The sequence below is a fragment of the Poeciliopsis prolifica genome, unplaced genomic scaffold, assembly GCF_027474105.1.
Source record: "Poeciliopsis prolifica strain line A6 unplaced genomic scaffold, Auburn_PproV2 SCAFFOLD023, whole genome shotgun sequence".
In the NCBI taxonomy this organism is placed as follows: domain Eukaryota; kingdom Metazoa; phylum Chordata; class Actinopteri; order Cyprinodontiformes; family Poeciliidae; genus Poeciliopsis; species Poeciliopsis prolifica.
The window spans coordinates 6,932,078-6,990,082 of record NW_026562398.1 but is presented as its reverse complement, the minus strand read 5'-3'; the positions used below and the strand labels follow the sequence as shown (position 1 = coordinate 6,990,082).

Here is a 58,005-nt window from a genome sequence, read left to right as displayed (position 1 = left end):
GTAAATAAGAGCAACACTACTTCAACATATTTTTACTTAAGCAAAAGTAAAAAGTAGCCATCCAAGAAATTACTCAAGTAAAAATGACTATTATTTCTCAAGTAAGAGTAAAAAAGTATTTAGTAAAAAATTCTATCATCAATAATCTAATACTTTAAAATAATATATTCAGACAGAGCAAAATATAAGGTTAAGAGGAAATTTGGGTATTTTAAGGACGAATATAACAGAAATTCATATAAGTAGCAAAAAGTAACAAAATCAGGCAAAAGGCATTTTTTCTTTAAATAAAAAATGCATAAAGCTCTTAACCAATTCTTTATTGCAAGTTTGCATGTCATATTTGATAATCAGTTATTGACTGGCTCCATCTAGTGGCAGTAAGAAGAACAACAACTTAAAATTCACATCCAACAGTCAAATGAAAGAAACTCAGGACAAAAGATAGAAGCGCTAATAGTCTTTATTGTAATGACGGTTTATTTCTCAAAGCAAACAATAATCTGAATATAAAGATACAAACTGCACAGTGTTAGAAAAAAAAACATTAGAATGACAAGATTTTCCTCCAACAACAAATTTCTATACTTCTGTCTCTTTTAGAGAACAGGGACAAACAAATCTCAAGAGAACGATGGCTTTCAAGCTTTTAAAAATGTGTTACAGATCTATAAAAAAAAATCATAACCTGAGCAAGAATAAAAAGATGAGTGAAAGTGAAGGAGGACGACATAATCTGTGTGGTTTCAATCAATTCAGAATGAGTCAGTATCGAATATACAAAAATCGGAAAAATGTTCTAAAAACCAAATCAAAGAACATTTATTGACAAATGACCACAGAACCCATCAATTGTTCAGGACTCAGGAATCAAAAGTGAAAAAGGATAGAAGTACAACTACATTTTTCAAAGATTTAGTTAAAAGGTTATGAGCTGTCAATGTCTTCCATGTAGTAGACAACTTCCATATTATTCACTTTGATAAAATAGATTGGAAGATGAATAATTGTAGGAATAATGAGTAATGTAGCATCAGATGTAGCATCAGAGATGGAGGTTGCTGTAAAAACTGAAATTCAAACTTTATTTTCACTGCTTCTGTTTGCTTCATACAAATAAAAATGTTGGGAAATTTCCAGCAATCCAGTCCTGTGAAGTTTAAGCTGTATGTATTGAGGCAACAGCGCCCTCTGGAGTTACAATATCGCAAGTTTTAATCAGTTGCATTCTTCCCTTTCAATCCATTTGGTCTTTTTATGGTTAATTGTCTAGGAATCAATGCTTTTTCTGGTGTCTGATTGTGTTTTTCTTAGACACAAAGTCCTGAAAGGCATGCTGTTCTTCTGCTAGTGCTAATGCCAAATAATACTTTCATCTACAAATCATATGTTGCTGATAGCCGATTAAGCAATAAATCACTTAATTGTATGAGTTTGATCATTTCCATTTGCATGATTGATTGGTTTTTGTGTCCCTCTCTTTCTACCAAAAGGTGGATGAAAAATGTCTCCAGCCTACTTGTCTAAATAGGCTCTTATTTCAAGGATAATTATCTGTACGGAAACTTCAGTACCAAAAAGGCTTGTGGCAGTACCAAAATGTGGCAACAAAGTTTAAACAAAATGCTTTAGAAAGCAAGAGATAAGCTAAACAGTACCAGTGCCAAACCAAAGATCAATTTTTCGAGATAAAACACAACCAACTGAATCCAGCACCTCTGTTGTACTGTTAGCCGCTAATAGCTATGTGCCTTCTCATTCTCCTAATGTAACAATAAATTACATTAAAAATGTCCATTTTCTTTTAAATGGATTATCTCTGCATCTCTGATTTATTAACACCATGTCGATATTGAAAGTAGCTCTTCGTTTATTTGTTTCTCCAAACGGCCAGATTAGCTTGACGCAAATCCATCAAATATGAGCATCTTTGCAGCAAAAAACAAAATAGCTCAGTATTGATGAAGAAGAACTAGCTCTTTTTAAGATTATTTCACTTAAGACATTTTTCCAATGTTGTACTGCCAAAGGAAGTAGTGCTTTTTCATCAGTATTAATTGCTAAACAAGCTCCTATTTCTTGCTGAAAATCTATTGCAAGTTAGTTTTGTCTTATTTCTGGTGTTCTAGGATGTTTTTCTAGAAACTAGACCAAAATAGTTGTTAAGATTTTCTGTTTTTGCTGTGTTTATTGAGAAGAAAGTTTTTTATTTACAGAAAACAGCCAACCTGGGTTGTTGAGCCTTTGGCTTAGTTCAAGATTTAATCTAAGTGAAAATACCAGGAGAGTCAATTGATGTTGGTGACATGTTTATTGCTCATGACCTCTTAACATACCAAAACAGAGACACTGTATTATAATATTTAACTGACTGAGAACACTTTTACAAAAAATAATATTGACAGCAATGAGAAGACAAACATTATTCTTTTTTTTAAATAACTCCTAATGTGTCAGTTACCTCTGAAGTCCAAATAACACGATTAATATTTCCTACAGCAGTCCATTAACAGTAGAGAAAAGTATTAGAAAATCTATTTGAAGAGACCAAACAGTCTTTTGTTACCTTATTAATGTCAGGTTTTCCTGTTTAGTCGATGGTCAGTGTTGGTCTGAACAAAAACTTGGGTTTTTTTCCCCACACATGCACACACATGCAGACACAGATGTACAGTACAGTGCCTCTCACTTTGGTTCTGTGGTATTCCTCTCAGGCACGGTTCTGAAATACTTCTCATTTATTCACACCATACAGTTGCAATGATTAAAACTGTGACCTGGTCATTTTACTGTCCCATCTCCCCTCACTGAGCCGCTCTTCTCTGTTTTTGTGTTCCTGCAGCGTCGATGACAGATGCGTGGACTGTTTAAGCTGTGCTGCCTGGAAATTAATGTAGAAAAGGAACATAAGTATGTTTTACATACCAACAGGAAACATATATATACTGCATGAGGTTCACTGCAAAAACACAAAATACTACCAAATATGTTTGGTCTAGTTTGTACACCAAATATATTGTGATACTTGAAATAAGACAAAACTAACTTCCAAGTAACTTTTCAGCAAGATATAGAAACTTGTTTTAAGTAAATAATACTTTAAAATTATGGGGGAAAAGTACTGGTTCCATTGGTAGAAGTTTTTTTTTTCACTCATTGGAAAAATGTCTTACATAAATGATAAAATTTGCCAGTGGAACTGGAACTTTTTATCAATATTAAAGGATTATTGACTTAAAACAAGATCCTCTATCATATAACTAAGTGATTTTTAGACTAAAATACTTGGTAAAAGTTTGCATTTTTGCAGTGTTTGTGTCACAGGGGAGATTTTGGATGCATTGGTGAATAAACACGTGTTCCTACCGGAGCCTCCGGTTTGCGACCTGGCGCTCTTGATTTGCAAGTAGATGGTGTACGTGTCATATGCAAACAGGAGACCAGCGAGCAAGCCGAACACCTGAGAAATACAGCAAACAAGAATTTTACTAACACTAAAACAAAAGCTGTTGTTTTGGATTCTTGTTGGTTTACTTATTATCTGCATTTGCTTTTATTACTTTCTTAATTAGATCCGCCCTGTTTCCTTTGAACTTTAGTACAAACGTTAGTTTCGATTAAGATTAATGGAAACTGTTTCAGTTTTTATTTTAAATCATTTACATCCCTTTCTCTTGTTACTTCTCTGTTTGTGTCAGACTGCAAAATAAACACCAACAGACATTTTCAGACACAAAACGAACTTCCCTTTAGGTTCATAGAAAGAGCCACCGCATGTTCAAATGAACTAACACGAACTAATTGAGCTGAAAAGAACTACAGCTCAATTATTTCAGTTTTCATTTTAGAATAAATCATTCAGTCCCATACAAACTTATTTTCTGTGATATTATGGCTTAATTAACATGAACATTGTTTTTTTTTCTTTAATCATATTTTCAGAAGAAAGATTCCAGCAATGATGATTTTTTTTCTATTTCATGCCCAAAAGAAAAGATGTTTTCCACAATTGCGTTAATTTATTTTTATTGTCAGATTGTACACATGCTGAGCTGTAACTCAGGTGTTCTGTCGCAACCTAATCGGATGCAGATGGTTGTCACCTCATGTTGCAACCCAGCCAGAGATCCACAGCATAGAGGAAGGATGTGGGTAAAAAAAGGGAAGCTCGCTTTATTTTGAAATCCAACAGCAATAACATCTGAATACAGTTGGAAATTAGCAGTACTCCTACAACGCTCATTTCAGACTAAAAACACTTGAAACATTTTGTTCCTTGTTGCTCCTGTAAATTCTTGTCCTTTAGGTTTAAAGTATCTTTTGTGAATATTTTTTTTATTATTTTGGTTGGGGTACGCAATAAATAAGAACAAGTCGATACAAGGTTCTGACTTTTTTCTACTTCTGTGCTTTTCCACACCTTTCCCACTAAACCAGGGGTGTCAAAATGCGGCTCGGGGGCCATTAGCAACCCTTGGAATAATTTTATGTGGCCCCCTGACCATAAATTATGTATTTTTTAAATAATCTGTGAAGATGCGCGTTTTCATTTACCAATTTAAATATCTTCTTAAATGGAAACAGTTGGGTATTTTTTTTCATTAGCCATGTTTTTTTGCCTTCATTTTAATATCAATCTATGTACAGTCACAAACGCTCGGTGACTATTTACTGAAAAATTACTGATTTAACCTAACTTAACCTAACAAAATAACAAAAACTCAAATTGAGAAGACATTTTCATTAACTGAAAAAGTAAAAACCTTAATGAATAATGAAAAACTGTAACTAAATGGAACTATAATGTGTGTTTATAAAACTAAAACATGCTGAAATTATAGATATTACATTCTTTACTTTCTTGTTAATGAATCCATTTATTGGCCTTTCGAACTGATATGAAATTAATTAATTTTTCTCCCAACCAAGCAGTTCATATCTGCTGTTGGCAAATTACAATTCTCCTTGCGACGCTTATGCTAGTCCGCAAAATGGCGACAACAAAAGTTGGGAGAAAACAACAGCAATTTTTCGTTACATGATCACAGTGCAATACTTTGACCTATTTTAATTCCACACCTAAAAATTTACCAAAATATGAAAAAAAAACTAAAACTAACGAATAAAAACTAGCAAACAGATGCTAAAAACAAAAAAAAAAACTAACTGAATAAGACCAACAAAAAGTTACAACGAAACTATTATGACCTTGGTGGTGCCACTCAGTTTTCCACACTCTGATAAAACCTTTGAAAAGAACTACAGTAGTCTTTGAAGTTGAACAGGAAGGAAATGTGGGATGTTATCAGAGTCTCAGAATTAGTCAATTGTGACAAATAGCTGCACTGAATCATGGTAAACAGAAATTTTTTTTTCCTGCATATCTCCCTAGAAACAAGTCGCATGGTAAACAGTCGTCAAAAACAAACAGTGAAACCCAGAATCAGGAGTATCAGAGCCGACGTGAGACGAGCGAACTGACCCCGCCTGCGATGAGCGCTCCGTCCCCGGCTCCTCTGATGACGCAGATGAGCGACGTGATGAGGTAAACTAGAGTGCCAGTAAATGCACGGATAAAGTCCTGTAGGAAAAAAAAATAGGAAAAAAAATCAGAACATAATGCATTGAGCGCCACAGAATTGCTTTAAAATGTGTTTGCTTATGAAGAACTTACACTCCAGACCCAGCTGACGGCTGTAAACTGCTTGTCCAGGTCCATCATGAAGACGCAGAAGAACACAATAGCAAAGCACATCTCGCAGATGGCAACAGCAGTGTAGCCGCCATACCAGGACGAAGCATAGCAGATAAGGATTATAAGACTGAGAACCTGTGAAAACAAGAAAAAAAAAAGTTCTTCAGTGAGTCAGTGATTTAAAATTTAACCTTCAAGCATCTGCAACAAGCAGACAGATTTACAATAATGGGTCATTCCCTCAGCAATTTTCCGTTATGTAGGGAAAAAAATCTGCATGCATTCTTCTCCAATCAGCAAAATGCTGCCAGTGCACACAAATCACAAAGTCAAACAGCCTGGAGCTCATTATGGGCCTGTTTTCTATAATGTGGCTCTCAATGTGAAGGCAAATGCAGTCACACATCCAAACAAATTCCATCAGGAATCTGCTGCATAAAAACTAAAAGACGACCTGTAATCGCTGCGAGATGAAACATTTTGTGCAAATAGATGTATCAACATTTAAAAAGAAAGAAACATATGGGTGCATCAATAAAAAAACATTATCTTATCAGGTACTTTTGCTCTAGTTTCTACTGAAAATGTTAGCACCCTTCAAATAAAAAAAAGCTAATTTACAAGTAACTTTTCATCAAGTGTTTCACTGAAAGAACAAAAATGAAGCTGATAGAGACAAAAATATCTTAGATACCTGCTATCTGAATTTCTCAATAACATCCAGCTTGTTAAATGTGTAAAAACCTTGTGAAGTTAGCATTAAAAATTGTGTTCTTCTTCTGAAATAAATAAATAAATAAGAAAACAGATGCTAAAGTTATTTTTTTAAAATCAACAACAAAACACTTGTCTTTTGCTTCATACTAATGTGCTGGAGCTCTGCTGGGGTTACTAGGTAACGGCGGAACTCTGCTGGGGTTACTAGGTAACGGCGGAACTCTGCTGGGGTTACTAGGTAACGGCGGAACTCTGCTGGGGTTACTAGGTAACGGCGGAACTCTGCTGGGGTTGCTGGGTAACCCCAACGTCGCTCAGGTTACTAGGTGAGGTTCAGTGCCTGCTAATTTGTAATTTTACATTTCAGAGGTTTATTTTCCAGACACTAAAATCATTAGCTTATACATAATTCCAAAAAGTCTGAACCGGAAGTGATCTGCGTCACCTTAATAGGAGAATGCATGACGGACTACTTGGCGAACAAGAAGAGTGTTTGCCTGAAATCTATGGACGTATTCAATCAACGTTTAAACGGGTTTGTAAAGGACGTACGAGCTCTTTAATAACAAGGTTCCGGTTCTGGCAGATTAAGTACACGAATACTACATATCCATCTTAGCTAGCATATAAGCTTTAGCTAAGCTAATTTTGCTAGCACTGTAAGTGCTACAGTAAATATTCCTGTAGAAGTGATATTTATTTTAGTATTACACAGAGGTGGGTAGAGTACTCAAAACTTGTAATCAAGTCATAACTGTGATACTCATATAGTTCATAAGTTAAGAGCTAAGCGAGAGCTGGAGTTTGAGGGCTGTTTATTGTTGTCATAGCAACTGGCTGCTAAAATGGCTGCCAGTCACAAAGTTCACAAAGGTATGACGGTACATGAGAACTAAGTATTCCCAAAAAAACGGGTGGATGCTTTTTCAGTGCTTGGATTGTTTTTAGAAGCAGACCCAAATGGAAGCATAAAAACATGGCAAATGTAAATGTAAACTCGTGTTATTGAAGGATCAATAAGTAGAGTTTAATGCCATCTAGAGGTAAAATTGCAGACTGCAACAGTAAAATGTCTTCAGCCCTCCAGGTATGACTAAAAGCTTGTCTTATGCACAGTTTTATTCTAAGGCACAGACAGCCTGGCTGACAGTATCAAATCCCTGCAGTCTACATGATACAGGCATGACCGAAGTGAGCAGACACCAGGCTCACATCTGTCACTACTACCTCAAATGCCGCCCACAGGCAGCCAGCCAGCAACTCAGAGGCATCAGAAGTTCATGTGTTTCAGGGACTGGCACAGGCTGCCTCTGTAAAGCAGCGAAAAGGCCAAGGCCAAACCATAACGCACAAAAGGAGCTTTATTCAGGACAGAGCTGGCTGAAGAGGCCGTCATACAGAAAAACACCCACCATTCCACACAGAGGACTCCCTGAGAACAAAACCAGCCTCTGAGTTGTTGACACCTTCATGTTGAGCTGCACAGGCTGGGATCTGTCCGCAGCGTTTCAGGATCTCAGCCGGAGTACACTGGCATCAGAGTAATGATGAGCTGCTCGTTTTAAACCGACTACAGGGAAATTATTGCAAACTTTTGGCTAATTATAGTGAGCCGCAACACGAGCCCCAAGAGCTCAGCCCATGCATGGTGCAGATACCAACTAAACAGCAACAGTTGCTATGGAAGCCGCCTTTATTTTGAAGCACTTTTTTCATCCCCAAGCACAAAGGAAAGTGGAAATAGTCAGAGTAAAATCATGAGGGAAGTTTTATTTAATCACTCTTTGAGCAAATTCTGACTTATTACATAAGTCTTATTTTCTAAATTCACAGAAATAAAACTAAACAGGCACCTTAAATTGCATGTATTGTCATGTTTTAGAGGCAGAAAGCTTAAAATCTTGACAGTATAAAAGATAAATGAATGGGAATTTATTCTTGCGATTGATTTTCAAAGAAAATAAGTCATTGTTGAGCCACAAATGTCTCCAAGACTTTTACTTTCTACTTTGTTTCCTTAATAATCAAGTTTATAATAGTAATGTGATGAATTGATGCTGTAGCACCAAGTACTTTAGAAGAATATATATATGTATATATGCAGGAAATGTGAATGTACTTCATGGAAACCACCACAGATTGGATGGAGGGAAATTACGCTCTGCTTTTTGCTCCAGGATTGTTAACTCGACTGGAAGCAAAATTCCAACGTCGAGGGAATAAAACAAGGAAAAAACTGATAGTTGAACAGGAAATCAACAGCCAGACCGTTGAAGGGGCTGCAGCTGCTATGACATTTATCAAGAAAAAGATTTTTGGATTTATAGATCCAAAAACTATAGCTCTAACTATAGATAGTTAGATAAAGCTGTAATTTCTTTTTAAGCTGAAGAATTGAGTGTGGCTGAAACTATTAATCAGATTCATCGAGGTAAATTTTTTAGAATTTTGTATTTTAAGTTTTGTGAACAATTATATGTAGCTCAGATTCACCATAGAGAATTTTTTAAATTTCTCTGTAGGGCACCGGTTTGCTGAGTCTCCAAACTGCCCAGATCACCATGCAAATCCTCATTTTATTACCTCAAATTTGAACTGGACACTTTTCTGTTTTCACTTTTTTCTTGGATGAGCATTGTTTTAGTTACTGATGCCAAAGTTTGGCGTTTCAAAACACAATATCTGTGTGTGCTTTTTTTTTCAGGCTTCATTTTAACAACTGTTGTGAGCTACAAGTCTAAACAGACCTGGAAAAGTCAGGCTTTAGAAATGAATAAACCCTTTAATAGTGACGTTATTAACGTTAAGGTTGAGATCTGTCATCCCAGCTTATCTCTGCACCGACAAACATGAAGAAAAATGTGAACTCCCTCGCACTGGGTGTGTGACTTGCACACTAACTTGCAAATGTAAACGTGTTCCAAAACAATCATCATGACTATGACAGGCGGAGAAGTAATTCCATATGAAATAAACGATGATTAGAGCTTCACATTTCCCAGTTTTTCATCAGTATTCCCAACAATTGATGCCAAGAGGCCCATTTCCGTCCAAACTGAAACTCCTCTTAGTTAGCAGTAAAATGTTCTCCTTCCTGTTTTTCCTGTGGGATTGAGGGAGCAGTAAATGTTTTCTAAACTATTTCAGAAATCCTGCCTGATTTCTCTGCCTGAAGTCATCCTTGAATGGAGCAGCAGCCGAGATCCGGGTTAAACGCTTCTTGGATTCCTTGTTCCAAGGCCTAATCTTCACTCCAGTCTGGAATTTCCATTACTACCTTATGAAGAAAAAAAAAAACGGAGGGAAACTTTTACAGTGGGTGGAGTTCAGAGAGGCTGTCTTTAAAATTAGCTTGTTCCATTTGGGACCAGGGAGGCACAGACTGAGGGGTTTTCTTGCTTTCAAAAAGCACAGTTTTACATTTACTTAGCTTGGCATTTGAATTTCAAATTGTGTCTCAGATGGAAAAAGTGATACAAGGAAATCTTAACATGATGTAATTAAATGAGCGGATATTAGTCTTTCTCAATGATTGTTTGTGAACACAACATTACAGGTGACCTATAATGCTTCCTTGAACTGGTTAGATTAGGTCTCAGGACAATGCAAAGCACAAAATTATTCTGAGAAAATGAGATGTTAGTCAACAAGAATATATCAAGGTGTTTCTGGATGGTAAGTTGACAACAAAACACTTTTCTTTTCCAGCAGCTATCGTACAGCGCACAAAGCGGTAAAACCAGCTGACCAAACATGCTGGAACTCAGCTTGTGTTGCTAGGTAACAGGCAGGGCTTCACTGCGGTTGCTAGGTATTTTTTTAATGTTTTGTTAATACATTGATATGATTCTCTGAGCACAACAAAACTATCAAAACTGTAAAAACTAAACCATGAATCTCAAGTATTCCTGGTTTTTAATTATCCAGGGGAGGCTGGTGATTCCTAACTCCTATAAATACAACAGCATCGAAAGATTGAGACTCTGAAGACGTTTGCAGTTATGACAGAGAAAAATACTGTAAAAATAGAAACGTAAGATAAGCAGATAAGACTCCACCAAACCAGCAAGTGTGTTTAAATATATAAAAAAGTTACGGAAATCTCAACATCAGTAAATACAAAACCTCACACCACTAGGAAATGCAAACAAATGCATTCATGCACCAAAAATAGAAAAAAAAATGTGGTTAAGAACAGAAATAAAACAATATTCCCTGACAGGAAGTGGTTATATTTTGCCATGACTACAGATTTCTTTTCAGGTGTTGCTTGAGTTGTTCCATTCTCACTGTTGTGGTTACGAATTTACAAGTTAACCAAAGCAAGATGTGCATCATTTCCTTTAAGTTATGTCATGTGCATTGCACATTTGTGCTGTTCATATTTAAAGAAAAGATTAAACATATAGAATGGCATCAAGAATAGTTGGCAACAAGATGCCCAACAAATAACAAGCTAATCTGTTTCTCCATGAAGAGCTGAGAGAAAAAATGTATATGCTGTATAATAAGTGCAATAAAACTACTGCTGAACTTGTTGGCTCGAATGTAGTAATGGACAACTGCTGCTGTTGGAACAATTCTGATTTTGTTTTAATCAATTAAAAACAATTACGTCATCGTTTTATCCCACAATGAAACCAGTACAATCACATCCCGCAGCATGACTGCACCACCACCAGGACAACTGTGTGTTCAGAGTTGACTTTCTGTTGCACATAAACTGCAAAAACAAAATTTGACAAAGTATTTTCTCTAGTTTGAAGTGCAAATAACTTAGTAAACTTGAAATAAGACCAAACTAGTACATTCTAAGACAGATTTAGGAGCTTATTTTAGTAAATAATTTTTTAATCGTGGCTTATTAATGAAAAACTAAGTTCCTTTAAATCAAAAATCATAGACCTCCAGTTTAGAGTTGCTTTGAACTATAATAAATAGAAAATTGACCAACATATTTGATGTGCATTGATGATTTTTGACAAAAAGTGATGTTTGTAACCGATTTCTCAATTGGTGACTGTATGTGATGTTTAGCTGAAATCTGCTACACAAGTAAACTTTATTAATTGATTAACATTAATTAAAAGTAGTAGTTCTATTGTAAGATTATTTCACTTATACCTTGGAAAAAAATGCTTTCCTATCAGCTATAATCAACTGCTACTGTTTAATTAATATTAAGAAATTATTGACTCCTAGATGCTGCTTAAAAGTTATTTGTAAGTTAGTTTAGTCTTATTTTTAGTGCTCTAAGATATTTGCCGTAGAAACTAAACCAAAGATACTTGATGCAAGTTCAAAGGAGTGTGAATAGCTTTGCAGAGCACATAATTGAAAACATTTTTGGTTGAAATATCTTTAAATAAGTCAAAAGTAACTTGAAGTGACTTTTCAGCAAAAATATAAGAGCTTATTTTAAGTCAATATATCTTTAATATTGATTTTAAAAAAGGATAAAAGTTCCAGATTATTTCACTTATAGCATGGGAAAATGTCATGTGAAATAATCTGACAGTTGAGCCAATATGTTTCCATCAATATTAAGGAGATATTGACTCTCCTATGAACGACCAGTCTGCTAAGACATTTGCAGTAGAAAATAAGACAAAAGTACTTCATAATGTTTTTGCAGTTCTAACATTATAATATTATTTGACCCTTTGAAAAATCTGAATTAATGAGCTACACAAACATTTAATTTTCCTTCGGGGTTAATAAAGTCTTTTTGAATTGAATTTTGTAAGGCCTCAGCATTTAGCTCTAAATAAATTTAGCTCTTTAAATGCATTTAGCTCTTTAAATGCATTTAGCTCTTTAAATGCATTTAGCTCTTTAAATGCATTTAGCTCTTCAAACGCATTTAGCTCTTTAGTGTCAAATGTGCCTGACAGGTGGAAACCCTTCGTTTCCTTCAACTTCCCCCACATGCATTCCTAACCCCTTACTGTCCTCATTCACATCTATATGCTCCATTTTTCCTTCAACATTAACTCATAATAACCCATTAAATATTAATTGGTTGCGTCAGCCACACGTGACGTGTAAAAACGCACCACAGCCTTAAGAGTCACTTTGTTTCCACTGTAAACTCACTATTTCTGCAGCGAGGATGGTGCCTTTCTGGGTCCGCACGTAACTTTTCAGCCTGTCCACGACGCCCGCAGAGGGAGCCTCGGTTGTATCAGCAGCCATCCCGAGAGAGAAAGTAAGGTGGAGGCCTTGAAGTAGCTCCCCTTTAGTAAAAGAGCGAGTTTGGATGGGCAAAAAGTTTTCCTTAGATGAGGTAATTCAGGAAAGAAGCAGTTTCCCCAATGTGGTTGAGTGCCGCTTCAGTTTCAGCAGATGGAGAGAACAAATCAGTCTGAAGAGAAAGTCTGAAATATAAACTGCTGAGAGACTGTTAGTCCAGGGCGGGGCCAGCGGACTGTAAGCAGGGGCGTTGGCGTTTCCCCTGTGTATGGAGCGCCGTTCATGGCAACATGCTACCACGTTGTGTTCGAGCCAGATTATGCAGTTGGTGACATGTGAGAAAGAAAAATTAAAAATTGTGGCCACAAGTTATTTTTTTTTCGTCATATGTCACCGGATGTGATTAGTACTGAAGAGGATATTTAAAAATAATAATTTTGACCTGTTTTTCTTCACAATTTTTACTATTTTCACCTCAAAGATGTGATATTTTTCACCTCAAAATTTCAGCGTTGATCTCAGATTTTTTTTTCTCCAAAATTGTAACTTCCTTTGCAAAATTTACTTTGATCTCAGAATTCCTTTTTCTCAAAGTTATGTTTTGTTTATTCTGACATTTTTCTCAAAAATTTGACTTTTTTTTCAGAATTCTCACTTTATCTCAGAATTTTGACTTTTTTTCCTCACAATTCTGACCTTTACTTAGAATTTAGATTTTTTTTCAGAATTTTGACTTTTTTCTCACAAGTCTGGATTTAATTTCAGAATTCCTTTCTTCTTAATTTTTTTTTTCACCCTTCTGAATTCTGACTTTATTCTTCTGAGACCAAACATCTCAAGTAAGAATTCTGAGTATAAAATCAAAATTCCCAGAAAAAGGAAAAAAAGTCAGCGATGATGTCTTGACAAAAGTCAACATCAAAAGCGACGCAAAATTTATGAAAAATTTTGTGATGCTACATGAGCTCTAGTAGCTCTCTGCACATTGTCAGAAAATAAACAAACCTTCAACCCTTCAACCACTTCCTGTCGTCATCTCAGTAGATTTAGTCAACATGGAAAGGGATTACGCTACGGTGTACAGATAGTTTGATTAGTCAAAAAGAAGAGTTGCAAAGCATTTCTGGCATTGAGACAAGAACATATAACAAATGGTACAAATAAAAAAGATTCTGGAGCCTAACAATATTTTAGTAAATACTAGAAAAAACAATAGCAGTACAATTGACAATACAGGGCCTATTGTATTTAACAAATACACAAAACGTGTCTGTTAGGAACTTCCTCTTTTAAATTTGCATAAGCCAGAATAAAACCAGTTTCGTTTCAATGCAATTCAAATCAGCGTTTAGGTGCAGAAATGCTTCGCTGGTTCAGGTTTATTTTCCATAAGAGGACGTTTCTCTGCTGGAGGAAAACGAGACTGAGCTGATTTTTAATTCATTCATTTTTATCCATTTATACGTGTCGTTCGTAGGTAAAAGCAAGAAATCCGCAGCATTTAAACTGGTCAAAACTGTGTGAATTTATCTAGACTGAGGACAGTTGAGTTGACAACAAAACCCATGTGATCTAAAGAAGTCTTACCTTAACATAAGTTAATCTGGTGCATTTTTATTTAAAATATGTTTGTCCTTCATCCAGTAAAGTTAGGTAGAGATTGTACTTGCAATACTTCATACTCAAAAAAGTAGTGATAGATGCAACTACCATCCCATATTCACATTAAACATAACAAAAATTACATGAAACAAGTGTCTCAACAGTCATCCAGAGACAATAAACACAATTAATTCTTCAACAGAATAATTTCAAGTTTATTTCATTTAGTTTCACATGAATCCCATATAATAAGAATACGGCAAAACTTTGGAGAGTCTTGAATATTTTTTTCCGACTTATCATCATCATAAATACTAATATGAATACATCATAGACAATAAAACACAGCACTACTTGAGGGCTTAGAGAGTATCACAAGACATCATTCACCACTAACGACAGACTATATTTCATTTCAGCATATTTATAAGAGCTACAGTGGAAGAGAAAGAAAGACAGAAAGGGAGAGAAAGCAAGTAGCTTCTAGATTGCCTGGCTCTAAGAACTCTGATTGAAAAGCAAAAAAAAAGGAGAGAGAGAGGGAACAAGATTTTACAATGACTAGAGATGCACTGGAGTTGAACTACGGCTGTTTCTGTTGAGAGCTGTGGAAGCTAAATGCCAATAAAACACATCTGCTATCGTTTGGCAAACATGCTGCTTGGAGATCCGTACGGAGGATGGGCAGCCGCAGCCGTACAGGTGTGTTTGCATCTGGATACAAGCAGTTATTGCAGCACTTTGTGCTTTCAGTAGATTATGGCAGAGCTGCTGTAATAATCAGTGTTGTGTACCAAACATCGGGTCTTGCTTTGTTCCTGAGCCTCGGCCTCTAACGTGGGATTATTGATGGAATGTCGGAGTAGGATGCACGCACTAAACCGGATTTCCAATCGGAAGAGGAGGAGAGTCAAGGGCGGGATGAAGACGGCGCGTTGTGTGTGGCACGACTATGATTTTTAGAAACCTAATAAACCCTCGTTTACGTTTTAATCTGTGTCGAAGTGATTAAAGTGTGACAAAAACACCATAAAAAAAACAAAACAAACACACACATCTCTGTCTGAGGACTTTCCGAATCACAAAGAAGGCGATCGAGAAAAGGACAAGATTTTTTTTTCTTTTTTTGACAATGTAAAATGAATGCCATCCAAACAAATACACAGAAACTCTTACTACACCATCTGATTTCACAATTTCCATACTGACAACACAGCAAATATGAGACGCCAAAGGTAATTTTCTTCTCCAAACGCACTTGTGATTTGCAGATGCCAGGATCAATAATAATCAGCGCACAACCAGAATGTATCCACTTGTGATATCAGATGGTTGAAAAATATATAAAAACCTACTTTCATCACTAACATTACCACTGTCACTCACTTCTCTATAGATAGATATCTTGGTTTTTAGTCATTATTTGCAGCCTTTGCCCAGATTGTTATTTTTCAAATCATTAATTCAAAGCAAATATTCAGATTTAAATGTGACTGTGAATCCGGTCAGTAAAGGTTAAAACTATGAGAGCTCCTAAACAGAACCAAAATAAATGCAATTGAATAACTCTGTGCTCAACATTTGTTGTATAACAACTAATATAGAGTGCACAATTATTCAACTGTGTACATATAATCATATATATATTTATATATCAGCAAGTCGATATTTACACAGCACAGACAAATACATTCTCTCAAGTTAAATATAACTACAATTTTTTCCCCCATCATAAATTTTCTCTGTCACAACAAGGTTTCCCTTACGAATGTTTTGGTATTTGTGTTCAAGTTTTTCTCGTATACCCAAACAGACAATCCTCTGTTGTCTTTTACAGTTAAATACATCACGAGAATAATCATCATTGTTACAGCAAACAGAAGAAATCCATTCCCGCCCACCCCAGAACCGACCCGCCCGTCCCCTCCCCGTATGGTAAGAGTGCGGCCTCCCCTGCCGCCGCCTGCCGCCTCACAGACACACAGACAGACACACAGCGGCGTGTGGAGACGCAGGTGGTGGTTGAGAAACGCTCCGACAACGACCAGATCGCCCTGAGGAGGAGAGAGAAGAAACAGGATGCACCAATCGATCAATCAAGTTTATCTGTGTGGAAAATTTCAGCACAAGGGATTTTCAAAGATGCTTTACATCACGGGTGTCCAAAGTAAGGCACTTGGGCCATTTGTGGCCCTGCGATTAATTTTGTGGGGCCGCTTACTGCAAATCAAGAATGGCACAAATTTGGTCATCCAACAGTTTATATCTCTTTAAATGGAAAATATTAATCACAACACAAACAATTCATTATTATTGTTGTTGTTGTTAGTTGTGCCACAAACATCTGTCATGTTTTTATTCAAAAACAGATTTTGATTCACGTTCATTACATTTTTTCAGACGTTAACTCAGAGGATATCAATCTTCTCACAGATTGATTGATTGATTACAAACATGGTGACAGTTTTAACAATTATGAAAAAAGTATGTATTATAAAAGTTACATACTGCAGCTTTTAGGCTAACTTACTTTCTGTCTATGAATTCGAAAGATTTCAGCAGATTTGAGTGGCAGCAGGTTACACTGACTTGAGTAACTTCTTTGAAAAATATTACTTTTAGAGGTATTTTACTGCACTGTACTTTTTCCTCTTATTTTATTATCAAGTATTTCTACTTTGACTTGAGTAAAATATCTGAATTTTCTCCCCACTGAATGAAAAACAAGTTTTTACCAGAAATCCACCAGATGCAGACACACATTTGCAGTTTTTGGGAAAGTTTCATAAGATTTTTATCGGGAAAAAAAAACTGATTTGGATACATTTACTTTTGCCTGATTTTGTTATTTTTTAATTATTATATCAATTATTGTCATTTTGGTCCTTAAAACACCAAAGGTTCCACTTAACTTTATATTTTGGTCTGTCTGATTTTGTAATTTTACATATTAAATGAGTGATAATTTGGCCAGTTACTCAGTACTTGAATAGACTTTTACCAAATACTTTTTGTCTTCACTTGAATAAAAATACGTTGACTTACTTAAGTGCAGTTTTGGATACTCTACCCACCTGTGTATTTTAGTTACACATTAATTTAAGACATTCTCAGGATGCGTGTGGATATCCTGTACTGACTGATGAACTCACCGTCCTGCAGCTGTTTTGGCTGAGGAGGTTTACATCTGGTTGGAGTAGGAGGTGGGCTGCTGATCGTAGCCCTGGTTGTAACCTCCGTCTTCATTGTAGCCCCCTTGCTGGCCGTACTCGGGCTGGTATCCGCCCTGGGTGCCGGCGTACGGGTCCTGCTGTCCGTAGCCTCCCTGGGCGAAGGAATCGGGGGCGGGCTGCTTCTCTTGCGATGGGACGTACGTTCCCGTGAACGCAGCCATCCAGCCGGTCTCTTTGAAGACGAACCACAGGTTTCCCACCCAAAGGATCAGATTGATGAAACCAAAAGCCTGGATGGAGACCAATGTTCATCGTAAGACCAACGTCAATCTCACAGTGATTCTTTATGCTGCTCAGAATCGGGAACCCACCACAGAGGTGTTGAGCCCGGAGACTTTGGGGTCGTAGACCTCTTTGCAGAGGTTTTCCCGATCGTCGCAGGCCTGGATGAGAGTGATCACCCTCTCTGGATCGGTGGCTGTCTTCACGTCTGACAGGCCTTTAGCCCAAGCACATGATGAGACCAGCCACATAAAGGCAAACACTGCTGTCACGACAAAGTCCTAGAACCAGAAAAACAATCAAATCTGTTTTTGAAACCAACAACATCATGACATCAGGAAAGCATGTCACTGTAATTCCATCACTAAATCAATCCCGCAGGATTTTGTGATTGGTTTTTTGTTTTTGATAAACCAATTATTTGTTTGTCTACTTTAGGAATGTTTACAACATTTTTTATTCATTAAACTCCTTCTGAAATTTGTATGTTGAAGAAAAAGCATAAGAATGAAGCAACAATCAGACAAATTGGACATGGAAATATTTTTATACTTTAGGCAATTTCAACACCTGTTAGTCTGATTGGGGACTAAATCAATCAGACTGTTCCCCTCCTCGCCTGTAGTGGCGCTGCAGCAGAAACTACTGCAGGAAATGACACAAAAACCTCTGAAGACGACATGAGCAGAACTTCCTTCTTCACAAAATATGAACAAAAATGATCAGCAGAGTTTTGTGGTTGTAGGATTTCTGTTATGATGTTGGTCCAGCCAGTGTTAGACTCTGATGTTTGTTTTGGTTCTGTTTACCCAGAATGCCCTGCGCTAACATACGGCAGAATGGCAGAAGTCAGAAATACTGCCACCTGCAGGTCAGGTGGGAGTTAGCATCACTCTCACCCAATGCTTTTGACCATTTTTGTGAAAATTTTGCAATAAACCCACAGCTATGATTTAGTTTGATAAAATGCCTCAATGAAATCCCGAAAACGAGAAGAATTGCTAAACGTCGTAATGTAAATATTGATAAAAATTAATCCAAGTTTTAATCACTCTTTTCTTTTCAAGGTGCTTAAGAAGAAGCATGTTTTTCTGATGCTGAAATCTACTTCTGGATGACATTTTTTTATTGCCCAGGAGACAGAAACAGAAATAAACAGTCAACTTTACACTCTATGTAAGTTTTAACACTTAATATTAAAATACATGTTATTTTGCATGCAAAGTATTAAAACTTTGTATGCATAGCTCCTAAAATACAAAATGTAAACCTACCAAGCAGTGGTATAAAACTATAACATTGCTATTTGACATTTTGCGCCGGTCAAGTTGAAAAATGTGAATGAAAGAACTCACAATCCGGGCCCCCTTGTTGTTTTCGCGGTACTTCTCCAGAACGAAACAGTAGGTGGCGAGGGCTGCCATGGAGTAGAGGAAGGAGAAGACGGCGATGGTTACGAAGAACTCGGCTGAAGAAGAGTAGTCCCCGACCAGGAACTGGCGGTCCGGTTTCCCTCCCTCGCAGGTGGGGGCGTCGAAGTAAACCTGATGGAGCCTGAAGACAAGAACGCAAACAAAAAGACACAAGAAGAAGAGAGAGAAGAGATAAAACAATACTTCAAGAAAACAACATGTAAATCAAATTATTAATTATTTTAATGACGTTTGTCGTACCTGAACGGGTATTCAAATTCTACTTCTATTCCCAGGTTACTATATGATCGGTTTTTACACTCCACACTCATCTTGAACATGCCAGAGTAGCTGCCACATGTCGAGAAGGCGAAGATCGCAAAGATCTGGGAAACATTAAAAGTAGAAAACAGAAACGCACAAGAAGAATTAGCTTGTTTTTCCAGACAATCTTTCAGGGCTTCGCATTGGACTTTATTTTCCAGCAAGAGAAGCCATATTCTTTCTCATGTAAGGCAACTTCCAACTCGACCAACTTGTTTACTTCTCTTAATTATATTTATAACACCTTTCAAAAGAATTGAAGATTCTTAAAATTGTCCACATTTTTTCATTGTTAAAAGCACAAAATTCAAAGTGTTCATAGACCAACAGATAATAATGCATAGCAATAACGGCCCAGATCTAAGTAAAAATGAGAATCTGTGACTAAACTCGAATTTCTTTTCAATGTGACTGAACTTCAACTTTCTGGTTGTGTGACGCTGCTACAAATATATCCCAGAAGACTTGCAGCTGTAGATTCAGAAAATGTTGCTTCAACATGTCGGATGTTGACTTTTAAAACATTTATTTGTATTTTAAAAAACTATTTAATTGGATTTAACACTCATGGCCTATTTTCAAAATACATTGAATTTTCTGACTAACATGACAAAAGGCATGCACTGCAAAAACAAAATCATACCAACTATTTTTGGTCCTTTTAGTGCAGTTATACTAGAGAATTTGATATAAGACAAAAATAATTAACAGTAACTTTTCAGCAAGATTTGGCAGCTTGTTTTTAACTTTGATGAAAAAGTACCAGTTCTACTGGCAGATTATTTAATTTGTAACATAACAAGATGAAATAATCTGCCAGAGAAACTGGTACTTTTTCATCAATATCAATGACTTATTTACTTAAAAAAGCTAATTTCTTTCTGAAACATTACTTGAAAGTTAATTGTGTCTTATATGACAATATTTGCACAAGACACTAGACCAAAGATGCTTGACGTAGGTTCAATACCTTTGCAGAACACATTCTGACACACTACAAAGCTTTTGGTGAAAATACTTTAGTGCACTTGAAATAAAACAAAACTAACTTAAAAATAACTTTTTATCACACTGTAGCTTATTTTAAGTCAGTACTTCCTTAAAATTAATGAAAAAGTTCCAGTTCCACAGGCAGTTTATGTAACATTTACATTGGAAAAATGCCTTGTTATAAACAAAACTAGATCAATATTAAGGAATTTTTGACTGCAAACAAGCTCATATATGTTGCTGTTTTCTCTTATTGTAAATATTAATAACTGTTGCTGTGTGCAATGCTTTTGGTTCCTGCCTGCAGCATCCTCCAGTCCCTCTGCGCCGTTGATAAATTCACACCAAGTGTAAATCAATGCACCGTTGTTAACAGCCAACACAGCACAGACTGTCCCTGTTGCCATGGTTATTGGGGAAAATTTTAATTTCCGCATAGCTGTGTTTTTTGTTTTGTTTGTTTTGTCTTTTAATTCCCTGGTTATGTTCCTGGTGAAAGCTGTCCGTGTGCAAACTGACCCAGACTCTCTCACCTACAGCAGATTAGAGGAGCCAGACTATTTTTACCACACCCTCCCGGTTCTGCAGGCCAGATCCGATCGGAGGGACAATCCAGCTATTAATCTGGCTGAGGTGCTTCTCCATCTGTCACCGGATACAGAGCTACAGAGGGAAAACACCCTCAATGTCCACGCTGCGTCTCTGAACTGACACACGTCACTTCCTTCTGATCGCCTGTTTTCCACAAACGGCGTTGATAAACGGCAAAAACAATATTATCGGTAATCTTATTATAATTATAATCGGCGATCGATAATCTTTCAGCTCATGTGACCAGGAGGTTTGTTTCCTCTATGTTTAGGTTTTTGGATGATGTTTTGTAACATCGGGACTTTTTTCACCGGTTTGAATAACTCGAAGTCACCCAAGGCCGCCATCTTGTTTTGACAAACGTTTTTTTTTTTTTTTTTTTATAGCTGCCGTTTATTTGGACTTTTATTTATATGACGGCCATTTTAGACAGAAAAAAATAGTAAATTTCTGTTAAAATGAATTAATGAATAATCAGATTTTTTTGTATTAATCAGAAAAAACAAAAATTTATCATTTGGTTAGACAAAAAACTTTTGAGATTAATCACAGAATTTTTCTAGAAAAAAGAAAACAAGAAAACTTCTGATCTTGAAAAGCCAATAAACTCAGAAATGTCGACATTAATCAAAAAACACTTTGACATTTCTGAGATTCAAAAGTTGAACATTTTTGACTTTTTAAAAATGTTTTGAGTTTGAATTCTTATGTTTTTGCACTAAGCACAACATAAATCCTAAATTCATAATTGAATGTATTCTAATGTTTTATCTCTATTGGAATGATTCAAACAGGACATTTATCCCGTTTTTACATTTATAGAACTGAATTTCACACTTTGAGTAAAATATTTGTATGAATCTTATATGTAAATTGGTGGTAAAGACAGTTTTTAATGTTTTGGTTTTTCTTACCAACATGCAGATGAAGAACAGGGTGAAATATGGCTGCAGCGGTGGTTTAATTCAATATTTACAGCTGCAGGACTCTGCTTGTAGTAAGCTGTTCTAAAAAAATAAAAACTACACCTCTCAGCCGGTTTAATGTATCAATTTCATCAAACCTGGAGTATTTACAACCCAGGTTTCAGTTTTCACAGATATCTTCTTTCATTATCTCATCAACAAACAAGAAGCTGCATTATGGGGTTTGTTTGCTGACTTATTTTTTTCTCATCTCTTTACAAAAATACAAAAACTTCTCAAACCTTGTTTTTCACAAACTAACATATTTCTGGGTGGTTGTGGTAGATTTACTCAAAGTACTGGATCTCTAAGGTTTTAAATAAATGATTAATACCACACAGTTGCTGTATCCTGAAAACCAACAATTTCGCTGTGAGCCCACTATTTATTTTCCTTTTCATACGAATCCTGGCTTGTTATTGGAAACTGTTTTATTCCTGAAATTAAATCCCACTCAAAAGCATTCATGTTACATAATAGCTAAAAAAAAAAAAAAAAGAAAATGATAGTGAAAACTTTCTTCAATTTTTGCTTCCAAATCTTAACGGTTTAAAACAAACACATTGCACTTGCAGATATCCAAACGTGGATGCAGGTAGGTTTTAAAAACAAGCACTGATGTTTGCAAGAAACAAAGTCAGCATTCTGTATTTCTGGTCTCTGCAGACAATTAGGGGAGGACTGGAGCCATGGCAATGCATCACAAAAAAAAAAAAAAAAAAAAAGTAATATATATATATATATATATATATATATATATATATATATATATATATATATATATATATATATATATATATATATATCTTTACCAAAGTATAAAGAAATCTGTTTTCTATGTTTTCTGTCTCTTTTGGTTAAAGAAATACAAGTCATTGTTTCAATATTCCTTGGTCAGAATATCTGATGAGAGTTTGTGCGAAAACATCTGTAATAAAAAAGTGTTTAGATTTGTTGACGGAAATTTGTGATAATTCTCAATAAACTGGAGGGACTGATTGCAGATAAAAACTGCATCGATTTGATTGATAACATAACATTTAATCACTTTTAGTGTTTAGAATCTAGAGGGCCACATGAAAAGCTACAGAGTTTGACACATGTGGCTCAAGCGGATGGTATTGGAGTTAATGTAATTTTGCCACAAAACAAATAAAGCACCTCACACTTTTTTTTATTCCATCCTTAATATGCATTAAAACATTTTTAAATAGGATAATTTTCTCTTCATATAGGAGATAAACAGAAAACAAGCCCTGGAGTAATAACCGAATGAAGCATCTGTACAGAAAACACCTAATGAGCTGCAACAAAATAAACACCTTTTATTACACATTACGGATTAACGCCGAGTGAATCGGGCTGTTACTTTGTGTTCTCGGCCTTTTAATGTTTGCTGAGAATGAGTCAGAGCATGAATTTAAATTCAGACCAAACCCAATGCAGCAGCGTGTTGCTGCAGCAGGAGAGGAGAGAAAACGGCCATATTTGGCTAAATGGGAGCTGCGTTTGGTAACTCACTGTCTTCTGACAACCAACACACCTTTCTCAGGTTTCACCCTTCATTATATTAGACACAAACAGAGGAAAGCACAGGAGGTCAAAGGTGACGCAGTATCATCGTATCAAGCATTTTAAGATATTTCTACTTCAAATATCTTAGTTCATTTGAAATAAGACAAAGTAGCTGAAAAATAACTTTTCCGCAAGATATAGAGGATTTTTTTTTTATGTAAATAACTTAAAATTGTTGAAAAAGTGTTAGATTTATTGGAAGATAAATTAACTTATAACATGGGAATAATGTCTGGTCATTAGTTAAATAATCTGAGTACATTTTTAAATCAACATCAAGGAATTATGGGACTTAAACAAGCTCCTATATCTTACTAAAAAGTTACTTGTAAGTTAGTTTTTTTCTTATTTCTCGTGAACTGAGATATTTGTATCAGAAACTAGAACAAAGATACCAGGTAAGCTGCATAGATCTATTCCTTTCCTGCTCTGATTTCACTGGATTCAGTTCAAGAATCTGGATAATATCACCGAGGATTGGCTCCTCTTCCCCCTCCTAAAAAATAAATAAATTCCTGTCTTCCTTATGATACATGCCCATAATAATGCAGGAAGAGCAGGCGCTCTGGCAGCCTTTCCTCCAGCCTGACGCTGAGGCACGCAGACCCTCTCTGACAGATGATTCATGCATCGCCCTGGCCTCCTGATTGGTCGGTTGGCTCGCAGTGACCCAGGGAGACAGTGATGAGGTGCTGGCACACTCACATAGCTCCAGGGAAGGACTACAGAGTCATGCAGCACACTCATGCCTCTGACTGCTGTGCTGCAAATCCGCAGAGGCTGTAACAGCGCGGAGCTGTGTCAACACCGTAATGTTTTCATCTGTGTTATGGCTCCTCTCTGGCTTGGGCTCTGACTTCCTCCAAAACCATCAAAATACTGTAAAGGTGACCTGTAATGCTTAGGATACATCTATAGACGATAGAAAACATTTCCATTACAGTTTTCAGCTGAGAATCATCATCAGTTAATGAGATTTTAATCTGTTTGAGCTCCTTTCAGATTGATCTGTTTTAGGGGCTCTGTCTCTTTAAATCCAAATGAGCTGCTGCTGGCCACGCCCCCCAACTCAATGATGGGAAAATGACTGCACACAGATGCACAATTACATAACCATACATGTTTGAAAAGCAAAAGCAAAACCTGCTGCAAAACCAAGAATGCAGCAAATACACAAAATCTTTCCAAGTAATTTTGGTTTAGTTTTTGGTGGAAACATCTTAGTTCTTTAAATAAAACAAACTAAGATTGAAGTAGCTTTTCAGCGAGATATAGAGGCTTGTTTTAAATAAATATTTCATTCAAGTTGTTGTTCTGTTGTCAGATAAATTAACTTATAACAAGGGAGAAATGTGTTCTTACAAGAGAAATAATCTGCCAAAAGAACAAGAACTTTTTTTAAATCAATATTAAGAAATTATTTTTTTAAAACACGACTTTCTTAAAAGTTACTTGTAAGTTAGCTTGTTTTATGTGAAGTTTACTAAGATATTTGCACTAAAAACTAAGCCAGAATTCCAGCAGCCATTGCGCAGTGCATACAGCAGTAAAACCAGCTGAACAAATGTGTTGGAGCTCAGCTTCGGTTGCTAGGCAACGGAGCAGGGTCCATCGAATGTGACTCGACAATCGGGAGGTTTTTGGATTTCACAGAAATCATCTCTGTGATTGTTTAAGTACTTTAAGACACAGCTGAGACCCAAATGGACGTAAAAAAATAAATAAATAAAAACTAAAAAATTTGAATTTTACACAATAGGACATCTTTAAATTGCAGCTCATACTGAAAAAACCCAAGGTGACCTTCTTAGTTTATTAACTTATTCCTACAAACGCATTGACATGAGAGTGGGCGACGTGTTCAAGCAGCTGTGGAGGTAAATGTGGGTCGGATAAACGTCTCCTCCTTTCTAAACTCTCCCAGCAGAAGCTAAAGCTAAACTGGAGCAGCTCCAGAGTCGAGCCTGCAGCATCGTCTCTGCTGCTGATGGAGGACAAACACTTTGGATGACAGTATGTTATATAACAAACAATAACTGCTTATCTAAACTAAAGAAGCTGTTCTTCATGCTTATTTTATATTTATTTTTTTATGTATTTTGAAATACATGATGCCCGACTCTGAATAATTTAAACAACAGCATTCAGTTTCCTTTTGGGATCAATGAAATATTTTTGAATTTGAATGTTTTGGCTGCCAGTAATGCAAGACTGTGATATTAAGCTATTTAGTAATCAATTATTCTATGTAATTCTGATGATTAATTGAATAAAAATAGGTTTTTAGCAAAACTGCTACATCAATTTCTTAGATATGTGTTTCAATTAATCCACTGTAATTGCTTGTTTGTTTATTTTTCACCTTTGCAACCCTTTGATATCTAAAAGATCTAGAAGGCATTATAAATAAAATATATTATTTTTCTTCTTTTCACATTTTGATAATTTCTCATTTAAAAATTTGATACAATATTAGACATAAATGAAAACTGAAATGCAACAGGAAGACTCAATTTTACATTTTGTAGATTTATTTGAAAGAAGTATGCTTTTCTGAGAAAATAGAAAATAAGGTCAATATGTTGTTTAATTTTGGATTAACTTAAATTATTAAATTGATAATAAAATCGACTTAAACTGCGGAGCTGTGTAACATAGATTGCTTTCTCGCTCACAAGCTGCTATCACAAAACAGATCAGATCACTTTCAAGTACCTAAATTAATTGGTTAAAAAACTATCTAAAAATATTTACTTGATGTAGCAAAAAAATGTCTAAACCAAGGATGCTCAAAGTAGGGGGCGAGGGCCATTTGCAGCCCCTGGATGGATTTTTTGCGGCCCTTTCCAACTACAAAAAGTAAAAAAATTAGGAAAACACTACAACAATTAAAATCTACTTATAAAAATGTTAGATGCAACACAAAGTGATAATGTATTTTACACTTTCTAGTTTCTGTTGTGATTTTCTCTAATCTGCTTTTTTCTGTAAACTTATTTAAGTCTTTTTAAAAGAATACTGACCCAAATTTACTTTGTTGTGACCAAATATGATTTTGTTACATTTTTTAAGATAAAGACATCTTGTTTCACGTTGAAGATTAAGTTAATTTCGGATTAATTTTTTGTTTTATGACAATATATTACGAAACAATGACTAAAACGGTTACATTTCTGAGAAAAAAATATATTTGTTGAATGGAAAACTTGTTCAAACTTTAATTGAGTTGATCTAACAAGTCAGTTTTATGAGTGTGTGTCATCACAAGAGAGCCCCTAACAATGAATTATGATTCTAACTCAGAATCATAATTCATTTTATTGTTATTATGCAAGAAAGAAAGCACAACAAAATCTAAAAAATAGTAACTCTGAAAGGCAAGTCAAAAAATAAATAGAATATTAAATCTCAACAAATCTAAAAAACATAGTAGAAACACAACAAGAATGTTAAGGAAAAAAATTTAATTTATTTTTAGTTTGCTAATCTTTTACGGTTAAAATCAACGGCCATAAAAACACCAGTATTGTGCAAGCTAATTACAAATTTGCTAGAAATGATAAAGAATCTGGTGTTGACTTGCTGGTATGGGGTAATGGGGGCCTCCAAGAGAAAATCTGCTGGCAGGCCCCAGAAAAGCTTTGTCCGGCCCTGTCTGTTTATGGTCTCTGCTACGTGAATGAGGAAGGAAACTTACCCACTGTAGTACTTTTATAAATCCCAGTGGTTGCTTGACTACAGTGAACTGCCCTTGGGCCACCAGCTGTCAACATAACAAACAAACAATAAGATGGAGCAGATTCTTTACAATATTTTTAACCGCAAAGTTATAATGAAGACGCTTTTCTAGAGTACTGAAAAATACTTCAGCTGCCACATCTTTCAGGTTATGAAATGCTGCGTGAGTGGAGCAGGGAAAGAGCTGCTGCCAGTAGTACAATTAGACAAAGCTGATTAACTGTTTCTGTCCTGCAGCATCCAGCGGCAGCCATTTTTATTTATGTGTTTTACTTATTTATGAGGGGAAAGCGCCTTAAATGTGGCGCAAGGAGAGGGTATTTGTGCGCAGGTGGATGCGACGCCGCAGTCAGAAGGTGTGCATCAGTAAATGGCCGCACATCGAGCGCCTCTCTCTCTCTCTCTATCTCTCTCTCTCTCTCTGTCTCTCTCTCTCTGTCTCTCTTTCCTGAGGTTGTTTTGTTTTCTAGGCATCCTAATGAAACAGGTGACAAAATCTGCTCTCAGATCAGCCTGACAGCTCGATGAGCGCCTGGTTTTCCAGAGCAAACATGAAGGGCTTTATTTAAACCGCTCGGCTGTTTAGAGAGCTGCAGGAGACCTTCCTCCTCCTCCTCCTCCCCCTCCCCCTCCCCCTTCTCCCCTATATGTTGGGCCTGTGTACTGCCCAGAAAATTAATCACATTCCGCTTTTGTTATCTTAGCAACAGCGGCCTAATTGAAACAGGAGCAATCTGAATCAATTATCCGAGTCTCTCTGGAGCGGTCGGTCAGTATCATCTCCTTCCTGAGCTAAATGTCCCTGCTGCGGCTCTCTGGACATCCTGCACAAGCGGGCCGCTCAGTCTGCAGCATCACTAGCTGGAAAAAAAATATCTATGATAATCCAACGAACAATGTCTGCGCAAACTGGATTATTATTGATATTATTATGATCATTTATCAATATTGTTGAATTAATATTTAAAATCCTAACGCTTGTCAGGACTGCATCAAAAATCTCCAACACGAACGGAGCAAATCTGAATTGAAAAATATCAATATCCCATCCCGCAACGCGATCTGTGCATTAACATTCACCGAAGAGCAAATGTAAACAGGAACAGCAGCAGAAATAGGGAGATAATTTCCTACCTGGTTCGCAACATCCATCTTGGCCGCTTACTCGCTGATAAGAGGATCAGAAGGGCGGAGGGAGGGAGGCGGCCCAGCCGGAAGAGCCCGGATGGAGGGAGACGTTCGGGTGGAACAGCCGGGCTGCATCACGAGCTGGGATTTAGGAAGCAAGAGGAAGAGTTGACGCCGCATCGGCCTCGCCGTAGACACCACACGTCAGCACGTTCGCCATGTTGTGAGTGGCGTGTTCTGCTTGGAGCGCAGATAGACGCGTTACCTTCTCTCAATTCTGGTATATACAGAGCTGGTAAGTAACTAGTTACATTTACTCAATTACATTGACTTGAGTAACTTTTTTGAAAAGAAAAACAGTTACTAGCCTACTATGCTGTAATTTTATTATGAAGTATCACTAACTTACTTATGGGTGAAAAGTAGTTTTTGACCACACCTGTTTACTTTCACCTCTGCTCTTACTGGAGTTACATTTCATGTTTTAACCAATAATTCACCAGATAAACCGATTGGTTCTTCTTAAAGTTTCATAAGCTCAATATTGAAAGAAACTGATATGAATTTTTTTGGCCCTGATTTTGCTACTTTTTGCAACTTATTATAATTTTTAAATATTAAATGATTGATAATTTGATCAGTTACTCGAGTAGACTTTTTACCAAATTCTTTTTTTACTCTTAGAGGAGTAATTAATTAGATATGTTTAACTTGTACCTGAATAAATATAATGAGAATGTGCTACTCTTACGAATGTATAATCCTTAGGAAACCCATTAGGCAAGATCACTCATTTAAATCAGGGTCCAAATTTAAGCAGAGCACAAAAAACCAGAAAGTTTATATTGATATAATTTTGCTTATTATTTTCATTACTCGTTAACTCACATATTTTTATTTTATTCAATTCATATTGTTTTTATATTTAGTCCTAAAACCATTTGAAGAGAACTGTCGAAACGTGACACTCACAATATGGCGTCCTCGTTGGCGTAAGGTCCTGACGCTCCCGAGGCTTCGTGCGTCTATGCCACAAGCGTATTGACGTCAGAAGGACTTGGAGTAGAACGGAGCGGCAGCGTCTGTCCAATCAGAGCGCAGCTTCGCTCCGAGGGGGAGCAGAGCGCATGGAGACAGTTCGTGGTTAAGTTCAAGCTTAAACAGACACAAGGAGCTGCGGAGAGCGGAAATGAGAGAAAAAAACAAGTCTAGTGAGACATTATGATGCAGCAAGGTCACCTGACATGAGCTGCGCAAGTAAAAACAAAATATGTTGGCAAAATCGACCTTATATTGAAGATAGTTCAGTTAAACCAGCCTGGAAAAAACATCTCATGTTGAACTAACTCTACCGTCTATTTCCACAGAATTACATTTGTTTATATATAGATTGGTTTTCAACAAAAAGAGAAGCAAGAAAATGGAAATTACAATTTTAAAAAAGTGAATTATTTATTTAAAAAATAAATAAAACTCAATTAGCTAAAATTAATTTAATTTAATTAATAAATACAATTTATTAATTAAATAATACATTTTGCATTAATCAAATTCGATAATTCAATAAAATTATTGAATTTAAATGAAAATTCAATAACAAAAATTCTTATTCTTGTTATTGAATGAAAATTAATTTTCATTCAATAATAAGAACAAATAGTTCAGATCTAGGATCTGTTCAATGTTTTGCAAAAAGAAAAAACATAAACAAACCAGATATTTACAAGCAATATTTAACAAGACATAACCATTTTTTTCTTACTGTCTGACAATAATTCTGACTAAACTTTGCATTTTAAATGTCTGTCAGGATTACTACAAATATTCTTTCTTACCAAAAGCCAGAGAAAAATCTTTAACTGTGTTAAAAAATTACTACACCTTTTAAAAATGTGGGTAAAGCCTCGGTGATGACGTCATGACTTTACAAGCCTCTGATTGGGTCTGAGTGACACAGGCGAGGATTTATCTGAAGAAAATCACTCCTTTCATGTGTGGCATCACAAGAAAAGCAAATCAAAACATATAAATAATTTCTATCTTGTGTAGTGTGGCCCTTTGAGTCGTTTACATGACCAGAAAATCGTCATCTTATTTACAGTTCTTGCTTTTTCGTGGGTATTTCCATCTTGCAAATTATAAGAAAATGACAGAGATGTAAAATGCAGCAACAATATTCTGCTGCGGACACATGCAGCCTATTGTTTGGCATGCTTCATCTCTTTGAAGGGGGAAGTGAAACCCAGCTGTCGTCCATCTGCCAGTCTATTAATCACTGATTGCATAATTCACTGGGTGTATTTCACTATTCCTCCTAACAGGCAGAAGAAATCCTCACACTAGTCCAATAAATAAAGGCAATAAATAAATGAATGACAAGTTGTTTGAGAAAACATATTTTATTTGCTCAGAATGTAAAGCGACCCGGATGAACGCTCACAATAATCCAGAAATACACCACAGACTTTTTTAAAGAGAAGTTTCAATGCTGCATCTTAGAGGATATTCAGTTTAATTTAATGTAGTTTCTCTAAAACTGAATTTAAAGATGATTTTAAAAAACATCCTGTGTTATGATGACTTAAAAGCAAAAGTTTATACTTGATGTTGCACTGTTGTGTGAATATAGAAACTTCCTGAGCCTCATCTGTGTGCATGTTTTGGCATTCACAAACAAAAGTATTTTATACCAAACATGATGTTTAAAAACTACAAAAAACACCATATTCGCTTTAAATAACTGACATATAAACACTTATAAAATATTGGCTCAAGACTTCATGTTCTTGCTGGTTTACTTTTTGTTTTTGGCGTTGCTGATCTCAGTAAGAAATCACGCAGTTCATTTCGTCGGCCAGTTCGTCCTCGAACCGGGACAGATGACTGGCTCCCCGCGCGATCAGGTCGGCCGCCGCGCTCTCCATTTCGTCCAGGCTCATGTGACACGCTTCGGCGATCTCCCGCTTGGCAAAGCTCACGAATTTTGGATCCCGGGCGTACATGCCGAGGCCCTCGGAGATCAAGATCTGTTGTTGTGAGAGTCGGAGGGATTAATATGTTGCTCATGTAGTGATCATAGAACTATTTCAGATAAATAAAAAAGTTAAACAAATAAATAAAAAAGCAGGAGGCAAAATTATATTGCAAGTAGGAGTCTGTGATTGCAGATCTGGTGATCTATGATTGATTACTTTGGTCTTGCAAGTTAAAAACTACAGAACGATTCAGTAAAGGGATGCATCAGTTTAATTAAGGTTAAAAAAAAATTCTTGAATGCAATTTAAAAAATGCAAAAAAAAAACAAAAAACCAAAGAGCATTAATTCTTTGAATGAACTAGATTAATAGAACTTTTATTTTCTTGCTTTTGAAGAAACTTCTCATTAATTTTTGAATCTGAGAATAGAATACGACATTTTCAGGAGTAAGTAAGCTAAAAAATAAATACTCGACTGTGTGTTCATACCTTCCCAAAATGAGCAGGACTTTCTAGGCAAACGATTCAATTAAAGCGACTAATTGTGGCTTTCTGAGAATCAGAACCAGCTCCACAGCAGTGATATTTGTGAAAGTTAAGTGAATGTGATGAATAAAAAAAACATCTACAGCACTTTGTAAGTAAAACGTACCGATTCGACCAGACTGTCTGCGCTGCCTTTATCTATGATGCCCTGGTTGGCCGAAGGCGGCATCCTGACGCTGGTGAAGGTTCTGGTCTGACCCGGGTACCAGCCCGGTCGTTTCCCTGCAGGGAGACTGGCAGAGCCGTCGCACCAGAGCGGCTGACTGGAGCCGCTTTCTTCGTCCACCAGGATCATGGGCGTGTAGATGAGCTTCCCGCGACGCGCACCGGGGGCGATCATTCCTGGAAGCGGGGTGGCTCCGGCTGCTGCCGTGTTGGCCCAGGAGGCGGACGACATGGAGGACACGCTGCTGGGCCGGGAGTCCAGGTTCTGCTGGTTTTGACAGAAAGCAGCAGTCGGTGAAGAACTCCCTGGAGGAAGACGAGAGCATGTGGTCTGTTTTTGGTGACTCTCACCTGCAGGCGGGATCTGGATGGAGACGTGTTTCCACGGTAGTTTCCAGGGACGGGCAGGTCGTCAGCGCTGCTCTGAGGCTTCAGACACTGGAAGTTAAACGCAGGCTTCCGACCTGCAGCAAAGACAAAGAATAAACGTCTCCAGCTTTAGTAACTGTTATTGTTAGTAAAACCGGCTCCATCTCTAAATTGTTCTCGATTTTACTTTTTTTTTCTTTATTTCTTTAGTTTTTTCAAAATAAGACGACAAACATTTTATTAAGTTAAATGAAACAAAATAGCAAGGGATGCAATTTTTCTTTAAATAAAGAATAATGTGTAAAATATAAGACATGAAAAAGGATTATTTAAATTCAGCTGAACCAAGCTAAACTAAACTAAGCTAAATTAAACTATAATAAACTAAACAAAACTAAGCTAAATTACACTAAATAAAACCAAGCATAGCTAAGCTAAGCTAGTTACATTAAACATGTTAATAACACTAGTTCTAATAAATAAAGTTTGTTCTTGACCTTTTGGAATGGCAGGAAGTAATCGCCTCCTCACAAACTGGGCTCCACTATTCTCATTTCCGTTGTAGCCGTTCCCATTATAACCAGTGCTCCCATTGTAGCCATTGTCGGTGTAGCTAGTGTTCCCATTGTAACCAGTGTTCCCATTGTAGCCACTGATGGTGCTGCCATTTTCATTGAAGCCGCTCACAGTTCTTCCATTCTCGTTGTAGCCGGTGTATCCATTGCTGTTGTATCCGTTTGGGTCGTAGGGAGCGGGGCTGATGGCGGCGCTGCCTCCATTCGTGTTGTTTTCACTGTATGCATTGCTGATGAAGCCGCTGGGGTCGTGACCTTCATAGGGAATTTCTCCTATGCTGTTGGCTACGTCCAAACTCTGGCCGTTGTCTCCTGTTTCGGTTGGTACAGGAGAAACTGCCTCTTGATACTCAAACCTGCAAGAATAAAGATTTTTTGTTTAAAGTTGACCTGTGATGCCTCTTTGGACAGATTAAGGCAGTTTCATAGACTACATGAAACATGTTCGTTGCATATTTTGCACAAAATCAATCTTAGATAGTCAAATTTCAGTCTTGCTAATTCACCCTACTGTGAGCTCTTTTCAGAATGAGTTGTTTTAGGGCGTCCTGTCGCTTTAAATCCAAATAAGCTGCTGCTAGCCACACCCCCAAATCAATGTTTACACTCCCACACAAAAACGGCTGCATACCATACATCTTTGAAAAGCAGAAGTGGAGCCTCCTCCACAACCAGCAAGGAAGTATTTCTGAATGCTTAGTCAACAACTAAACACTTGTCTTTTTCAGCAGAAATTGTACAACAATAAACCAGCTGACCAAATGTGCTGGACCTCCACTCGGTTGCTTGGTATCGGGCTTGCACTCGGGTGGGGTTGCTAGGTAACAGCACAGTGACTTAACTTAACTGGTCATTTTCCAGACACATAGAAGGTCTTAAATATATAACCTCTATTTCGTACCCATCTGCTGACGGTACGCTTGCCATGTACGCCTCACTGCTGTAAAACTGCTCCGCCGCTTCACTTTGAGCTGGAACGAGTGCATCGTTGAGGAGAAAGTCTTCGCTTCCCGACATCTCCGGTGGAGGTGGAGGTGGAGGAAGAGGCGATTCGCTGATGGAGAAGAAAGAACGAAAACACAACAATATGATTAATATGACCTACAGCTACACAACCTACAGACTCGTTTTATTTCATTCACTGCTGAATTTTCTTTGTTGTTGATGTTTTACTTCCAAGAATTATTTTCAACTTTTAAATTTTTTTAGCAAAAAACCACAGTGAAGCCACTGGTGGCTTGCAGTAGCATCAGACGGACCGAAATGTAAAGTTATGTTGAATTTTCAAAGATTAAAATGAGAATAACAACAGAAACTGCAGGTGTGTCTCTGTCTGCTGGATTTTTGGTTAAAACATGTTTGTTTTCAGAGAATCTATAAATTTTAAGTAGGAGTAGAAATACTTTATAATAAAATTACTTAAATAAAAGCGACGTAAAATGCTTCTAAATGTACAATTTCCCCAAAAAGTAACTCAAACAAGTGAGTAAGTGAGTAACTGTAACTGTTTTCGATGGAGTCAGTACCTGATGGGAAGCGGTTCGGACCTTGCGGGCTGCTCCGTAACGACCCTCAGTCCGGCCAGCTCCGATCCCGGCCTCAGGTGTTCCGGCACGGCCTCCACCTGCGTGGTGATCACGCCCCCGTTGGCGACCCGTTGGGGCGTGGGCTCCATGATCACCGCCGTCTGCTCCACCAGCATGTCCAGAGGCGGCATCGGAGTGCTGGCGGGCGTGGGGTTCGCCGACGTCCCCGGCTCGCTGTCGAAGATCTCGTCGCCCGTCATCTCGCCCTCGGTGGCCTCCTCTTCCTCGAGGTCACAGGCCATCGCCAGACGCATCTCTGGAGCCAAATCCTGCAGCGTCCGCAGCCCTTGCTAAAACAATAAATAAATTTTACAGCAAATGCACACAAAATGCATGCTGTGAAATCTATAATTTCATGATTTTTAGTATTAAAACAAAAAACTTTAATAAAGGAGATGAAAAATTATACATTAATTAGACAATGTACCAGATTTTCAGGATTTATCAGCTGCAGTTTTACACACAAATGTGTGTAAAACCTTATTTCACTAACGTCAAAAAAGAAATTCACAATAAAATCACACCTGAATAAGTTTGAACATGCAATAAGATATTAAAAAACATGCTGCACCATCATCACCATCCTACAACTTCCTGTCCTGCTTTTCTTCACATTTTCTGCCAGTACACTGCAAAAACACAAACTCTTTGGTCTAGGTTTTAGTGCAAATATCTACATTTTCTCAATGAAAAGGCAGCTACTATTGAAGAGAAACTAACTTGGAAACAACTTATGTATGTAGAAAGACGTTAAAATCGATAACCATGTTGTTTAAAGTTTATGTTGTTAATTTTTCCCGTTGGTTTAGATTATATTATAACTGATTTATCCACTTCTAATAAATCATGATAGTGTTTGGGGCGCTTCATGTCAACTAGATCTCCAAAAGATTATGTTAATAGAAAGTAAATTTTTAAGCGTAAATAATAATAATAATAATAATAATAATAATAATAATAATAATAATAAAGAATAATAAATAATAAAAAAAGAATTAAATTATAACTTCATCTCTATTTTTTTTTAGAAAAAACAAGATCTAGCCTGTATTTAAGGTGAATTTTATAGTTTATATATTTTATAGTTTATATATAAGTGTCTTCAATTAGCTTCCAGAAGTTTTTACTTATTACATACTGCATTATTTAGAACAGCAGTAAGGCTGAATGCAAATCTAATGGAAAAACATACATTTAACGTGGCTTTAGCCCCCCCTACCGGTGAGGGGTGGTTTTGCACTCATAACGTTTAAAGCATAACGTTTTGGGGTTTTTTTTTCAAATGTGGCAAATATTTTAACATCTGTCATACACACTTTTAGAAATTTAAATAATAAAAAAAGTAAACGAATAATAAAAACAGTTATTTGAGTTTATTTATACAATAAAGAAACAATATAAGTACAGCTCTGCTTCTGCAAATTCCTTTAATATGATTATAAGTGATATATAATCTATTTTTCTTATTTTAATTTGTAAAGAGTTACATTTAGATGTGGAGCCAGATGTAAATGAGAAAATAATCCTTTTCACAAACTTCACATAAAAAGAGATTCCAAGATGTTTTTGTTTGCATTTTCATATAATTTAGAAAGGATTTAAATCAGATCTTAGATTGTACCTGCAGAGCAGCAGCCTTGTCCTTCTTCTTGGATTTTCTTTCCCTCTCTTTCCTCTTTCTGTACTTTTTGAAGTAATCTTGGATCAGGAAACTGGCATAAACCTTTCCACAAGTCACCTCATCGCCTGACGAACGCAAACAGACATGACAAATATGAAAACTCTTGGATAAACAGTGGAACGTAATGTTTCCTTACGCTGGATAATTTAGAAATTCCTTAATTATCATTCTGTACAGAAGAGGATTAGGGCTACCAAAAAGCTGACTTTTTTTAATCAGAATTTTAATTCTGTCAATTTATCCAAAATCCAAATAAATAAATTCAAAATTCTGATATTAAGTCAGTATTCTGAGAAAAATCAAAAATTCTGAGAAAATCAAAATTCTGATATTAAGTTAGTATTCTGAGAAAAATCCAAAATTCTGAGAAAATCCAAATTCTGGGATCAAGTCAAAAATCTGAGAAAAAGTCACATTTTCTTTTTAAGTCAGAATTTTGTGGAAAAAAATAAGAATTCTGACATAAATTAATAATTCTGAGAAATAGTCAAAATCTTGAGAAAAGTGATCATTTTGATATTAATTAATAGCATTCTAATTCTAAAGCCATACATTTTTTTTGTTTTGTTTTTTTGTCAGTGGTCCTCATCCTACATATTTCTAAGATTGGCGTTTGGCAGTTCCGTGACTTGCCTCTAGGGGGCGGAATGATTTCATCGATGAGTTTAGGTTTGGTGCGTTTCCACAGCTTCTTGATGATAATCTTCAGCTCCTCGTTCTGCTGATCAACGGCACCTGGTGGAGTCCAAACACAGATTTATTAAAGGAAAGGCGTCGTTTCCTCACGCGGCTCCGTGAGCGGGAATCCTGGCGACCTTCAGTTTTGATCTTCAGGGAAGTTCGGACGAGGGCGAACAGAGTGGCGTTGAAGGTCACGGTCCCATCAGGGTGCAGGGGAACGTTCATGGCCACCAATCTCTGAGAAGAAACAAGGAAGCAGGAAATATGAAATCTGCTCATTTATTTCTACCCATCAGTCACTGCAAACATTTAATGTTTCCACTTTTGCTAAATATCTTATTTTAGCATAAAATGAACCATTATACATTAAACAATTTTAAAAATATGAACTGAATCACATATTTGTGTCCTGTAGTTCCTTTCTGAACATTTTGTTCATTTAATTGTATTTTTGGACCAGTTTCTAGTGAAAATAACTTTGTACATGTGGAACAGGACAGAACTAAAAATTTTATTTTCAGCATTATATAGGAGCTTATTTTAAGTCAATAATTCCTCAATATTGATAAATATTGGCAGATTATTTCTAATGTGGGAAAATGTCATTATAAATGAACTAGTACTTTTTTTAATCAATGTGGAGGAGTTATTGATTTAATAGAAGCTCCTAAATAAACCTGAATGTTAGTTTAGTGGATTGATATGTCGAAACATACAGAAAAATACTGAGTAACACTTTGCGGTTTTGCAGCTCTGCATGTGTTCGCCCTTACTTTGCAAGCAACGCGATGAGGGCAGAGCTTTCCGAAGCCGAGGGGAGGCTGAATCCTGCGTAACATAGTGACCACATCGATGTGCTTGATGCGACCTCTGCCACATGCAAACAGGAAACGGGTGAGACAGAGAAGTTCGTCTTGGAAACGGTGAAGAAGACCGAGCTGGATTCAGATAATGAGACGCACGTGGCTTCTGGGTCGTAGTCGGACCAAACTCGCTTGAACTCGTCCAGGTGGTGAGTCCCCAGAACCGTCCAGTCTCTGGTCAGATACTCAAAGTTGTCCATGATGACAGCAATGAACAAGTTGATGATCTGAGAGAAAAGAGGAGTGGAAAGGGTATTTATATATGCAACAAAATGATTCGTTAGATATATTACAACAAATGAAATATGACGCAATAGTATGCTGTTTAAATATGTGCAGATATGTGCTATCGTAAAAAAACAAATATTGCAATATTTTTGTTTAGTTTTTTAGCAAATATCTTAGGACACTTGAAACAAAACTAACATAAAAGTAATTTTTCAACAAGATCTGGTTGCTTGTTATAAGTGAATAATTCCTTAATATTCATAAAAAATTACTCGTTCTACAGGTAGATTATTTCATTTATAGCAAGATATTTTTTCCACGCTATACTAGTTGAACTAATACTTTTTGACCAATATTTAGAAATTATTTACTCAAAACAAGCCTCTAAATCTTGTTGAAAATAATTTTATAAGTAAGTTTTGTCTTATTTCAAGTGTATTTGCAGTAGAAACTGCACAGAAATATTTTAAAGTACAGTACAATTTTGTGTTTTTGCAGTGTAAAACCAGGAATTAGAGGTTTTCAGGAACATGTGTGTTAAAAACAAGAATTAGATTCACAAGTTTGAGTGCATTTAGTATTTTCTGTGACTCATGCAGCAATAACATTACAAACAAAGGCTCAAAAAGGTATAGAAACACCTCCACTATTAGCTAGCTCAGAAATAGCCACGCTACTAGCAGATCGACTGGATGCATAAGGGAGTCAGGTGGTCCAGGGTTCTGGACGGGTCCACAGTCCGTCACAGAGCCACACAGAAAAAACAACCAAGTGAAAGAAAGAGTAAAGGTCCTTCCAGCTGCACGGCATCCAAAACCCGACAAAACAATTGACTTAAAATCAAACTATCTTTCACATATAAACAAAGAGTTTACGTTTACAAAAAAGCAAGAAAATGTTGTTGGTTGTGCAGGAGGCTCTATTAATGCTTTTCAAAGATGCACAGTTGTATAATGGGACATCTGTTTCCAGCCAATTTCATGTGACAGTGTAAACGTTGAGTTGAACAGCAGTAGCTTATTTGGATTTAAAGTGACTACAGAATTAAAACGTCCCATTCTGAACTGATTGAACTAAAATCTAATTTTCTAAGCATGACCTTGCGCACAAAAATTTTATGAACATGTTTTGTGTAGCCCACTGTTCTATCCTAACATGTTCACGGTATGAAAATCATATAACCGATGACATGAAAGCCCAAGCATAAAACATTTACTTTCCATTTCTTTTGATCTGCAGCTGATGTTTGAGCCGCTGGGTTTTGTTCTGACGGCTCAGATTCACCTTCACTCGACCGAGCTGGCTTCTTAAAATAGCACAGGGAGCATATTAGCTCCTGCACCCAAATATGTGCAGCCCATTAAACCTTTGTGATGCGGGCGTGCATCACCACCCATCTGTGGATAAATAAGACTGTCAGTGTGCTGCTGCTGAAATGCTGCCGTCCCTATTTTCATCCAACGTCTGATTCCGCCTGACCTGGCAGTCGAATCACAGGGTTTGAATTAATTGCAGCTAAATTTAGAGCTCGTAATCTGAAGACTATCTGAGCAAAGCGAGAAGAAAAGTAAAACGTCAGATCAGCCTTCGCTCACCAGGTAAGCGCAGAGCATGAAGAAGCTGATGAAGTAAAGGTAGGCCAGGTTACTCCCGCAGGTGTACTCTTCGCCGGGCTCGACGTCGGCCTCCGGGTCGCAGCGCCGGCCCGGCAGCGCGCCCAGCATGATCTGCTGCCACTGCTCTCCGGTGGCACACCTGCAAAACGGGAAGCAGTTTTAGTTCAACCTGGGAACGGTTTCCATGCTCCTTTGCTATGCCACAACAAACAACTGGGATTTTATGTAATGGATCAATACAAAATAAAGCGTTGGTGTGAGATGGAAAAAAACTGAACCGCTGTTGGAACAAGCGGGTTAAAACGTCTTACCTAAAAAGAACCAGAACCGCCATGAAGAACGTCTGGAAGTTGCAGTTTCTGTTGATGTCCGTGTTGTCATCGATGGCGACTTTCCCAAACATCTGGGAGGACAAATGGCAGAGAAACCGTCAGTCAGGAAAAGCAGCGTTTCAACCTTTTCCAGAGACTCACCTGCATGCCGATCACAGCGTAGATGAAGAAGATCATGGCGATGAGGAGGCCGACGTAAGGCAAGGCCTGGAAAGACGGAAAAAAACAAAAATCGGCTCTGATTCACGGTGAAATGCCGGCAAAATTTGACCATATAAATACTAACAGCAAAACAACAGCAACCACAGCTGTTTTTCTTTCTTTGTATGGAGTACAAAAGGGAAATAAGACCATATTTGTGACAGAGACGACTCACTGACCTGCAGGGATTTGACAAAAGTCCAGAGAAGAGTTCGGATGCCTTCTCCTTTGCTGAGCAGCTTCACCAACCTCAACACTCGGAACAAGCGGAAGAACGTGATGGACACTTTTCCGCTTTCTCCTTTTCCGCCACCCTGGAAAAACAAAACTGTTAGGGTGAATATAAACCGTTTAAAAAGACAGAAACGGGCAAAACATCTCGATCCAATAGTCACCTCTCCATGGCCGCCTCCTCCCTGGATCATCAGTTAAGCAACAGAGAAAGAAACAGTTAAAAATACATTGAACTATTTCTATTTTTAAGCAATTCCTAATTGTTTTTGTATCCTCCATTGTTAAAATATTATATATAAATATAATAACAAAGCAGTGAACTGTGTATTGACGGAAAGTTGAGTGGAAGGAAAAAGTGTCAGAAAGCATAATTAACACATTCTACAAACTTTTCCAAGTACTTCTTCCAAAGGTAAAAGTGAGTAATATTTCCTTACGCTAAATTCAGACACTGCGATGTCCAAGACGCTGCCGACAACAATCAGAGCGTCAAACGAATTCCAGGGGTCGATGAAGTAATGCTAGCAGATAAAAACAAGCGAACAGAAACGTGACGTCAAAGAGTCATCCCCAGGAAACTCGGCGGTCGGCGGGAAAACTCACATGAGCTCGGAGAGCCATCAGCTTGATGATCATCTCTATGGTGAAAACCACGGTGAAGATCATGTTGAGGATGTCCATGACGGAGGTGAACAACTTCGACTGCTCATAATGCTAAAAAAATAAACAAAAACACCAACGTAAAATTATTTTCAGGATTTTCTGACAGATTCAGGAGAGAAATGTCCGGTTGTTACTATTATTATTATTATTCCAAAGATTTTCTCGTCATGTTATGAGTCAGTTTGTAACCATTTTGTCTGTGCCAGGGTGTCCAACTCATTTTCGTTTTGGGTCAAATCAAGACCCTGAATCCTCTTAAAGGGCCGGTTGTGCCAAAATATATTGATAACCCCTGTTCACAAACTGTTAAAATATCAATGAATTCTTAAAATTAAATATTATTAAAACAGCTTTGCAGTCCCTCAAAGATTTTGTGATTTTTTTGATATCGAAATCAAAGTGTTTGGAAATATTTGCGTTTATTTATGATGGTAAATGTGGCTTTTTAATTACACATGTTGGACTATAATCTGACATCAGTTAAAGCTGAGGCAGCTGTTTAGTACAAGCAAGAAAGTTTTTGTTAATTTCTGAGAAAAATCTGCAATAAACTCCCAATTGTTAGCGCAACTTGTTAAATTCTGTCTTGGATTATGGCAGGAAAATTCCCCCATATGAAATGTGCTATAAAAATAAAGTTACCTTGCCTACTGATGGCTTGTTTCGTTGGTTTTGAAAATCTGTTTGAAATAAATGAAACAAACAGAAAAACGGTACCTGAATCGCCAGAGTGAGAGTGTTTCCCAGAATCAGCACAAACATGACGTATTCAAACTGGCTGGAGTTGATGATCTTCCAGAACTTCAGCTGCGACGGGTTTTTAGGGATGTAAATCTTTATTGGCTGAGCTTTCAGGGCGTAGTACACACACTGCCTCTGCGTCGGGCGAAACAGAGAGAAAAACGGTTCAGTTTGGATCAATTAAACAAAAATAAAATCAATTTACTTCGTCTGAAATTAAAAGAACTCAAATATCTTTGAAAAAAATGGCTGACTTGATTCTTGTTGAGTTCGCAGTTTTTGAACTCGGCCTCTCCTTGCTCTCGAAAAGTGATGATGACAAAACCCACGAATATGTTCATCATGAAGAAAGCGATGATGATGATGTAGATGATGAAGAAGATGGAGATCTCCACTCTGTAGTTGTAAATTGGGCCTCGGTTTATGGCGTTGGCGTCCACGGCCCGGTACAGGAGCCTTCACAGAGAAAGAAGACACAAAACATGACAATCTGGTTTCTACCCTGCAAAAATAAATTAATCTCGCCAAGATTAATTTATAAGGTCCAGGTTTTACTGCCACAACAAAACAAACTGTTCAGCAGTAAACAGGAGCTTATTTTTCCTTAAAATTGACCCAAAAAGAGTACTTTTTCTTTTGGAAGATTATTTCATTTATAATGAAATAATCTGCCAATGGAACTAGAACTTTTTAAAGATCAACATTAAGGAAATATTGACTTAGAATAAGCTCCTATTTATTGCTGAAAAGTGTCTTTTAAGTTAGTGTTGTCTTATTTAAATATACTAAGATATTTTCACTAGAAACTAGACCAAAAATACCTGGTAAAATGTTGTTTTGAATTAATAAAATGTTCAGAAAATAAAGCAAACAGTGGTACCAACTCAATTAATGTAACTTTTAAATTATGAATTGTTGTTATGCATTTGCAAATCTATTCTTCTCACAGCAGGCCTACTTTGCTTTTCCTCTGGCCGGCTCTAGTATCGTCATTTTATTTGTGCATAGTGGCAATGAAACCTGGTTCCTCATCCAGCATTATTTATTCCACCTTTAGTTGTTTTAAATGGTTTAATTAAAGCTCTGACTGCACATCATGTGTACAAGTTTAGATGGGCGGTTAGTCTGTTTTGAATGTTTGCTTCTCTTTCCTACTTTAATGGAGAATGAGTGTGTGGGAGTTTTTTTTGGTCTTGATATACCAAACCATAGAAAAAATGAATTTATTAATAATTAGAAGTTGAAGTACACATTGAAAAATGAATCTTGTTTAAATAATAAAAAAAAACATTGAGTAACTTTGACACCTGAATAGCAAGAATAATAACTGTTTTACGTTGAACTAGGAGAACAAACGGAAAACTCACTGAGGCCAGCCTTCAAACGTCGACACGGTGAACAAAGCCAGCATTCCCATCAGCACATTGTCGAAGTTAAAGTCGCTGTTTTCCCAGATCCTCTCTCTGACCATAGGGTGGTTCATGTCCCCGTCTTTATACACCACAAAGGTTCCTCTGGAGTCACACAAACACAACTTTGCAGTAAAATTAATCTAACTTCAGGAAACAAGTCTGTGTTTTAAGCTGTGAGAGCAAATGAAACTGACTTGCACTCGTCTGGAGTGTGTTTGGCTTCGTCTGTGCAGCTGTAGAACCGGCCCTGAAAACATCCAAACCAGAGAGTTTTACCCACCAGGAGCCGTCTCCGGAAACTTTCCGTATATAAGGCGAAAGGGCTGGCGAGGGTGAGGGAACCTTGAAGAGCTGCACTCCGATGCAAGCAAACATGAACTGAAGCAGAGTGGTGACGATCAAGATGTTGCCGATGGTGCGAATCGCCACGAAGACACACTGCACCACGTTCTGCCAAGACCACAAGCCGTTTTAATCAATAACAAAACTTATTCAAATCAATTTTAAAATTGAATAATTTTGATTTTTTTTATTTTATTTAAAATTCAAAATTTAAATTTAAAACATCAATTTAAAAGGTTTTCTGGGGGAAACCCTGCATATAATCGTTTGTGCCTAACTTCTGTCTAATGTTTAAATTTGTGTCACTTTTTCTGCATAATGTCTCCCTGAATATAGCCCCATAATTTGGATTTTTTATTATTTGTCTTTCTCCTGATTTCTGATGAAAACAATAAGGTGGAATGTTGATTTTTAGAAGTTGTAAGAAGAAGAACAACCACTGGAGAGCAGTGAAGTGGAGCGGAGGCGTTTACCTTCAGCCCCTTGGCTCTGTTGATGGCTCGAAGCGGCCTCAGCACTCGGAGGACTCGCAGGATTTTCACCACGGAGATCGCACTCGAACTGGAAGCAGCCAAACAAACAATTTAGACAACTGTCCAGCTAATGAAAACATAACAAATGGCAGATGACACTTGCTAAGGTGCAGAAAAATGTTCAAAACTACGGAAGCCCATTTCTGCCAAGAAAGAAAAAAGAATTAAAAACCCAACAGGAAGTCATAATTATGAAACATAAAGTCAAAATTGTGATTTAATCAAAATTATGACTTTATAATTTATTATTATAATTCTAATAATGACTTTGAAACTTAAAATTATAACATAAATCTAATAATTGACCTGAAAAAGCAAAATTATGGCTCCATATTTTAAATCCCATCATTAAAATTTTGAAAGTCGAAATTCTGACTTCAAATCTCATAATTATGTCTTTAAATCTAAAATTATAACTTTGAAAGAAAAATTCATGACTTTGTACCTCATAATTATGACTTTAAAATACAAAATTATGACAAAGTCAAAATTATTACTTAATATCTCAAAATTGGAAAGAAATATCATCATTTTGACTTTCAAATTTCAAATTCTAATTATGTCTGAGTGTGAAAATTATAACTTTCAAAATCAAGATTATGACTTTGAATCTAGTAACTTTGACTTTATAATTATGAATGATATCTTTTAATCTCATAATTTTCACTTTATAACTCAAAATCCTGACTTCCTGCTGGCCTTTTATTTTATTTTTAATTTGTGACAGAAATTGGCTTCCATACAAACTAAACAAACCGAACCATTATTTCTTTTTCTTTGAGTTTCTGTCCCAGTTCCTGTGCCTTGGAGGATAATCTGCAGACTCTCGCTCATCTATCTACTCACTGTAAGAAGAAAGATGTGAGCGACACACTGACGACCAGCAGGTCCAGGAGGTTGAAGGCGTTCCTGCAGAAAGAGCCGGTGTGAAGAAAAGCTCCGTAAACCGTCATCTGGACGAGAAGGTAGCCGCAAAGAAACGAGATTAGGAAAAAAAATCTTCTCTCGGTTTTTAAGCTCCGATTTATCCACTTTCATTCCGTCAGCCGTTACCTTCAGGACGATCTCCACCGTGAAAACCGAAGTGAAGACGTAATCGGCGTATCCGAGCACCTGAGGATGACAGAAGCTCAAGTCAGATTTCAGTCGCGTCGCAGTGGAAACAGGATTAGACGCCGACGTTAAAGTGGCAGCCGGTCCGAGGGAGCCTTACGATGTTTCTGAAAGAGTGGGATTTGATGGGATCCTCAGCAGCCAGCGAGATGCTGCTGAGGATGATGAAGATGAGGATGAAGTTGGTGAAGTAGGGGTGGTGAATGAGGTTGTGGCAGGCAACTCGCAAACTGAAGAATGAAGCGAATGAGAGGGAAGTCACACACACTGCACTGGTTTCAGGGTCCTGTCAGGTACGGACTCTTTTCAGGTACCAGTTTTTCTTCCCAAGAATGAAGAAGGAGCTTCCGTCAGGAATCGGCACAATCTTCTCTTTGGGGCCGGAGAACTCGGGCTTTAGCGGAGCAACGCCTAGAATGAAGAAAATAAACAAGACAAGTTGCTTTAAGATGTCTCTCAATCAGCTGATGCTTCACGTTTCTCCTGGGAAGAAAGACTCACCCTCCAGACCCTCGATGGCTCGCAGCTCCTCGTTTTCCTGCCAGTCATCCTCTTCATTCTGAAGAAACAAAAGGCCACCATCTTTATTTTACTGTAAATACAGTACTAAAGGGGACCTGAGCGTTTGGAGTGTAGATTTTGCCAAGCCCATTTATTTTTGGAGTCACTCCAGCGGGTTTAGATTTACCTACTGGAGGTGGAAAGGTCACTGCAGTTTGAACTCTGCCAGACAAAGGACTTCATTTGAAACTGGATTAAACCAGATATGTGATGAAAAGCTCTGGAAATTGATTTTATAAAACCTTTATGACTTTTTTCAACCAACGCTCAACAAAGATTCAGGAATAGCAGGTCCATTAGGTTTCGGCAGAGCGGAGGATTCATAAATCTTGACATTGGTGTTTGTATGGTTTTAATTTATTAGTTACATGCCAGGCGACAGTATTTACTGGTTGTTGGTAGTTTCTTTTTCATTCTTCTTCCTTGTTGTGATGTGTATATTTTTGTATTTGTAATGTGAAAACATGAATAAATATATTAAACACTATAAGGAACTTATTGTGCAAAATTCAATTTGTATCCATTTGGGTCTCAGCTGCTTCTATAAACAAGCCAAGTGTTCAAAATAACCCACCGAGATGTTTTGGTAGTCAGGTAATGCTTTTTGGTGTCTGGAAAATGAGCTGTTCCAAAAACCTCCACACTTTCGACAGGCACTGCACCGTTACCTAGCAACCCAAGCAGAGCTCCAGCATGTTTGGTCAGCTGGTTTTACTGCTGTACAACAGCAGATTAGTCAACATTAAGTAAAAAAAATCAGGCTTTCTTGATCAGGTGAGGTGGAGCAGTCATTGTACAGTGGTAAAACCAGCTGACCAAATATGCTGGAGCTCTGCATGTAGTGCCTGCCACAGATCCGATTTTCTCTAGTTTTACATTAAGTAATTAGTACAGTTGCATCTTATATACTGTTTGTTATATACTGTAGGTTTGCCCTACCTGAGTTTCATTTCAGCTTTGTCAAACATCCTGCATTGACGTTAACATATAGAAAAACTCAAACATGCGCTACCCCTGCATCTTCATCCTCTTTCTCTTCATCCTCATCCCAGTCCTCTTCTTCTTCCTTTTTCTCCCTGAATAAAAAACAAAGCATCACAGCTTGGCTCGGATTAAACAGTTTTGATGTGATCAAAGCGCAACCACAGGAAAATATAAATGCTTTATAAGAGTTTGATGATGACTACGGCGTACTCTACTGCTTTCTTCCCACCGCCGCTTGCCAAGTTATCCACAGCGATAGCCAAGAAGACGTTTAGCAGGATGTCTGATCCCAGGGTCAAGGAGTTGGATTTGCTCGTTTCTTCGTGGGACGACGTTCACACAGAACTTGGATCCGAGGTTGTTTTAGTGAAAAAGGATACAGTTGCCACAGACAAAGAGGATGACGAAGTAAATGCAAACCACCATGTTGGGGAAGATCGGCCCGCCGTACGCCATGATGCCGTCATACATCACGGCGTTCCAGTCCTCTCCGGTGAGGATCTGCAACAGAGAGGCAGGAACACATCGAAACCCAACCGGACGAAACGGACAACTTCGAGTAGGGATGTTGATTCATGTTTTTTTTAAATAAGTTAGAAAAGCTTAACAAATTGCGGTACAGTACATTATTGCGAGGGAACGGAAAAGTCCCATATGGGGCTTCGTACCGTACATCTCTTTATAAATGTTTCACGTTTTATTATTTTCATCTTCTATTTTTCTATGATATATTTTACTGTAAAAACATATAATACAATTATTTTACACTAAAATAAAACAACTTTGAGGGAGTTTTCAAAACCCCTTGCTGAAGGATTTGAAAAGCCTCTGAAAGAATGAAGATGTGAAGACATTGTCTAGTATAAATAGAAATCAGTTTATTCATGTCAGAAAACCAAAAATTTGTATTTATTCAGTCAGTTATACAGTTTATATGAAATAGTGTGAGAAAAACATAGCTTTAAAAATACTTGTGTTATGAAAAGATGATCATCCCTCTTGATTTAAAAGGAAACTCAGGTTTTAAGAAAATGGTCACTTATTAACTCGTTAGCTGACCTATACAGTTAATTCATTAATTGATAACTCTCCTAACTTTGACCGACAGATAGATGTAAATCACCTGGAAGCATGTCAACAGAGCCTGAGGGAAGGAGTCAAACGTGCTTCTCTTCATCTGAGTCTCGTCGAAGTTGAACTTCCCTCCAAACAGCTGCATCCCCAGCAGGGCGAAGATGATGAGGAAGAGGAAGAGCAGCAGCAGAAGGGAGCAGATGGCTTTCATGGAGTTGAGCAGTGAGGTGACCAGATCAGAGAGAGCAGCCCAGTGCCTGAAGACGGAGAAAAGAGGATGGGATGCATGCAGGAAGCAAAGTTTGGTCTGAATGTCTGGTTCTTTCTGGTGCTACTTACCGGGTCATCTTGAAAATCCTGAGCAGCCGGATGCATCGCAGCACGGAGATGCCGATGGGCGGGATGACATCCATCTCTACAAGCAGCGTCTCGAGAATGCCGCCACACACCACGAAGCAGTCGAAGCGGTTGAACAGGGCCATGAAGTAGATCTGAAGACCGAAGGCGTACATCTTCATCAGCATCTCCAAGGTGAAGAGCAGCAGCAGGATCTTATTGGCTCGCTCTGAGGAAACAGAGGAGATGAATCATTCACTGCAAAAACACAAAATCTGACCAGGTGTGTCTGGTCTGATTCTAGTCTTAACATCCTTCATGAAATAAGACAAAACTCACTTACAAATAACTTTTCAGCAAGATATAGGAACCTGTTTTAAATAAATCATTCCTTAATATTGATCAAACCACAAATGTCAATGTGTTTTATTGGGATTGACAAATGATAATATTTGGTAAGAATGGTCTAGTCAAACCCCAGACCTAAATAAAAATTTGAATCTCTGAACTTCAGCTAGTTTGCAAAAAAAATAAATAAATATTGGCAAATATTTCAGTTTTAGCACGTGTATCGTGGTAGAAATATAACTGTAAAGACTTACAGCTGTAATGCAGGAAAAAGTGCTGCATTTATTTGTATTAAAATAAAATAGCAAAATATAAGAGCTCATCTTAAGTCAATAACTCCTTATTGTTGATTAAATGGCAGATTATTCCACTGGTAGATTATTTCACTTAAAACAGTGAAACCTTTTAAGTGAAATGATCTATATCAAGGGAGTTTATTCTTCTAAAAATTGTTTTTTTCTAGAAACAAAGTCGTCTCAAGTTTGTCTTGAAAAAAACTCCAATAAGTCATAAGAATCTGGCGGAAGTAAAGTTTTTTTTCTTTCTTATTACTCACCCTGCATTTCCGTGAGCCATTTCGGCTGTCCGTAATGCTCCGAGGCGCTGGCCACCGTGTTGAGGAACACCAGCAGCAACACCAACCAGTAGAAGTTTGTGGTCTTCACTGCGACGCGGCAGTTTTTTCTCATCGTGTGGTTCAGCTGGCACAACTGGTCACTGAAAGACAAATGCAGCTCGTGTATTAACACCGCGGCCGGGCGAAATGGCTGAAAAACATACCACAATGTAAACATTTCACATCGGTCGACATCGATGATGTCAGATGGTGTTTTTTTTTGTTTTGAATATCTGAAAAACTCGTGGCAGTTATGAGGCGAAGTGGCGGGATCTCAGGTTGCTGACCCGAGTGAATTGCCCCCCCACATTCTTCAAATCAGGCAAAATTGGTGTCAAACGTTTATGCTACGTTTGTGCTGCAGAAATGTTCATTTGTGTTGCTTTTGCTTTGATGATATTCATAAAAAGATATTCATAAAAAGGTCAAAAGGTCAACCAGCCCCTGACTTTTATGAAAGCACACAAAATTGGTGTCAAACGTTTGTGCTACGTTTGTGCAGCAGAATTTTTTTTTTGTGCCGCTGTCATTTTGAAGATATAAAGAAATGTTTCGAGAGGTCATCAAAGGTCAATCAGCCCCCCCACCTTCTTCAATTCAGACAAAATGGGTGTCAATCAACTCGAATACGTTTGTGCAAACGTTTGACACCCATTTTGTCTGATTAGCACCATAACACCTTTAACTAACCAAAAAATAGTTCCCTCGCAACTTTTCTTAGCTAGCCGTCAGAGGCTGAGTTGCTATAATGATCAAAAAATAAAAACACTAATCATTCCATAAAGAAAATGCTAAATATTTCAGTATCTATACAGAGATAATATGAATCAAACATTCATAACGACTTTAAATATAACTATTTTTTTTAAAATGACTTAATTAAAAAGCTTTCTTTTGTATTTGATTCTAAAACAGTGGGTCAAACACACCACTGAACTGAATCTGATTTTATTTTTCTATGTTTTCCAGTTTGTGCTAATTATTAAGACAAAAACTAACAAAGACGTTTAATGAATGCGTGTGCTGCACTCAGGTTTTCACTAAAAAAGAATGTCTCACCAGAAGCTGTTAGCCATCATCTTTGCCCTTAAAAAAGAGAAAATGACATTCACTTTAGCACAATAACTAAATGATTAATTACTGAAATTTGTCTCTCCTCTGTTGCCTTACATGAGTGAAGCACAGAAGCCACTATCATCGTCGAGATAAGCGATATCATCGTCAGAGTCCGACTCTGTTAAACATACAAAACAGTCTGCAAACTGTAGCAGAAGCAAATAAAATAAAGAGAAAAGAAACGCCTGGCTTTCCTACCTCCTCCATCCTCGCTGCGTTTGTACCAACCAAACTTCTTCATCATCTTTTTCTTTGCAATTGCAGCGCCTTCAGAAAAGTAAGAATTTTTTTTAAGGCATGCTGAAATTCAATAAAGTGTTTGGTGGGAAAACTACAAAAGACAATTAGGGCCACCAAAAAAATATAAAATTCTGACTTTGATTCCAGAATTTTGACTTTTTCCTCAGAATTCTCAATTTTTTCTTAAAACAATCACCTTTTTTTCAGAATTCGGACTATTTTTTCTCTAAATTATGATCTTTTTTTAATCAAAATTCTGACTTTTTTTGTATAGACGTTAAATTGACGCCTATTACTCCTTCAGAATTCTTAATTCATCTCAAAATTAAAAGTTTTTGTTAATCTATGTCAAAATCAAAACAAGTCACCAGGTTTGTGTCAGTTATATTGTTAGTGTGTGAAAATAATCATATTGCTGGCTCTTCCTTGTCGTAGGATTCGTAAACCTGCACTTTTCCAGAATTTTTTTTTCTTTTTAGTGGCATCATTTGTCTTCCATAGAAACACTTTAAACAGCCTAACGTTTGTTTCCTTCTTCGTCCACATCCTCGGCTTCTATAAGCCAGTCCATGTATCCGATCATGTCCTCCTCCATCTGCTTGCTCTCCTGAGCTTTCTGCAGCTCTCCACGCGCAACAGCCTTCTCTCTTTCTTTGGAGAACTCGCTGTAGAAGACAAACACTTGAAAGTTTACCGCAACACGCAACGAGAGCTTTATCCATGTTCAGAAAGGGTGAGACTGAGAGAAAAGTGGAAGTCTGCGAGACAGCAACTACCCACCCGCTCAACACACCCAATACAAGGTTGATGATGAAAAATGATCCGAAAATGACTAAAGAAACAAAGTAGACCCAGGGAATGTCGAAGCCGATGGCATCGTTCATCTGTGCAGAAATAAAGAGAAAGAACATATTTATGATACAAATATAACATGCAACCCTCATAAAGATGCATAAATAAAACTATCTGTGTATTTCACCAACATAATCTCTCTACAAAAACACAATATTTTACCAAGTATTTTTTATGCAGTTTACATCACTAATATCTTAGCACAGTAGAAATAAGACAAGTGATTTTTTAGCAAGATGTAGGAGCTAGTATTAGGCCAATGATTCATTAATATTATTACAAAATAACTAATTCCATTGTTAGATTATTTTACTTGCATCAAGACATTTTTCTCTGGTTATATGTTTTCATCAATATTAAGGAATTATTCATGTAAAATTAAACTCATTTGTCTTGTTAAAAAGTTGCTTTTAAATTAGTTCTGTATTTTCTTCCAAATGCATTAAAATATTCACACTAGAAACCAGACCAAAAATACTTTTTTTGTGGTTTTGCAGTGTTCATATGAAAACTTTTGAACAATTATTACTATTATTTAAAAAATCATTGATGCTCGCTAAATTTATGTCCTCTTTTATTGCCACAATGCATAATTTCTGATAATTATCTACATGTGTGTTTAGAGAACTACCATTTTATTTCTTTTTTTAAATTTTAGTTAAAAAAACCCCTCAAAACTTTAGTAAAAATAGAATGGATAAATTCTCTTCCTCGGAATACTGGTATTTGTGCAAAACTATGCAAAAATAACTACGTAGGATGCAACCTATGGAAGAGGATTAGGCCCACAAAATAAAAACAAAAAAAGAATTCAGACTTTTTTCTCAAAATTATAGCTTTAATCACAGAGTCATGACATTAATCTTCTAAAATTAGAGTTCTTAGAATCATTATTCTGACTTTTATTTCTCAGTGACACTAATCTTCTTCCATACCAACCTACATGAAAACCATTGACCTGACGCGTGGGAGTTGTGCATGAATGTGTTTTTTTTTCTTTTACCCAGTAGAGAACATCTGTCCAGCCCTCCATAGTGATGCACTGGAAAACTGTGAGCATGGCAAAGAAAATGTTGTCAAAGTTTGTGATGCCGCCATTCGGACCCTCCCACTTCCCTCTGCATTCAGTGCCATTGGTGACACATAAACGTCCGACTCCCGCAAAAGCGCACGGCGACGGATCGTCCTCCACCATGAGGCCTGCATGAGACAGAAGAGCATGAGGAGGAGGAGGAGGATGAGAAGCATGAGGACGAGGAGGAGGATGAAAGCAGAACATCAGGGACGTTCTGGGAAGCCCAGACTGCGGACCGACCCGTGCTGGTGTCAAAGCACGTCTTGTGCATCCTGCCGAGGAAAAGCTCCAAGCCGATGATGGCGTAGATTATGATGACGAACATGACGAGCATGCCGATGTGAAGCAGTGGGACCATGGCCTTCATGATGGAGTTCAACACAATCTGTAAGCCTGACAGAACAAAATGGTCATTCAGCTGGATGCAGGGCTCCCAAACCTACTAAATATATCAACTTTTAGAATGTTTTTCATTCTCTATTCAATAATTATTACTTTCATTCCACTAACCTCATTTCTTATGATTCTGGTTAGCTGTGAGGGCTGTAGTGGAGTATTTCATTATCAGGACTTTAACAAGGTCATGCTCATGTCATTAATAATTAAGAATAATTTATCTCTGTAAATGTGTGATATTTTATTTTCATCACAGATCAAATTTTATATCATCTCCACACAACAAATTAACAACAGCAGGCATTTCTTGTCCTGCTCTTGACCTCTGTAGTAGTGATTGAAAAACAATCATATTTTACAAAACTCAAAAAGAAAATACTTATAAGTTTATGCAATACATTTTTTTAACTTTGCAATTTTTTTCTCATCTTCCCTCCAACTTTCTGAGGCTCCAGTTACTAAACGATGAACAGAAACAAAAGCCAACTGAGAAAATCTATAAATATAAAACAAATATATACGCACTCGGCACGCCGGACACAAGCCGAAGAGGTCGCAGAACCCTGAAGGCTCTGAGAGCTTTGACATCCAGGCCTCCGGGTTTTCCTGCAGCATGGTGGGCCTCGCCAGGCTTATGGTCCGTCATTCCCTCCGCTATCACACTGAACAACCTGCACAGAGGACGGCATCAATGCTGCTCCGTAGGTTTTATTGCAGAGTGATAGCTTCCAATGGTAAATTTTGAGATACCCGACGATGACGATGATAAAATCCAGCAGGTTCCAACCGCTGCGTATGTAGGCGCTGGGGTGCATCACTAAACCGTAGGCAAGGATCTTGGTGAAGGTCTCGATGGTGAAGATGACGAGGAAGACGTATTCTACTTGTTCCTTAAAGTCAGAGCACAAGTTTGGTGGATCAGAGTGAAAACGCATCACCACTTTGGTAACCCACATGTATTTTGTTGTTTTAACATTAGCCAGCATGTTGTTGGTGAATGGGATACATTCTCTGACCATTGCAGATAGAAAAAAAGGAGTAGATTTCAGCCAAAATACTCAGAAACCTTTTGGATGATCTCAGAAAGTTTATAGAAAAAACAAGGACATTTCTGAGCTTGAAAAGTCAAAAATCTGCTACAGAAAACTCAGAAGGTTTTTTTGATTAATGTCAGAAATTTTCAGAAAAAAATCAGAAAATTTCTGAGTTCCTAAAGTTGAAACCTTACAATAAAAATATCTGAAATTTTTAGATTAATCTCAGAAATCTTTATGAAAAAACTACAAAATTTCCAAACTGATAAAGTTGAAACTTTGCTAGAATTTTTTTTTTATATTTGATTGTCAAAATATTTCTAGAAAAAACTGGAAAATTTCTGAGTTTGAAAAGTTGAACACTGACTTGAAAAAACTCAGAAGTTTTGAGTTGAATCTCACAAATTTTTGATAAAGAAACTTGGAAATTTCAGAGTTTCAAAGCTGAACATTTTCAACGTTTGAAACTGAAAATTGAACATTTTTAAACTCAAAATGTCTGAAATGAATCTCAGAATTTCTGTGGTTTTTTGGTGAAAATTTACTCAGCTCTCATTGAGATGCACCAAGTCCCTCAAAACGAGACAAACATTTCTATGGTTTCATGTATTTGAATTGCAAAGGACAAACTAAATATGACCATTTCTTCCTACTTTGGCTTCGACTAGCAGAAAATTAACAGTTCAGAAGGCACACTGAGAAAAAACAGAAAATTTTAAAAATCTCCACCATTCAGAAAAGATTGGTTCCTGGTGGTAAAACAACCTCATTTGGCCAAGAAAAGATCACTTAACGCTGGAGCTGGAATGGTTTTCTAACCTGCTAACCTGCAGCCAAACACTCTGTCCCAACTTCGCTTTGCTGTGAACTTTCAGGTTAATGCTTCTAATTAATGCCGCTTGGACTTCACCTCAAACTGACACAGTTACCCTGCAGCAGTGGTGCAGTTTAATATAACAGAACAAGTTTAATGCTTGAAAAGCCCTCTCCAAAACTTTATACATATAAAAGAAGAGTAAGAGATAATAAATCCCTGTGACAGATCTTATACAGTCAGCTTAACTTATCTGTGAAATCCAATAAAGGGATCTACAAACATTCATCCTGCTGTTGGGATGTACATGTGCATGTGTGTGCGATGCTTTAAAAACACTCAAACTGCACTTCCAGCTTGTATTTTGAACAGGCCTCAAACAATTAATCGGATAAATCGTGATTAATCAGTTATTGAAAATAATCATCACTTATTTTAGTAATCAATTAATTGTTAATGGGAGGATCCAGACTCAAAACAAAGACTTTTTGCTGAAAGAATAACACACAGTGATAATTAAGACACAGATTAACCAAAAAATATATAAGATTCACCACTTTCAAATTCTGCAAAAACAAATAAAAAAAATACTCGCATAAAGCCCCAAAAAAGTTAACCAACATTTTTATTATGCTTTGCTTCAAATGCTCAAGCATACACTAAAAAAATTCTGCTATTACGTTTTAGGCAATAAATATAAATGTTCTTATTTAAAAACGGATTCAATAGTTTGTTTATTTGGATTATTATTTATTTCTAATATTGTGTGAAAATACAAAAGCGGTTTTTACACAATTAGCCAAATTTTCCAATTTTGTTGCAAATAATCGAATGATCGATGACTGAAACAATCGTACTTCGATAATAATAATACTTAGATTTAATTCCAGGTTTTTTAGTGAAAAAACTCCCGTTAAAGAGTTATAAGGATAGACATTGAGCTGGGAGGAGCAGAGACAAAGCAGATGGTTGGAGTTTAAGTAAGTCATGACCTTTGACAAGCTTCTCCAGTGAAGGTCACGCTGCATCTCTAACACCATTACCTCCACGTGAATACACACTTCCTGGTTAAACTGCATTGTTCTTCAGAAAAATGCTGCATTTTATGCTTTCCACAAACTTAAAAATCAGATTTTTAACATTTCTATTACAAAGTCCATCTTGCTGTATGTTTAAAATCGCCTTTAGGTTATTCTCCGTATTTTTATGGGTATTTTGCGTTGAATTCTATGAAGTTGTTGTTTGTTTTAACATTATTATTTATGTGAAGTCTGTCAAAATTTGCTTATGTATTCTTTGAATTTATTTTGTTTAGTGAAGAAGTTGAAGTTCGCTGCTCCTGCTGAACTCTTGCCGTTCGGTAACGATGGTACATATTAGGATCGGCTCCATGTTCTCTTCACATATATTAACATTTGACATATTTTAGACAAATTTAATCATATTCAGTCTTTTATTTTGCAATGCTTTGTTATCAATATTAATGTTCTGCGTTTTAGCTATGTTTAATTTTACACCTGCTAGCTGCTAGCTACAATCACAGACCAATCAGATTGTCAGTTACTGTAAGAATGAAAATTGGCTCATCATGTTTTGTGAAAATGTCATGATTTCTCATCATTTCTCATGTTTTCTGTCTATAGAAGCCAACAAAACATGCTCTTTCATTACGTTTGAGCAATTTTTTTTCCCAAAGTATCTGGTTGCCAGTAAAAGTTTTCATACTCTTTAAACTTCTTTATGTTTTGCCGAAATTATCTTCTGCCAAAGTAAATTACATTTATGTTAGAAGGTTGATGAAATAAAATTCCAACAAATATCAATGTGTTTAAAATATGCCATACTTTTGTAAGAAACTGTAGCAAAAAATGTTTTAACTCAAAAAATTATTAAAAGATACTCATAAGTAGCACTGAAGCGATTCATGTATTATTGAAATAATTGTCAACTAAAACAATTGATTAATCATTAACTGGAGTATTCAGATTCAAAAAAGGTTATTTGCTGAACCCCACCCCCCCAACTTATTCACAATAGTAATTAAGCCAAAACTGTAAAACTATGTTTGTATAATAAAATTTGACATAAAAACACCTTTGTCTGTAAATATGTTTTACCCAAAACTCTCTAAGTGGCAACGTTTTAGCTTGATCCAGTTCACTAAAGGAATGCTCTATTATTAAATTTTAGGCAGTGAAATATTTATTTTGTGTTTAAAAATGGTTGAATTATCTGTTTATTTGCATCATTTAATGTATCTCTAATATATATATTTTTAAAAAGCTTAAGAGGTTCACTGAAAAATCTGTAGTTTGCCAACTTTTATCGGATTGTCAGAATAATTGACAGCATAAGCGACTTTTAAAATAATTGTCAGTTGCAGTCTTACTTACCAGCTGGTGGTTGGTGGGGTTGGAATCATCATCTGGATATGGCTTTGTGACCCCCATGGCCACACAGTTGGCAAAAATAGCTAAGAGGATGAAGATATCAAAAGGCTTGGAGAAAGGGGTTAAGGTCAAATCTTTGTTAAAGACTGAAAAAGAATCTATAAATTACAAAACTTCCAAAAGCCATAAATACTTCTGCACCAAAAACACATTGGTAAGAATTATTCATCCAAATGTGACACAAATAAAGACATGCACAGGAGGAAATAAAGGATATTTCCACTCCACCAAGGCCAGGGCTGCCATGCGGATTGGGTTGCTCAACGTGAGGCAGCAGAGCGCTCTGGGGGCCCTCAGGGCAGACTTGTTGGCCTGCATGGCCTTCTTGGCCCCACCGCCCCTTTTTCTGGCCGAGCCAGTTGACCCCAGGGTGTCTGATTTGCCCACATCGCCCACAGGCGGGGCATCTGTACATACAAAAGTAAAACAAGTAAAAGATCAGAATGAAATCAGATAAAAACATTTTCATGAGGGAAATTTTGTTATTGCCTGATGAGACTAAATCAAAAACATCTGGACACAATTTAAACAATCTGGGAGTAAAAAACGTCACAGCACATTAAAATGGAGAAGTCCTGTAAAACAGATTCAGTGAAAACAACCAAGTCAAGATGTTGTTTGTTTTCCAGCTTGTCCTCGTTTTTCCTTACTTTGCCATGGCAATGTCGTATTTTATTTTCTTCTTTGTTGCTTCGTAATCATGTAAGAGGCCTAGAGGTGGGCAGAATACCCAGAAACTGTATTTAAGTAAAAGTTCTTCAACATATTTTTACTCAAGTAAAAGTAGCCATCCAAGAAATTACTTGAGTAAAAAAAAGTATTTTGTAAATAGTTCTGAGAAACTGATCAAACATTAATCATTTAATAT

General features: G+C 37.0%; 3 protein-coding genes across 3 annotated transcripts; all 3 read right to left on the bottom strand.

Moving 5' to 3' along the window:
• Positions 1 to 445: 445 nt before the first annotated feature.
• On the bottom strand, positions 446 to 12,826 carry plp2b (proteolipid protein 2b). The gene is made up of 5 exons (XM_055045856.1): positions 12,509 to 12,826; positions 5,675 to 5,830; positions 5,483 to 5,581; positions 3,367 to 3,460; positions 446 to 2,881 (listed from the first exon to the last, which is right to left on the bottom strand). The coding sequence occupies exons 1-5, from the start codon at positions 12,605 to 12,607 to the stop codon at positions 2,868 to 2,870; spliced, it is 462 nt and encodes a 153-aa protein (XP_054901831.1). The 5' UTR covers positions 12,608 to 12,826; the 3' UTR covers positions 446 to 2,867.
• Positions 12,827 to 14,397: 1,571 nt separating this feature from the next.
• On the bottom strand, positions 14,398 to 28,497 carry sypb (synaptophysin b). The gene is made up of 7 exons (XM_055045851.1): positions 28,391 to 28,497; positions 27,216 to 27,281; positions 19,335 to 19,459; positions 19,017 to 19,215; positions 17,751 to 17,942; positions 17,359 to 17,669; positions 14,398 to 16,260 (listed from the first exon to the last, which is right to left on the bottom strand). Exons 1-6 carry the CDS (start codon positions 28,406 to 28,408, stop codon positions 17,388 to 17,390), a joined length of 882 nt encoding a protein of 293 aa, XP_054901826.1. The 5' UTR covers positions 28,409 to 28,497; the 3' UTR covers positions 14,398 to 16,260; positions 17,359 to 17,387.
• A 2,278-nt stretch (positions 28,498 to 30,775) lies between these two features.
• Positions 30,776 to 57,182, bottom strand: cacna1fa (calcium channel, voltage-dependent, L type, alpha 1F subunit a). The gene is made up of 45 exons (XM_055045831.1): positions 57,081 to 57,182; positions 53,590 to 53,729; positions 53,365 to 53,510; positions 52,684 to 52,836; positions 52,372 to 52,568; positions 51,297 to 51,400; positions 51,039 to 51,181; positions 50,475 to 50,543; positions 50,331 to 50,394; positions 50,220 to 50,246; positions 49,101 to 49,261; positions 48,200 to 48,425; positions 47,910 to 48,117; positions 47,167 to 47,287; positions 46,997 to 47,069; positions 46,815 to 46,878; positions 45,743 to 45,800; positions 45,556 to 45,652; positions 45,342 to 45,471; positions 45,182 to 45,241; positions 44,975 to 45,081; positions 44,069 to 44,156; positions 43,596 to 43,703; positions 43,448 to 43,500; positions 43,209 to 43,355; positions 42,096 to 42,297; positions 41,818 to 41,976; positions 41,041 to 41,151; positions 40,875 to 40,958; positions 40,599 to 40,619; positions 40,383 to 40,517; positions 40,144 to 40,209; positions 39,982 to 40,073; positions 39,650 to 39,809; positions 37,926 to 38,053; positions 37,737 to 37,833; positions 37,098 to 37,200; positions 36,916 to 37,017; positions 36,223 to 36,347; positions 34,542 to 34,891; positions 33,917 to 34,069; positions 32,938 to 33,371; positions 32,423 to 32,535; positions 32,013 to 32,336; positions 30,776 to 31,410 (listed from the first exon to the last, which is right to left on the bottom strand). The coding sequence occupies exons 1-45, from the start codon at positions 57,135 to 57,137 to the stop codon at positions 31,207 to 31,209; spliced, it is 5,964 nt and encodes a 1,987-aa protein (XP_054901806.1). The 5' UTR covers positions 57,138 to 57,182; the 3' UTR covers positions 30,776 to 31,206.
• Positions 57,183 to 58,005: the final 823 nt, after the last annotated feature.

Coding starts and splice junctions, on each gene's coding strand:
- sypb (XM_055045851.1), bottom strand. Junction 17,943..19,016: donor ACAACAAGGGGGCCCGGATT/GTGAGTTCTTTC, acceptor TTCTGGTTCTAG/GACTTTGTCGTGACAGCAGT. Junction 17,670..17,750: donor CCGGGCTCAACACCTCTGTG/GTGGGTTCCCGA, acceptor GTCTCCATCCAG/GCTTTTGGTTTCATCAATCT.
- cacna1fa (XM_055045831.1), bottom strand. CDS start 57,137: ATGGGGGTCACAAAGCCATATCCAGATGATGATTCCAACCCCACCAAC. Junction 51,182..51,296: donor GTATTGGGTGTGTTGAGCGG/GTGGGTAGTTGC, acceptor TGTCTTCTACAG/CGAGTTCTCCAAAGAAAGAG. Junction 45,653..45,742: donor AGCCATCGAGGGTCTGGAGG/GTGAGTCTTTCT, acceptor TCTTCATTCTAG/GCGTTGCTCCGCTAAAGCCC.
- plp2b (XM_055045856.1), bottom strand. CDS start 12,607: ATGGCTGCTGATACAACCGAGGCTCCCTCTGCGGGCGTCGTGGACAGG. Junction 5,831..12,508: donor CCATCCTCGCTGCAGAAATA/GTGAGTTTACAG, acceptor TTGTTTTCACAG/GTTCTCAGTCTTATAATCCT. Junction 5,582..5,674: donor CCGTCAGCTGGGTCTGGAGT/GTAAGTTCTTCA, acceptor TTTTTCCTACAG/GACTTTATCCGTGCATTTAC.